The sequence below is a fragment of the Brassica rapa genome, chromosome A08 (genome assembly GCF_000309985.2).
Source record: "Brassica rapa cultivar Chiifu-401-42 chromosome A08, CAAS_Brap_v3.01, whole genome shotgun sequence".
Taxonomy (NCBI): Eukaryota; Viridiplantae; Streptophyta; class Magnoliopsida; order Brassicales; family Brassicaceae; genus Brassica; species Brassica rapa.
The window spans coordinates 2,815,639-2,881,561 of NC_024802.2; the positions used below are offsets into that span (position 1 = coordinate 2,815,639).

At 36.1% G+C, this 65,923-nt stretch overlaps 9 protein-coding genes and 2 long non-coding RNA genes across 13 annotated transcripts; 6 read left to right on the top strand and 5 right to left on the bottom strand.

Moving 5' to 3' along the window:
- The first annotated feature begins 1,919 nt into the window (after positions 1-1,919).
- LOC103832951 lies at positions 1,920-6,087 on the top strand. The gene is made up of 2 exons (XM_009109061.3): positions 1,920-2,835; positions 2,939-6,087. Exons 1-2 carry the CDS (start codon positions 2,779-2,781, stop codon positions 3,125-3,127), a joined length of 246 nt encoding a protein of 81 aa, XP_009107309.1. The 5' UTR covers positions 1,920-2,778; the 3' UTR covers positions 3,128-6,087.
- A 1,800-nt stretch (positions 6,088-7,887) lies between these two features.
- Positions 7,888-16,275, bottom strand: LOC103832953 (ras-related protein RABG3e). Of its 2 annotated transcripts, XM_009109062.3 has the most exons (6): positions 9,325-9,559; positions 9,059-9,085; positions 8,838-8,937; positions 8,539-8,685; positions 8,238-8,464; positions 7,888-8,159 (listed from the first exon to the last, which is right to left on the bottom strand). In XM_009109062.3, the coding sequence occupies exons 1-6, from the start codon at positions 9,375-9,377 to the stop codon at positions 8,093-8,095; spliced, it is 621 nt and encodes a 206-aa protein (XP_009107310.1). In that variant the 5' UTR covers positions 9,378-9,559; the 3' UTR covers positions 7,888-8,092. The 2 variants fall into 2 exon arrangements, with proteins under 2 accessions (XP_009107310.1, XP_033133837.1); XM_033277946.1 differs by lacking the exon at positions 7,888-8,159 and having other exon boundaries at positions 8,249-8,464; positions 8,838-9,085; positions 9,325-16,275.
- A 2,612-nt stretch (positions 16,276-18,887) lies between these two features.
- Positions 18,888-19,482, bottom strand: LOC103832954. The gene has a single exon (XM_009109063.3). The coding sequence runs from the start codon at positions 19,386-19,388 to the stop codon at positions 19,155-19,157; it is 234 nt and encodes a 77-aa protein (XP_009107311.1). The 5' UTR covers positions 19,389-19,482; the 3' UTR covers positions 18,888-19,154.
- A 1,901-nt stretch (positions 19,483-21,383) lies between these two features.
- LOC117127379 (probable zinc transporter 12) lies at positions 21,384-22,128 on the top strand. Its single transcript, XM_033277513.1, has 2 exons — positions 21,384-21,497; positions 21,601-22,128. The coding sequence occupies exons 1-2, from the start codon at positions 21,384-21,386 to the stop codon at positions 22,126-22,128; spliced, it is 642 nt and encodes a 213-aa protein (XP_033133404.1).
- A 728-nt stretch (positions 22,129-22,856) lies between these two features.
- On the bottom strand, positions 22,857-23,702 carry LOC103832955 (RING-H2 finger protein ATL78). Its single transcript, XM_009109064.3, has one exon. It carries the CDS (start codon positions 23,649-23,651, stop codon positions 23,019-23,021), a length of 633 nt encoding a protein of 210 aa, XP_009107312.1. The 5' UTR covers positions 23,652-23,702; the 3' UTR covers positions 22,857-23,018.
- Positions 23,703-25,628: 1,926 nt separating this feature from the next.
- On the top strand, positions 25,629-27,588 carry LOC103846636 (glutathione S-transferase T3). The gene is made up of 3 exons (XM_033277947.1): positions 25,629-25,870; positions 26,052-26,134; positions 26,481-27,588. Exons 2-3 carry the CDS (start codon positions 26,113-26,115, stop codon positions 27,428-27,430), a joined length of 972 nt encoding a protein of 323 aa, XP_033133838.1. The 5' UTR covers positions 25,629-25,870; positions 26,052-26,112; the 3' UTR covers positions 27,431-27,588.
- Positions 27,589-38,382: 10,794 nt separating this feature from the next.
- LOC103832956 (E3 ubiquitin-protein ligase ATL76) lies at positions 38,383-39,752 on the bottom strand. Its single transcript, XM_009109066.3, has one exon. It carries the CDS (start codon positions 39,283-39,285, stop codon positions 38,605-38,607), a length of 681 nt encoding a protein of 226 aa, XP_009107314.1. The 5' UTR covers positions 39,286-39,752; the 3' UTR covers positions 38,383-38,604.
- Positions 39,753-40,902: 1,150 nt separating this feature from the next.
- LOC117127466 (uncharacterized mitochondrial protein AtMg00310-like) lies at positions 40,903-46,604 on the top strand. The gene is made up of 2 exons (XM_033277949.1): positions 40,903-40,961; positions 45,871-46,604. Exons 1-2 carry the CDS (start codon positions 40,907-40,909, stop codon positions 46,533-46,535), a joined length of 720 nt encoding a protein of 239 aa, XP_033133840.1. The 5' UTR covers positions 40,903-40,906; the 3' UTR covers positions 46,536-46,604.
- On the bottom strand, positions 42,331-44,686 carry LOC103832957 (E3 ubiquitin-protein ligase ATL76). Its single transcript, XM_009109067.3, has one exon. The coding sequence runs from the start codon at positions 43,186-43,188 to the stop codon at positions 42,517-42,519; it is 672 nt and encodes a 223-aa protein (XP_009107315.1). The 5' UTR covers positions 43,189-44,686; the 3' UTR covers positions 42,331-42,516.
- A 14,309-nt stretch (positions 46,605-60,913) lies between the features above and the next one.
- LOC117127358 lies at positions 60,914-62,362 on the top strand. Its single transcript, XR_004450321.1, has 2 exons — positions 60,914-61,626; positions 61,737-62,362. It is a non-coding gene; the product is annotated as an uncharacterized LOC117127358 (long non-coding RNA).
- A 1,139-nt stretch (positions 62,363-63,501) lies between these two features.
- Positions 63,502-65,398, top strand: LOC103832958. 2 transcript variants are annotated; one of them, XR_626066.3, is made up of 2 exons: positions 63,502-63,872; positions 64,028-65,398. It is a non-coding gene; the product is annotated as an uncharacterized LOC103832958 (long non-coding RNA). The 2 variants fall into 2 exon arrangements; XR_626067.3 differs by having other exon boundaries at positions 63,502-63,861.
- Positions 65,399-65,923: the final 525 nt, after the last annotated feature.

A 65,923-nucleotide genomic window follows, 5' to 3' on the forward strand; every position in this document is an offset into this window, starting at 1 on the left:
AAGGGTTTTTCATTGTTAAGTCAGAATCAAAAATTTAATTTGGAGATTTAGCATCATAAGAATTTTCAGCAGTAAGAAACTCAATTAATAAAAAATGACAATGGTTTGGTTTGGATGTGTTATTGCGTTTGAAGTTGGTAACGTACGTCTAAATTTAACCAAAACAAAAGTGACGTATTCCTAAAAAGTAAAACACTAACTTGGTGTCCACAGAAGAGAGAAGAGAGAGAAGAGAGAGAAGTTAGATCTGCTTTGGATTCCGGCGGTCGGTCGGCGCGTGAGCGTCCGTGCCGGCGCCGGAGTCCTTTTTAGTTGGTCAGAGTGGTTCCCTTTCGTCCTCTCTTCGCCGTCCTGGTAACGTTCGCCTTGTCCGAGCTCTGATGCCGGCTCCTTCTTTAACGGTGGGGCGCTGTTGGAGTAACAACGCGCTCGTTGGGAGGTCCTTGGTGGAGAGAGAGAGCGGTTTGCATGTTTACAGGTGGTGTTTTCCCGGGAGGTGGAGGCTTCCGCAGATCCACCATCGCCGGCTCTAGCTTCCGGGAAGGGAGTCTCCGTTAGACTCGCCTTCGCCGGCTTCTGGTTACGGAGAGCGGAGGCTACCAAAGCTCTGCGCTGCCGCTTAGGAACCCGGTTTCTTTGGGTAAAGGTTTTTTAGTTTCGATTTGTTTCAAGTCTGGTGTGGTTGTCGTTAAAGATGAGGTTGGGTCTCTGTGGTTGAGTACCTGGTAGAAGATGAAGCTCTCCGGCGCGGTGATGACTCTCAAGGAAAGAAAGAGAGGGTTCCCCGCTCGCGTGTCTAGGGTTTGAAGTATGTAAAATCGGAGGAGATCTCGAGATTCGATGGATCCCTCAGGCGTGATGACATGGCGGTTAAGAGAGGCTATGGGTTTGTTGGAGGCTTACCGGTTTCTGAGCTCCGATGAACTAGGATGGCGATGGTGTTTATTCCGGCGGCTTTCTGGCGGAGCGGTCAAGTTGAGGCGGTGACGCCGCGTGACGCGTGAAAGGTGCAGATCCCTACACGTGGCGAGCCAGCCTCCTCGACGTGCTGGCGGTCTGGGTCGTGTGGTTTCTTAGTTGGGCCTAGGGCCCGTTTAATCCTTGCCTTTTGCCCGCTCTCTTTTGGGCTTGTAATAGTTTTTTTCTGTTGGCGGGCTGCTGCCGTTGTCTGGGCCTGGCCCATTGATCTTTATAATAAAAACTTTGACGAAAAAAAAAAAAAAATACTAACTACCACAACCACAATTATGTCTCTCTCTCACACAAGTTTCTAGCATAGCTTCCCCAAAAACACACAGAGAGAAAATAAACATGAATATAAACTGTCATAACAAATCCATTTGACACCTTAGATCATCAAAAACAAAAACAAAAATACACATTTGAAACAAGAAGAAAAGCATGACAATTTGAAACAAGAAGAAAAGCATGACAATGACATATAAATGGTGATGCTATAGGCCATCATTTTTTCTATTTTCATCTAATAGTTTTACTTTGACTCAGTTTTATACTTCTTCCGTTCTTAAATGTAGGATGTTTTACATAATTTTGATGGTCCAATATGTAAAATGTTTTCATTTTTGTAGGTAACTTTTACTTTATTAAAAACTGTGTACCTAATTATATTTTAATAATCTATTTTATAATTGGTTGAATGCCATTAATTTATAGTTTTAATGATATTTTCTAGACAAAAAAATAATTTTCTTAATATTTATGTTTATACCTAAACATCTTATATTTGCGAACAGAGGGAGTACTTTACAATCATTTTATTTAATAAAATTATAATTGGTTGAATGCCATTAATTTATAGTTATAATGATATTTTCTAGACAAAAAATAATTTTCTTAATATTTATGTTTATACCTAAACATCTTATATTTACGAACAGAGGGAGTACTTTACAATCATTTTATTTAATAAAATTAAATACAATGTTCCTTTATTTGTATTTCATAATTCTATATAATTAAATATTTATTTTTTGCGGTTTGACGGAAAAAAGATTCTATGGTATTCGTAGGAAAACTTAATGTTTTGTAGTTTTAGTAGAAAAATAAGATTTTGCACAATTTTTTAAATGGTTTTGGCAGGAATTTTTATATATAGTTTTGGCTAAAAACTTGTTTGGCGAGAAAATACACATCTTTAGGGCTCTTTTTTCACACAGAAATTAGATTGTTTTTGAAAACAACTATAATGGAATTCTAGTTGCGTTATTTGAAGAGTATTTTTGTCTCTATTCTTCATTGTTTCATTTAATCACGGAATCTTTGTTGTATACTGTAATCTGGAAAATTAGCATAACAATTCATAGAACTCTTCTATGTTATATTCAATTATATTGGTCATATTCTTATACTTATAAAAAAATTTACATTAATTAAAAAATATATATATTGGTCATATTCTTAATACTTATAAAAAAATGTTGTCGCTCTTCGAACCGTAATAGTAGATCGCTTCATGAGAAGAAAAGACAAAAATCCTTATCAAACGGGCCACCACTGTGAAATTTATATAAACATAAAAAATTAGGTTAGTATTTATAAATGTATACAGTACAAAGTTGACCTCACAAGTTACAATGTAGTAATTATTTAAAGTATTTTCAAATAATAACAAATGATGCTAGGATCGAGAAGGACGACTTAGTAGTTAAAGAGTCTATCAACTTCCTCTTAAAGGGTCTCTCTCTATATAAACTTAACGCCCATGGTTTCACCATAGATCCAGAAAATCCTCAAACAACAGATCAGAAGATAAAAGACATGAAGCAACAACGTTTTTTGGTCGCCTTCTTCGTAGTCCTTTTCAGCTTCCTCCTTGTAAAGCTTCTTCTCTATATTAAAACCTAACTAATGAAGATCTGATTTCAATACATGTATATATATATATGTATATAACAAATGCTATATTTTGCTGGTATAGTTTGTGTATCTGAGTGAAGGAAAATCAGAAGTTGCAGAGGACTATTGGAAGAAGATGATGAAGAGTGAGCCATTACCTGAACCAATCAAAGATATTCTCAACAATCCTTTTAGGACAGGACAAGAGAGGTTCGCTAAGAATTTCAACACCAAATCTGTCGTCATTATCTACCACAATCCTAATGTATAATTGATTAAATCTATGTATCGGGTTATACATGCACGTGTATGTGTGTGTTATTTAAGCAAATAAGATAATAACATCTGCTTGAGTTGTTGTTCTACCAATATATTCACAGTGAAGAAATGTTAACCCTAGACATAGTACCAGCCAAGTCATATAACACCTAAGACACCAAAAAATGATTCCTTTGACCATAACCAAAAAAATACTGTATCATTCATAAAATCAAAATAATGCAAGATTTTTTCGATAATTTCTGATTTTATTTTCTGGGCAACAGTTTCTAAGAATCTATGAAAAAGTTAAAACGCATGAAATCATACTCCTAATGAGACAAAAATACAGAGGTTACAATGTAGTACAAAACAATGGGTAGTAATTCTTTTTGAATCAAGTAGAGAACACATGATTTGGGAGATAAGGCAAAATGCAATCAATAATGGACAGAATCTGGTGGAATTTCAATTAAAACTGAGAAAGAAGAATTGAATAAGAAGAAATTGAATCGTTACAAATGTTTATATATAGAGAGAAGGATACTATTTGTATATTTTAATTGAATTATTTCTCTTATATAGTTTAATATAATAGTACAGTATAAAAATGGGAATTAAAAATTCATCATATCCTTATGAATATTATAAGAAAAACGAAGCAAATTGTGAAAATATAAGGTTCAAACCTATTACTCGGAGTTTAATCAAAATTATACTAAAGAGTTTAATTAAAACTAGATCTTGACGATTATTTTCATTTTATACATATGAATATTTGATTCACATGATTAGTGGTATATAATTTTAATATTTACCATATTACTAATAGTTTAATATAATATTTTCAAACACAATAATTTTATAATTTTCATGTAGTAATTTAATTTATTATTTCAAATTATTAGTGATATCTCTCTTATTAAAACATGAACACTAATTAAAATTTTACATTATGTGATATTTTACGACAAATTATGTTCAATTTAATATTAACTTAGATATTATTTTTTTTAAGATCATTCTTGTATTTTAGTTTTTGGTCATATATGTATGTAAATCAAATTATATGTTTGAATTAAATCTTTGACCGAATAACCAATATTAAGTGTAATTGATAAATTGTCTACTTCATTTAAATTATTAAACCAGAAATTGTAATGCATTGTGTTTTTTGTCCTTTTAAACCTGATTTTGTCCTTTTAAACCTGATTTTTTCTTTATTATTTATGTTTCTTATGTTGTCCATTGCTGATTTACACTTTTCTACCCTAAAACTCTTGGATAATTTACAATAATTTTTTCAATGTTAAATCTACAACTACATTTGATAATAAATACACTGAAAACATAAGTAAGTCTATCATTTATGTTAATGACATAAATTGGTACAATATCTATTGCACTTTAAAATTTGCAAAAGATAAAAGAAACACAAAAAATTACATCAATAAATAATATATGAATATGGTCTATATAAAAGTAAGCTTAATTAGATTTTTTATAAACAAAGCAGTCATATACTTTAATTATTGAAATACAAAATTAAACCAGTCACTATATTTAATAGCATAAACTTACTGCACTTTCAAAATAGCATTTGTAGACCGATCATTCATATTGATAGCATATTTTCAACAATGTGGTACAAAAATCTAAACTAGCAAATCTTAATTGTTAGAGATCAAATATTTAATTGAAAATACTATGTTAAATTAATATCACAAATTTAATACAAAATTGTTGATGAGTTTAATATAATTACAAAATTAATTAGATACTTAAAGGTTTATTTTAGTAAAAAATGAAATATACGTTTATATTTTAAATAATTACAAAATTAATTAAATATTTTAAAGGTTTGTTTAAGTGAAAAAACTAAATATACATTTATTTTAAAATAAATACAAAAGTAATTAAATACCTTAAAATATTTTCTTTAAAGAAAAATGAAATATATATTTATATTGTAAATAAAAAGATATAAAAGCTTTTATCAGTTATAATTCAGAGAAAATATGGAAATAACTATTTGATTTTTTTTAGAATACTTAAAATAATGCAAATATGTATACAAAAATTCATTTAAATAATTTTTTAAGAGATGGTCCAAAAAGAAATATCTCATATGAAAAGAAGTTGTGACTTCTATTTTAATAAGTATAGATGATGCTCCAAAATCATAGGTAATATTTGGCATCTAAACCCTTAGGTTCGTTGGCTTACTTTACTCAAGGCTAGACACTCCACGTCTTGATTTTCGAGGAGGCGCAGCAATCTCTCTACTTCGATGCCGGTGGAGTCTCTGGCCACCAGAGTTGGGCTTCATGTTCCGTCCGTAGATTGTCACCCTCCTGAGTTCATCTTCTTCTTTAACTTCCCACTTTTGTTTCTCCATCATCTCCTATGCTGCTAGTGCTTCTTAAGATCTGCTGGTCGTCACCACATTCTCTACTCCTTCCTGGTCACCGGCGTCTCCCTTGTTTTATTTCTGGCGAGTGTCGACATTACACTCCACTTGTGCATCGTCTCTGTGTCCCCTTAATCATGTGCTCATCTTTCCCATCTCTATTGTTCTTACCATGTCTCCATCAGAACGGAGTCCAGCAACGTCACCTCTCCTTTGAGCTGCCGGATCCATCCTGTCCATCCGGCACACCACTACTTAGGTGGAGTCCATGTATTTCATAGAGAATCTTTGGGACATAGAATTGACAAGAGCTTGAAGGAAACTTGTGTCACTTCCTGTAAGAATATGTCATCAACATAGAAAAGTAAGTCCATGGTCTTGTTATCTATGTGGTATGTGAACAATGAAGGATCAGGTTACTGCACACAAAGCCAAAATCAATTTTAAAGTTGTTAAATATATCAAACAAAGCCTAAAAGCTTGTTTGAGACCATAGAGAACTTTGGCAAGTTTGCAAACATAATATGGCCTCTATATATCAACAAAACCTATGCGTTGATACATATATACATGTTCTTGTAGATCACTATGCAGAAAAGCACTAAAGACATTGCTTGATTGTCCAGCCCTTAGCAGTGGCATTGTCAAGCGTAAGACGAATAGTTAGAGGTTCTTACAATTGGACTAAACGTTTCCAGATTTTCAAGTCCCTCTTCTTGTTCAAACTCTTTAGTAAGCAATCAAGCTCTTAACTTTTCAACAGTTCCATGAGGTTTGAGCTTAATGGTACAAAACCCATCAACAGTTACAGGAACCATCCATTTATGTAGCATGTGTGATATCTATCTCTTGTGACACAACCTCATTCCAATCAGGTTTAGGGCATCTCCAACCACACTCCATATTTTACTCTAAAATTGAGAAAATTGAGTGGGATATGGAGTAGTGAACAAAAAATAAAAGGATTACTCCATTTATAGAGTAATGCTTTTATTTTTTGTTCAACACTCCATTTCCCACTCCATTTTTTTAATTTTGGAGTAAAATATGGAGTGGGGTTGGAGATGCTCTAATCGGTCTGACACAAAAAAACTATGAAGGATGCTAACATAAAAGTAAATTGGCTATATTAGCATTGAATCTCTCTCTCTCTCTCTCTCTCTCTCTCTCTCTCTCTCTCTCTCTCTCTCTCTCTCTCTCTCTCTCTCTCTCTCTCTCTCTCTCTCTCTCTCTCTCTCAAATGAAGATCATCACGGGTCTTTATTGTCCGAATCCGGCCCATCCCACGCCAAGCCTGTACCCGCTCATAGGGGTGGGCACTTTACCCGATATCCGAAGTGGCACCCGAACCCGATCCGAAAAACCCGAACCGAAATCCGAACCGAAGTAGCAAAATATCCGAACGGGTATTGAATAAAGAGAGATTGGATACCCGAACCCGAACGGATAATACCCGAACCCGAATGGATATCCGAAGCTATCCGAACATATGTATAATTAACCTTATATTTCTAGTTTATATCTCTCATTTTATATAAAATATTTATATTGATACTACACATACTTTAAGTTCATATGATATACATACAATTACGAAAAAATGATTTGCTACTCATTTAAAATGCATATCAAGTTTTTTATTTCAAAAATTAACAAAAAGTTACATCCAAAATTAAAAAGAAAATAACTAAGTTAATGCTTTTTTAGTTTTAAAATGTTATGTCCAAATCTATTAACCATTCAATCTATTAAAAATAAAAAATTAGTTAACCGAAAGTTATATTTTTAAATACAACAAACTTGAAAAATGAAAATTTTAATTTTTTTTTTCAAAATCTAAATATCCGAACCCGATCCGAAATAACCGAATCCGAACTAAAAATACCCGAACCCGACCCGAAGTATAAAAATACCCGAACGGGTTCTAGACCTCTATACCGAAATATCCGAAAATCCGAAATACCCGACCCGAACCCGAACGGGTACCCGAACGCCCACCCCTACCCGCTCAAGTCAAGTCCATTCCTGTGTGGTCCGCAAAAATTTAGGTCTGAATCTTGCCTGACCAAACCCAACCGCACCAAGCTTTATTGAGCCAAGCCTGGGGGCAAGCCTTCAAATTGCCATCTCTTCTCTTATTGTCTTCCAACTTGAATTGTTTTCTAACTTGTATATTCGTTGTATTGCTCTTTGATAAACTCCAGTAACTAGAAAACAAATTTCAGGAATATAAGTCGCTAACTCTTTATTACCCGTAAAGTGTTAAATCCCCAAGTGTAAATTAAATGAGATATCACTCGCTCATTTAATGATATATCCCATTGTCGTCGTCTTCAAGCTTACACTAAGGGAGATATCTCATGAATCATGATAAAATTGTAGAATAACGAAACCATCGAGTCTTTTCATAAATGTAATGGACAACAACAACAACAACAACGGTAAACAACAATGTTATGGTTTATTTTATTATTTTTTTCAATAATTTACCACAGAACAAAACAGATTTACAAGACGGTAAAAACCTCGGAGACTGGTGGGGAGAGTAGTAAAGGGAAAAGAATCCATTTAGCATTCACATCCTGTTGACCTCTGTGGATTGCTGGTTCCGACATCAATTGTGTCGGGCATGTACCTAAGACCAATCATCAAAACAATAATAAACACAAGTTCTAAGACAAAATCTCTGATCCATCAAAGCATAGAAACTTACATTTCTTCCTCTTCTCCACTCTTCATTGCATTCTTGGTAATACACATGAATGCGTCTTCAACGTTGGTGCCTTCTTTGGCAGAAGTTTCATAGTATGGGATGTTTCCTTTCGAAGCACACCAAGCTCGAGCCTTCTTCTCTGAAACCACACGGCTGTTTCCACCGTCCACATCGATTTTGTTACCGATGACAACAAAGGGGAAGTTCTCTGGATCAGATGGACTCGCCTGTGAAAATCACAATAACCAAACATTAAAGCAATATGCTTTTCATTGAGCAAGGAGCATGAATACACACATACCTGGATCAGAAACTCTTCCCTCCAGTTGTTGAGATCCTCAAATGATTTGGCGGAGTTGACATCATAGACAAGTACACAGCAATCAGCACCGCGGTAAAAAGCTACTCCAAGGCTCTGGAACCTTTCTTGACCAGCCGTGTCCCATATCTATGGTCAAACAAAAAAAAGGCAGAGATTGACTAAAAAGATCAGCCAGAAGCTCATAAAGTAATCAACTTTGTTCTGCCACTTAGGAGTGACATTCATACCAAGTGCAATCTACCCAAAGATAAAAAAAAAAAATCTGAGACAAGACAAACCTGCAAAGTGAAGAGGCGGTCTTCATAGTGTACTTCCTTAGTCAAGAAATCGGCACCAATGGTGGCCTTGTACTGGTTGCTAAACTTCTTGTTAACATATCTGAAAACGTGGTGTTAAAGTAAAACAAGGACACAAACTAATCTATATAACTCAGGAAAGAAAGGAACAGATTCCATTGTAGCTTCCAGTTAAAACACCATTAACACACAGCTTAGGATACTGATTCATCAAAGAGGTCTTCCCCACCCTGCAAAAATCAATCAATGAGAATTATAACTTAAATGAACGGAATCACCACAGACAATAAACTCCATTTGATGAGATCTTTAATTGATTACAAGTTTACAACTTTACTAATTTAATTCCAAGTAGCTTCATAACAAGAAATAAACAAAACATCTAAGAGATCAGCCTAATTCAGATCGAATCCAATTAAAGATTACATCGAAAACACTAAAGAAGCAGAGAGAGAGAGAGTTGACGGACCCGCTATCGCCGAGGATGATGACTTTGAGGAGAGTTCTTCTACGGGAAGGCATCGAAATTCAGATTGGAGATGAGATTCAACGATGGAGGGATTTCTCTGTCTGCGATTTCTATGAAAGTCGGTGTTTGTTTTCTTCTTCTCTTCTCGCTTGTCCTGTGAGCGTAAAGCTGTTGCTGCTCTGTCTTTTTAATTATACAAAAAGTGAAAATATTTTGTCGTATTTAATAATTCTTTTTATTTTTGGGGATTTTAGTAGTTTGACTTGATTGTTTTGGGCCTTTAGAAAAGATGTGAATAGCTAAATAAACAGAGTGTAACGTTTTATTATGGGCCAATCAAAAACCCTTTTTGGTCTCTTAGAAGAATATCTCACTAATGCAAGTGCTATGAATCACTTCCAACATTACCTTCTTTCAATCGAAATTTGAACATCTTTATAATTTTCCTAAATATTTTGAGGTTTTTAGTTCATTCAGTGGCGTGCCTAGAGTAAGTGGGGCTCAAGGCAAATTTTAAAAACAACAGTATTTTAACATAAATTTTTTTTTAAGAAGCCTAATTTTATAGAAAAAATAATTCTGAAACTTGGGAGGGTCGAACTTGACATTCATGTGCTCATATATACCTAGAAGAACCACTATGCTACAATGAACTTCAGATTTTAAGGGCCCCAAAATATTTATATTTAGAAGGGAGGCTGAGGCGAAAGCCTTTTTTGATACATGCTAAGCACGGCTCTGAGTTCATTCAGTGTTTATCGAATGTTTATATTGACTCTTGTTGAGGAATTGAGTTCCGTCAATTCCGCCTCCGATTGATTCCGGCGAACTTCACAAACAAATCAAGAACACACTCAATTGATCCGGTCATGGTGTTAACGAACCGCTACATCCGGTTAGGACCTTTAGTCCCCAACTTCCATAAATGAATTAGAACCACCTCCAACGAGTTTATACACGAAGATCACTCACCACCGATCACACTCGGTCTTTTAATAATATACAAAAAGTGAAAATACTAAAAAAAAAAAAAAAAAAAATACTTTTTAATGATATTAGTAGCTTGACTTGATTGTTTTGGGCCTTTAAAAATGTGGATAGCTAAAGAAACAGAGTGTAAGGTTTATTATGGGCCAATCAAAAACCCTTTTTCTTGAATAAGACATAACTTGAATAATTCTCAGTAATGCAAATGTTATGAATTCAGAACCTCCAACATTACCTTCTTTAAATTTTGAACATCTTTGTAATCTTCGAAAATATTTAGGTTTTTTTGTTCGATCAGTATTTATCGTAGCTGTAATGCTTATATCGACTCTCTTTTTCAAAAAAGAAAACACGAAGCTATTGTTTTCTCAAGCAAATCAGAAAATTTTGGACTCTTCGTTTTTCTTTTTGGGCAATCATCAAATCGGTTAAAAGAACTTTTTTTTTTTTGGCAACCATTTTCGGTTAAAAGAACCTCTAACATTACCTTTGCACTACTAGTCTTATTTGTTACCAGCCTCAACAGACTACTGTATTTGAGAATTGCTATGTTAAAACCGAGATGCCTTTCTAGATGAATAACAATATAATCTAAAGTGGAATCGACCTTTTTGTTATGTAATTCTGATTAGTGATACGAAACAAAAAGGAATTTTCTAAAATCAAAGAATTACCTAAAATGCCCTTTGAGTTTAGATCAGAAACAGAGGACTACAACAGAGAAAGAAACCAAGAAAGCATAGAGAAGGATCAAGAACCCAAAATAAAGAGCCCAATTCCTCTTAAACTTCCCCAAATAACTCTCCGACAGCTCTTGATACGGCACTTCCAGATCCCCCGCAGCAGCGGCGGCTGAGATCTCCTCCTCACCAACAGCGGTAGCTGCCACTGTCTTCACGAAGCGAAGCTTCTCCGTGGCGAGGCCGAGAGTTAGCTTTTAGTAAAACAAACGAACAGAAATTGGAGCTTCTTGCTCAAGCTATCATGGAGAAAACGAGGATCGCATGACAGAGAGAAGAAGACAAAATAAGGAAACTTTCTGTTAACTTTTATGTGTGACCAAATGATCACGTATATACACTTGATGCTACTCAGCTAACCGGGACAAACCGGATGTAATATATACATTTAACTAAACCAATAAATAATGATAAACCAAAATAAACCAAAATTCCCCCTCAAGATGGAGCATATAAGTTGATGAACTCCATCTTGCTTAATAGATGACGGAAGGGACCAGGGTAAAGAGGTTTAGTTAAAATGTCGGCTAGCTGATTCTCCGAACGGACGTGTAGAGTCTTGATCATACCTGACTTAACCCGCTCACGAACAACATGGCAATCACGTTCAACGTGTTTGGTTCTTTCATGAAACACGGCGTTATTGGCAATGTGAATGGCAGCGGTGTTGTCGCAGAACAGAGGAGCTGGACCTGGATTGTCGACCCAAAGATCTTGCAGAAGGTTCCGAAACCAAATCATTTCTTTGACAGCCTCAGCCATGGCCCTATATTCCGATTCCGCAGAAGAACAAGAAACAGTCTCTTGTTTGTTTGACTTCCAAGCAACTAGAGCTGGACCAACGAACATACAAAGGCCTGAGACACTTCGACGAGTGTCGGGACAAGTTCCCCAATCCGCATCCGCAAAAGCAGAGAGCTTCATATCAGAAGTAGAAGAGTAGAAAAGACCTTGTCCAATGGTGCCTTTTAAGTAATGTAGGACCTTATAAGCTGCGTGAAGATGTGGTGCACGAGGAGAGGCAGTGAATTGACATAACTTATGAACGGCGAAGGTGATGTCAGGTCGAGTGAATGTCAAGTAGAGAAGTTTCCCTACGAGGCGACGATAAATCACTGCGTTCTCCAGGAGATCACCATCCTCTGTTGAAAGTTTTATGCTGGGATCCATGGGTATGGAGACAGGTTTGCACCCGAGTAATCCAGTCTCTGTAAGGAGATCAAGAATATATTTTCGTTGACACAAAGTAATGCCAGCAGATGAACGAGCTATTTCCAGACCAAGAAAGTAACGAAGTTGCCCCAAATCTCTGAGCTTGAAGGATGCTTGCAGAGCACTCTTGAGAAGTTCTGTAGCATGATCACAACTGCTTGCGATAATAATGTCGTCAACATAAACCAGTACAGCCATGTAGACATTACCAGCGTGTTTGGTGAATAGCGTATGATCACCGGAAGAAGTAGTAAAACCCAACTGGAGTAGAGATTCTGAAAATTTCAGGAACCATTGACGAGAAGCTTGTTTCAAACCATAAAGTGATTTCTTCAGTTTGCAAACAGCGTCAGGTGGAAATGATTCCCCCTGTCTTGGTGAGTATCCAGGTGGTAGAGTCATATAGATTTCTTCCTCTAGATCCCCGTTAAGGAATGCATTAGAGATGTCAAGTTGAGTTAAAGACCAACCTTTGGCAGCTGCAACCGCAAGAAGAAGCTTCACAGTAGCTGCCTTTGCAACAGGAGAGAAAGTCTCAACATAATCCAAGCCTTCTTGTTGAGTGTACCCCTTTGCTACAAGGCGTGCTTTATAGCGTTCGATTGTTCCATCAGCGTTTAGTTTGATCTTGAATACCCATTTGCAACCCACTGCTTGCTTTCCTTCAGGTAAAGAGCAAATGATCCAAGTTTCATTGTCCTCTAAAGCTGTAATCTCAATCCCCATTGCATCACACCATTCTTTGAACTTGACAGCCTGGGCATAAGAGGAAGGCTCAGGGATGCTGTTAAGCGCGTTGATGAAGATCATATAAGGATCTGATAAAGCAGCATAAGACAGAACGTTTGAGATAGGGTGTTCTGTAGAAGATATTGCAGAAGAGCAATGATAGTCTTGAAGATGACTTGGTGGTCGTGAAACTCGTTTAGCCGGAAGAGAGACCTCATCTGGAATTACTTGAGGAATAGAAGCAACAGGGGAGCTGGGGGAGGGTACAGACGGCACTGAAGACGAAGGACTGTATAACCGAGGAAAGAAGTCCTCATATCCAGTAGGAGAAGACGCTTGGAGATAAGGAAATAACTCCTCATGAAAGACCACATTCCGAGAAATAAAGACAGAGTTGCTCTGAAGATCAATCAGTTTATAACCTTTATAACCAGAGGGATAGCCAAGAAAGACACAAGCACGAGCTCTATCTTGAAATTTGTGACGTTGTTTGGGAGAAGTGCTCGCATAACAGAGACAACCAAATGTCTTCAGATGTGTGTAATCAGGGAGCTTACCAGTTAATAACTCATATGGGGTCTTGTTTGAGATCACTGGAGAAGGTGTCCGATTGATAAGAAATACCGAGGTAAGAATGCAATCGCCCCAAAAGGTTAAAGGAACTCCAGACTGGAACATCAACGCACGGGCAACGTTGAGGATGTGTTGATGTTTCCTCTCGACGACTGAGTTCTGTTCAGGAGTCTCAGGGCAAGAGTGATAAGAAACAATTCCTTTGGCTTTATAAAGCGCATCAAAACGAAGTTCAGGTGCGTTATCTGAGCGTACTGACTTCACGTTAGCAGAATACTGTCTTTCCACCATTTGAATAAACTCCGGGAATACCGTAAGAACGTCACTTTTCAGCTTTAATAAGTAAATCCAAGTGGCTCGTGTATGATCATCCACTATTGTGAGGAAGTAGCGATAACCCTCTTGTGTTGGCTCAGAAAATGGCCCCCAAACATCGATATGTAGTAACTCAAAAGGGTGAGAGCAAAGCTTAGGATTTAAAGAATAAGATAACTTCTTTTGTTTAGCTCTATGGCAAATGTCACAGTGTAACAACCCTTTATTCTTAGCTTTAGAAATCCCAAGTACATCTTGTAGAAGCTCAAGTCTTTTAAAAGAAGAATGACCAAAACGTTGGTGCCATATAGAAGCATCAACAACAGCGTTAGAAATAATAGAAGAAACAGCTGAATCCGTATGTCCTGCAGCATCCAGATCCAATACATATAAGTTTGCTGTCCGTCTACCCTTTCCAATCATCAACCCCTTGGAAGGATCCTGTATTTCAAAACAGCCAGAATCAAATGTCACTCTAGCTCCAAGATCGGATGTCAAACAACTGATGCTCATGAGATTTAATCTGAATTCCGGTAAAAAGAGAACATTTTGCAAAGCCAGAGTTGCAGTGAGCTTTATCTGTCCAATACCACCAACTTTAATCGTTGAACCATTAGGAAGGTTCACAAAATGATTAACAGAGGTATCAAGACTAAGAAAAGCGCCTCTATCATGTGAAACATGGTGTGTTGCACCAGAGTCCATGATCCAGGTATGTAAGTCAGTAACGCAGTTAGCGAGACTTAAAAGACCAACAAAACAGAAGGTAGAGGAGGAAAACGTTATACCAGAAGAATCATGACGTTGAGAGACATTAATAGAACCAGACTCAGTAGGCTTAGTTTGAAGTTGAGAGCTGAAGTAGGCAATGAAGTTCTGAATCTGATCTTTGTTTAACTGACCAACAAGATTATCCAGACCAGAAACAGGAGAGGGACGATCCTGGGAAGAGACATTTGCAGCCACTGCAGATGATTTGGACTTATCTGAACCCCATTTACCTTTCTTCCAACCAACTGGGTAACCGTGGAGTTTGTAACAACGATCCACAACATGACCGGTGTTGTTACAATGGGAGCAGATTGGTCCTGGTTTCTTGTGAAAAGCATTCAAAGCGCCAGGCTGAGAGACATTGGCATCACTAGAAACCATACCAGGAGACTGAGCTGAGTTAGGTGACTGGAGCAACGCAGAGGACGAAGCTGAGTCATGACTAACGTGAAAAGCAGCAGGAGCAACAACAGAGTTAAACTGTCGTTGGCTATCGTCTTGATCAAGGATGTTGCAAATCTCAGCGAGGTCAGGAAGGGGCTTCTTCATTAAGATTTGGCTACGAATGATGGAGTATTTTTCACTCAAACCAGAAAGAAACTTAATGATACGGCTCCGCTCGACCTTTGCCTTGGCAGAACGTTGACTGGCACAGTTGAAAGTGTTGCAACACAAGCACATCTCAGCGGGCTCAGCACCATCTAGATTGTCCCAAAGAGTCTTCAGTGTTGTGTAGTAACTGGAGAGATCCATAGAGCCCTGGCGGAGGTCTTGGATCTGCTGTATCAGCTGAAAAGTTCTAGGCAAGTTTGTCTTGTGAAAACGATTATGCAAATCATCCCAGATCTCAGTTGCATCATCAAACGATAAAATACTGCCATAGATCTGTTTAGTAACAGAGTTGAGAAGCCAAGATTTGACCATGCTATTGCAGCGTGACCAGATCCTAAACAGAGGGTTACCTGATTCAGGACGAGGTAAAGAACCATCGACGAAAGCGATTTTGTTCTTAGCGTCAAGAGCGATCTTCATGGCTGAACACCACTGGGTGTAGTTGGATCCATCAAGCTGTACGGAAACGATCTGCAAGCCTGGATGATCCGCGTGATGAAGAAACAGCGGAGAGTGAACGTTGTCGGGGTTCATAACGGCGGCAAGAGCAAACGAATCTTCAAAAGACGGAGCTGCAACGGCTTCAGGAACAGAAGGGGAGCTACCAGGAAGAGGATTCGAGCTACCAGCACGTGTGGAACGACCGGAACGGCGACCGCGACGGAGATGAACAACCATCGTGAGATAACCGACGATCGGAGAAAGAAACCCAGAAAACGAAGATCGAGCGAAACAGAAAACAGAGGAGAAAACCTCGAAACTGAGCTCGATCGAACCAGAAAACGATGTTGAGCTGTGCTCAACGCTCTGATACCATTTTAGTAAAACAAACGAACAGAAATTGGAGCTTCTTGCTCAAGCTATCATGGAGAAAACGAGGATCGCATGACAGAGAGAAGAAGACAAAATAAGAAAACTTTCTGTTAACTTTTATGTGTGACCAAATGATCACGTATATACACTTGATGCTACTCAGCTAACCGGGACAAACCGGATGTAATATATACATTTAACTAAACCAATAAATAATGATAAACCAAAATAAACCAAAATTAGCTTATGGCAGCGACGCTGGTACTTGAACCCGTTGATGCAACGTAGGGTCTGTGCCACTGAGATGTAGAAGATGAGGTGAGAGAAAGAGAGGAAACATATTGGTGCCCAACAATGGCGGCATTGGAGACGGCTGGAGGGTTGAGAGAGGGAAGCGAAGACGACGGCAAGGAAGATGAAGAAGAGGGTGAAGAGGTTGTGGAGCTTCTTCTTTTGGTTGTCAATGGCTCGTTTTTTCTCCAGGGTTTTCTCGAAGTGGAGTTGGATTATGGTGTTTAAAGCTTGGACGGCCGTTTCTTTGGGGATATACGGTGGTCTTTGATGGTGGTGGGTCTCTTCCTCGTCGTGGTCCGCCATTGGAGGACTACAGAGAGAGAGAGAGAGATAAGAGAGTGGAAGTCTGTGTGGGTCTGTCTGGTCTGGGAACATGTGGATGCATCATCAGTTTAAACGGTCTGAAAAGTTTTTTGTATTGTTTTATAATTTTTTTTTGCATAATTTATTCATTTACATTATTGGATAATCGGTCTTTTGAATCTTTCTTTCTTTCTTTTTCGCTCAATTTAATTTTCATTCTATTTTTAGTTTAACATTTTTTTTGTTTAAAATGTGTTTGATGAATCATCCAGATAATAAAATTTGGCTTATTTTTGCATAAAAGTTAAGAACCAACTAAAAAAAAATAAAACAGGTTCAGTTTTCTTACACTATAATTTTTATAATTCGAATTAAATATTTTTTCTCGTTGTTAAAAAAAAACAAATATTTATTTCCGCAAATATAATAGAAGTATTTTGGTTATTTTAAATATAAATACAAGTACAACTGATAAAAACTGAATCTATATAATCTTGTTGTCATCATTATCTTCAAACTTAAAAGGATGGCTGGACGTTCTTCGTCGGAGGCAACTTGATTGCTTCTATTCTGACTATATCTATGAAGAATGGGGACTATTGAGGAGGTGAAGAAGATTGCAAACACTAACGAAGCTGAAGTACCACCACAGCACGTTGTTGGTAATAGCAGCATCTTCATTGCTTTGGAGATGTGAATGTCATCTTGACACTGCGTGAATAGAACAATCTAACAACTAGTTATAAGAGATTCAGAAACTTTTGTAAGCTGCCTATAGAGTGAGGACGTTAGTTGATCCTCACTTGTGGGAGACAAGGTTGGGTATGCACTTGCTCCAAGTTTGAAGGTGTATTGGTGAGACTCTTAAGCAGTGTGAGACTGGTTCGACCATGGATGTTATGGTTGCAGTTGCACAGACTAAAGCAATAGCTGGTACGTATAACATCAAAAACGTTAATCTTATTTTTGATGATATTAGTTCCTCCTTCAATCGGTGTCACTACCCACAATTTCACTATGACAAATAGGGGTGGGCGTTCGGGTATCCGTTCGGGTACCCGTTCGGGTACCCGTTTGGGTACCCGTTCGGGTTCAGATAGGATATTTCGGATTTTCGGGTATTTCGGTATAGAGGTGTAAAACCCATTCGGATATTTCTGTACTTCGGATCGGTTCGGGTATTTTTAGTTCGGATTCGGATTTCAGATCGGGTTCGGATATTCAGATTTTGAAAAAAAAAATTTAAATTTTCATTTTTCAAAGAGAAACCAAAATAGCACTAAATCAAGTTTTTGTTCCCAAACTAGCACTCAAGGCCAAAATTCACAAAAATAGCACTCAAGGAGTGGGGTTTAGGGTTTAAAATTTAGGGTTTAGGGTTTAGAGTTTAGGTTTTAGGGTTTAGCGTTGAGAAGTGAGGTTTTGGGAATAAGATTTCAAATTTTGAAAAATAAAAAAATTTAAATTTTTCAAAAGATAAAATGCTATTTTGGTCATTTTAGTTTTTGAGTGCTATTTTTGTGATATAAACTTAAAAAGGTGTTATTTTGGAGATTTGCCATTTTTCAAATTTCTTGTATTTAAAAATATAAATTTCACTTAACTTATTTTTTTTATTTTTAATAGATTGAATGATTAATAGATTTGGACATAACATTTTAAAACTAAAAAGACATTAATTTAGTTATTGTTTTTAAAATTTTTATGTAACTTTTTGTTAATTTTTGAAGTAAAAAACTTAACATGCATTTTAAATGAGTAGCAAATCATTTTTTCGTAATTGTATATATATCATATGAACTTAAAGTATATGTAGTATCAATATAAATGTTTTTTATAAAATGAGAGATGTAAAGTAGAAATATAAGCTTAATTATACATATGTTCGGTTATCTTCGGATAACCATCATGTTCGGGTATTATCCGTTCGGGTTCGGGTATCCAATCTCTCATAATTCAATATCCGTTCGGGTATTTTGCTACTTCGGTTCGGATTTCAGTTCGGGTTTTTCGGATCGGATGCCACTTCGGATATCGGGTAAAGTGCCCACCTCTAACGACAAATATCACATTTGATTTGCTAATTGCTGATCGGGTGTTGAACTAGTCAAATGTTGTCATAGAGACCGGAGAGGTTGCAACTCCAACACAATCTAAAGAAGTAAGTTTTCATGCGCCCATTGTTGCAATGGTGTCATCAAGAAGATTGTATAGAAAAACATTTTCTGCATCCAACTCTAAGCCAAGCAAATACTTTAACGTATATATGGCATTGCTTGAGCCAGTATACATTACAAATACTTGACGTATACATGGCTTGAAGACAAAGTAGACATATATACTAAGTACTAACACTCGAAAGATAATCGATTGCTCAAGTTCTTTTCCAACTATAATGAAAATTGATATCAACAAACTACAAGTGAAGCAGTACATAAGAATAAGCAAAAGACAAGAGGCAAGAACTCCACTCTGTATTGTTCATCGTGTCTGCGAACGAATCTTGGCGAGTTCAGATTTAGCGTGGTCTAGTTGTTTCTCCGCGTCGATTTTCACTTTCTTGGCAGTGGTGAGGAAGAAGAGGTTTCCGTTTTTCTGGTAGACACTTCGAGAAGAAGAGAGACAGCTCAATTCATCTAGAGCAACCTCGTGCCTTTTCGCTTCCTTCTGAAGTTCTACTTCGCGGGCAGAAGAAGAAGACGAGCGGCTCGACATGTTTCTCCGGCTGCGGCTGCGGCTGCTGATCTCTTTTAGGTTTCTAGAATGATCTCACAAGTCAGAATCTTTCTGGTAAATCTCAATTTATTTAGTTTGATATTAGTTTTTCTGTTCTTATTCGTTGCCAAGGCCCAATATCTAAGCACACAAAAAGCCCAAAAAAAAAACTTAATCTTTACTGAATTCTCACAACCTATATGTTATTTAAGAAATTCTTATTGCTATTTTCTTTAATAAGGATCACACACAAAATTCTGAAGGTGCAACAAGAGTCTGTTACAGAGAGTAAGTAATACATACAAGTACAATGCTTTTATTTATTTCACAAAGTACTAGAGCATGATATAATGAAGGTTTATTTTACATTAAGCATGAGCATTTTACCCAAGCCCGAGGATCTGACCCAAAACCGACCCGATCCGAAACTGGCCGGATCTTTTTACCTTATTGGGTCTTGTTGTGAAGGATCCGCGGGTTTTGGATCCGACCCGACCCGAACCCGATACCCGAGTAGGGTATCCAAAAACCCGAAACTTCTAGTATATATTAGGTATATATGAGTGTTTCAGTTTATTTTTGGTAATATGGGTATTTTTTTAAGTTCCAGATTTTTGTTTTTGGGTATGGTTTTGGTGAAGATGAGGATGGTAAGGTTAAAGTATTATTTTCGAAAAAAAAGTAATGGCATATTCGTGAATAACTAAAACTTCTAGGGTAAACAGGATAAAACAAAGTTTCAAAAAAAAAACATAGGCTATTTTTGGGATTGACTTGAAATTTTGAGTCATATTTGAAAGAACACCTAATTGTTTTTACCATTGATCATAAATTTTTAATGTCAAAATTTTAACAATTTTAGTAATTTATTGTTGTTTTAAATATTCAAAATATAACATATACGAAAAAATCTTAAATTTTATTTTATGGTTAATGTAATTATTTAATTAATTTTAATAATCTCCTAGACTATATTTGCGAAGTGATTTTGCCACATGTTCTCTCTACAATTATTTTTACAAAAACAATGATGACATGACTAACAAAATTGATGATATGGCTTATAGTTAATATGACATGGACAATCACATTTATTACTGACATATATTTTTGGTAAACTTTATAGAATATGTCAATAACTTATACATTACATTTAATGTTGATTTATATTTTTGGTAAACTTTTTAAAATATGGTAATAATTCATAAATCATCACTAAAAAAATATATTGAAATATGCATTATAAATTTCAAAATACATTATTTCATTGTATTTTTATAATTATACAATTTTTCTTACTAATATTTTCAAAATTTTCTACATCTTTTTAAAAAATATTAATAAATTGTTAATCGTAATTTCATTAATTTCTTTTAGATATCTACAAATTTTATAAATATTATTTAGTTATAATTTTTAATAACTATACAATTTTTATATGATTTTTTAGTAATTTTATACAAGTTGATTTAATAAATTTAACCAAAATAAATAGATAAAAAAATTTATCTCGAATTTTAAATATATTACATATATATTATTAAATGTAATTTAAAATAAACAAAATTATTATTTTTTCTTAATTTTATGTTTAAATAATCAACTTTATATTAAATATTAGTCAAAAATAATAAAATATATATAATATTAATAACTTTCATTTTAAATAATTTCATTTTAAAAAAATTTATCAACACCTAGTATAAAAGTAAACAAAATGATGGAGGATACACATATTGTTATTAAATATTTATTATTAATATCATTAATTGTCATATATATTAGTATTAAATAATTCTGTATTTTTTATTTAAGTAAAGAATGAAAATATTAATTATACACTATTAATTTTATGATTAATTTAATGAAAAATATAATATATGTTTAGGTATACTAACATATTTCAGACATCACGTTTATAAAGCAAGAACCCTAATTCCGGGCATCACGGTAACATAAAGCTCAAACCCTCCTTCCATAGTAAGGGACACAGAGATGAGTAAACTGGGAAACACCCTGCTTTCGCGTTTGGTTATCTACTTGCTTGTTCTACCTCTTCTAGTCTCCGCGGCTGCCGAGGAAGAAAACGACTTCAGTTGCTCTGTTCCTGTAAATTCAGCTACGACACTTAAGTATAAGATCATAGCTATCTTCTCAACATTAATCGTTGGAGTTTTTGGTGTTTGTTCACCAATCTTTGGCCTCGATCTAGTTGAAGATTTCAAATTATTTTAGCCTCGTTACCGGCTCAATCTGCCTCATCGCCCCTTTCCTCCACATTCTTCCTGATGCCATAGAGAGCCTCACTAGTTCTTGCCTTGGAGATGAGCCAGCTTGGGGTGATTTCCCGATGGTTGGAGTTGTATCCATGTCTGCTATGATCCTAACCATGATTGAATCCTTCGCTTCATCTTATATGAAAAGATTGAAGAGTATAGCCTTTGAAAATAAAGAAGAAGAAAACAAGAAGGGTGATCTGATTCATGTTCATAATCAAAGGCAACATGATCACAATAATATTAGACGCAAGCTCCTAACTCATGTATTGGAATCAGGGATTGTGGTTCATTTGATAATCGTAGGAATAGCTTTAGGAGCATCTTCAAGTGTTAGCACCATTAAGCCTTTTATAGGTGCAATAACTATACGTCAATTGCTAGAAGGAGTTCGTCTTGGACGTTGCATCCGGTTGTTTAAACGCTGCAGCTGCCGGAATATTATTTTACATGGCGACTTTTAGTAATTACCCTGTCGATTTTCATTGTAGTTTTGACATGTTACTAGGTTGTTGTTTGGTTTCTTGCTGTCTGGGTGCATGTCTCTTTTAGCTCATTTGATTTTTTGAGCAATATTAGGGGATTTTTAAGATTATTTTAGACAAAAATGTGTATTTAATGTCCTAAACCCAAAACATCAAACCAGCCCCGCGTATAGTTGTTTTGATTTGACCATGTGATGGATTCGTGCTCGGACCCTCCATTCATTTTTGCGTTTGTTATACTTGTGAGTTGTGACCTCTCTCTTTGTTATAGTGGATGTTTCTCTCAATTGTGGGCTTTAGACCATTTTCTCTGGCGCTTCGTGTTGTCACATTTTTATATGTCCTTATGGTGATCACTCACTTAACTAGCAAGACAAGAAGCGGTCTTCTTCTACTTTCGGAATGCTATATACATCGTTATAGTTATATGCCTTTGCATGAAAGAGCACTAAACCCATATGATAATCAGTAAAAAATTGTAAGCTAGTGGCAGAGCCTTACTTTAATAGCCTTAAAACTTCTTAATTCTTAGTTGACCTAGCGTATTGGCCACCTCCGCTCAACTATTTGTTTATGTGATTCGCCCTCTCACCAACCTGCACGTTTGGACTTCTGTTTCTTTCTATATATATTCCTTCGCTCTATAATATAAAATTACATGTCATGTAAAATGTTTCATTGGCCTGTAATTGTGAAACTTTAAAACATTTTAGGAGGTCACATCAAGATGCGAAAAAGTAACATTTCTCGTAATATTTACAGTTTTACAGTAGAATTGCTAAACTTGTAGACCGCTAGTGATCTTGACTAATTCTAAACACATAGTAGTTTTAAACAAGATAACTGCTACTATCTCTAGGTGACTAGTGTCACCTAAAACAGCGTATCCATCTTTCTGGTTGTAGTGGTGCTATTTGCACGATGATGCTGTCTTGTGGTGGTTGAGGAGGGTTCAACGACCTTGTTTGGCTGCAGTCGGCAATCTTCTGGCAGGTCTCCACGAGGCAGTGTCTGCACGTTGGACATGATGAATGTGAACTAAGCCACTTGTCTATACACCGGACATGGAATCCATGGTGGCATGTCGGCAGCAGCTTCACACGCTCTTCGGATACGAACTCTGAGAGACATATGACGCACTCTGTGTCTAGGCCAGGAAGATTCAGATCAGCAGCGTAACTTATTGTCTGGAAACTCTTCAAGGCTTTCCGTTTGACTCCTGTGTTGGTCATGCGAGCTGCTGTTTGGTTGTTATCAGCTTCCGATGGTGCTAAACTGGAGCACATCAAGGCACATCTTATTATAGAATTGAGTCCAAGTGAGCAAAGGAATGCACACAAGAGGACTGATAGGACCATAACAACATTTGCATCAAAGTTGTTATCTTCTACATATGGGGACGGTGTCGGACTTGGTGATTGTTCAAGTAGTAATCTTCTTGAGTAACAACTTACAAGAATATCTTGGAAGATGTTAGTTTGTTTCATGGTGGGAACATACATGGAGTTTAAGATAGATTTGTGGAGATCAAGGTTTCTGTTGGACCTGGTATATATAGAGTAAAGGTAAGGTTTCAATTTATCTTATATTTAATGAGGAAGATTGTTTTTATTAAAAAATTCTTAATTATGGTTTGATGAACAAGCTATAAAGATCAAGCACACACTAATGTCCTTGACTTTTAGTGTCTTGTTTTTATTAAATTAATTTGCAGCTTCATATACTTTGTTATAGAAAATGGGGTCCATCATACCAGTTGCTGCCATGTGGCTTTAGCAAATCAAATCTCCCTGAATTGCTTCCAAGGACCCATGAGCTTTCAACTGGAGCAGCCATGAACTTTCCCTATCAAATTTGACACAGCAGCACAATATTCAGATAATATCTCACTGTCTTTCGGTATTAAGGCTTCTAATATATGTACCTTCACTTGGAAGAAATCATCAAGCTATGCACATGCTTTAGATTCATATTTTAATTTATTAACTAGAGTTTTTAGCTTCGGTTAAGAGACGTTCTTAGTTTTTTTTAGATTTTAACTAAGAAAAACTAAAAACTGTCTTTTAAACAAGAGATATAAGAGGTCTTTTAGCCGAAAGTATAAAAAAAAAACAAAAAAATATCAAATCATGAGTTAATAACCCAAGCTAAGAGATCAGGATTAATCATGTCCTAATGATGTTCCTTTTTTAGTTTTCTGTGTCTCATCCTTAGATGAGTTGGCTTGGTCTCGTATAAAAAAACAAAGCAAGATTTGATTTAACTTTTCCTTTTTACTATTCTTAACTGAGTAGTGGATCTTAAAAAAGTTTTGTTGATTTTGTGTGGTTCTGAAGGTGTACGGATGAAATATATCCATTAAGTGAATTCCACGTATGTTTAGGAGAACAGGAATCCACCCCATCCGTAGTAACTTAAGGTGCCCATAGAGTAAGCCAAAAGGACAAAGCCTCTCTCAATCAGTCTCGTTAAAGGCTACTTTTATCGACAAAGATCACTCTCATAGCACCAGTATCCAGCTCCTGCTTCTTTTTCTATACAGTTTGTTCTTTCTTTATTTTTAAATAAGAGGTAAAAGCAAATAGGTCCCATTTGCTTTACGTGGTAACATTTATCACTGGTTGCATATCGCGAGGGAAATCTACATGAATCTAGTATTAAATGTTTTTCTTTGTAGCTCCAAATCAAAGCAAACCAAAGCAAGATTTTTCGAAAGGTGCTTCCATAGACCTTTTTTTCTTTACTACTTGCTAATAGTTGGTTTAGTGAGATATCAGATTGGGGAAGATTGTGTAAATTTGTGATAAAAGTTGATGTTACACAGCAAGATAGTCATCTTTTCTTTCTTTTGTTATCAGTCTTACTCGGAAATGGATTCCTTAGATCTTATATTCTCTGCCATTTGGTTACCAATAACTTGGTGCAAACAGATGGTGGTCTATTGTTTTTGTTTTATCCCTTTTTTTTGTTTTATCTTTAAGGGAACTAAACTTTACTGTTACTGTTTATGCTATAAAGATTCTTTTGTTTGGAACAACTTTGTTTGAAATTCCTGTTTTTTTTCATGACGATAAAACTGGCAGGGGTAACATGTATTATTATGTTGTCAAAACGGAAAAGGTTAAGAGCAGGTCCAATGGTGTATCTAAGAGAAATTTAGGATATGGTTCTATCTAATTAAATGCCCAAAATTAAATCAGAAAGAGAAAAATTAGGTAGATATGGTTCTAAATTTAGATGTTTTGGAACCACATCTATGCCAATACGTGTCATTGTCTGATTTGTTTTATTTTTTTTTTTTTTTTTTTAAACTCAATTGTTCTCTCTCTCTCTCTCTCTTTCTGATTTCGCGGAAAAATCTCTCTCTCTTTGCTCGATGAACTTCGGCGATTACGCCAAAACTCTTTGTCTCTCTCGATCTGTTGAACCCGAGATTACAGAGAATCCCTTTGTATTTAAACCTTCCGAGGAGCTCTCCGGCAGCCATGTACGGCGGAGGTGTGTTTCTCCTTCAAACAACGAATTCGCCGGACCCTCTGGTTTCTCCGACGAGAAGAAATCTCACCATGTTCCCCTCCCATCGCTCTCTAACGATCAGGTGAACAGATCGGTATATGGATCGGTGTGTGGATCGGGTTCTGTTTCAAGCGTTAGCTCGTCTGGATCGGGGTGAAGATCATGTGATCATCTAATTGGAGTCAGGTTCCTAGGTTCGATTCAGGTGATCATCTAATTGGAATTTTGATTAGTTGGCTTAGTTTTTAGATGACAAGAGCTGGATATGTTCTGGTAGATTGGGCGTTTTGTATATATTGATAATAACGATTTGTGATCATTGTAGTCTATATATATATATTACCGTTTCATATATTAAAAGTTTTCTCACTTGTTTTGTGTTTGAGGAAACGCATGATGTCTACAAGAAACAGCAGATGGGAGAGCTAGCATGGCGATTATAACTTAATGTCTCAAGCAACTAAATCAGGTTTGTTTCAGATCACACCTTATCTTCTGGTAGTTAGCATTCATTTACGGTCTTGGTAGTTAGCTTTAATTTACTTAAGTGATCAATGCTTGGTAGAGTCTAGTTTCTTGGTAGTTAGCTTTAATTAGGACTGTCTTATCAAATTAAGTAACCTAATGTGATCAATGCTTGGTTGTTCTTCGATTAGGTAAGTCTTTATTGCTCTTAAACACACTCACCCGGTTATAAATGAAAGCAATAGAGGCTCGTCCTTCTTCATCTCTTTGTCTCTTCATTGGTCGTCCTTCTTCATCTCTTTCTCTCCATTACTTCACTCTCTCCTTCTCCTTTCTCAACCAGAAAGCAGTAATGGATTCTCCAAATCCATTTACTCAGTCTTCCGGGTTCCTGGATCTTTTAACTAGCCAACAGTGTGATCCTGTCTCACAAAACGTAGCTTTTGGATCTTCAGAAGTTCCTTTTTTAAGTTCCCAGTTCACTAATGATCCAACTGAAGCTGAAGAGACAACTGAAGACAGAAGAGGCAGAAAGAAGTGGTCACGGAAGGAAGATGTGGTGCTCATAAGTGCTTGGCTTAACACAAGCAAAGATCCGGTCACCGGGAATGAGCAAAAGGCTGGCTCCTTTTGGAAAAGAATCGGAGCTTACTTCAACGCAAGTCCTCAGCTTGTTGGTATGGCAGATAGAGAGGTTGGCAACTGTAAGCAAAGGTGGTCCAAGATCAGTGACCAAGTCTCCAAGTTTGTTGGCTCCTTACGTGCTGCAACAAGTCAGCAGTCAAGCGGGCAGAATGACAATGATGTAATGAAGCTTGCTAATGAAATCTATCATCATGATTACCGTGCCAAGTTCACACTAGAGCATTGCTGGAGGGAGCTAAAATATGAACAGAAGTGGCTGGCAACTTTCGGGACTGATAACAGCAAGTCAAAAAGAAGGAAGTTTGAAGATGGTTCTCAAGCTTCTGTCCAGTCAAAGTCGAGCCATGTAGATGAAGAAGAGGCTCGTCCTGAAGGTGTGAAGAAGGCAAAGTCGAGGTTGAAGGCGCAACTGAGTGCCAAACAGATGGAAGCTACCAGCAGCAACACTGTGGAGAAGTTGCAAGGTATGTTGGAGATAAGGAAGCAGGATCATGAACTGAAGATGCAGGATCATGAACTGAAGAAGCAAGACTTTGAAATGAAGGACAAGCTTAATAAGCAACATATGTTGGAGGCTCTCCTTGCTAACAAAGAGCATCTTAGTGAGACTGAAGTGGCTTTAAAGAACAAACTAATAATTGATATGTTATCTTAAGTGATAGAGTCAGTCTTTGGTTTCAGTCTTTGGTGTCAGTTTGTTGAGTCAGTTTGTTTATGTATTTGTCTTTGGTGTCAGTTTGTTTCTGTTTTTGTTTTTGGAGTCAGTTTGTTTCTTTTGCTATCTAATCTAATCTTATGGGCTTTCTCTTATTAGATCGCATGGCAGCTACAAGTTACCTCTCCAAGGACTGTTCTAAGTTTCCAAGAATGACAAGTCACCGTTTCTCTCTGCAACATTAGACAGTGTCTCTCAAACATCTATGCTGTAATATTTAGTCTAAAATCATCATCGAACAAGATAATAATTGAACTGTTTTTGCATAATACGCATTGTTATAACACCTAAACTCCAGAAAAAAAAGAAAGATAATAAACTTTTGTTACAATCAAATAGAGTAGGAGATATTTTAGGATAATCCAATTGTAAACTTGCGGTCCAAGAATTTTGTTACAATAATAAACTTTGTTACAATAATCAAATAGAGTAGGAGATATTTTGTAAACTTACTTTAGAATTGTATTCCAATTAATTTGGCACCACAAATTGTAAACTTTTTAAATTTCCATATTCTATCTAGCATTTTCATTGTACTCCATTCCATATTCTAGCATTTTGTAAACTTTTTAGAATTGTATTCCATTTTATTATGCACCACCAATTTCTATAGTATACACGTCAAGCTTTGTCTATATATTTCACATTGCATAGCACAAAGTTTATTACAAACCTGATAATTCTCTCTATATCATCTTCTTCTTCTACTCTTTACTAAGAATTCCCTATATCATCTTCTTCTTCTTATACTCTTTACTAAGAAAAATGGCATCTTCTTCCTATGATATTTTTGAGGAAACAATCGAAGAAACGTTCGATTCAGCATTGAATGAAAGTATGGAACAAGCTTTCAATGAAGAATTCGAAAATCTAACCGTTCGTCAACAAGCAACAAAGTCAAAGAAAAAACGAGCCTATATTGACAGAGATCGTGAAGACGGTCACAACCGCCTATGGAATGATTATTTTTGTGAAAATGCAACATATCCTAATCAGATATTTCGACGCCGGTTTAGAATGAACAAATCCTTGTTCATGCATATTGTTACTCGACTCGCCAATGAAGTTCCATTCTTTCAACGAAGAAGAGATGCTACCGGAAGGTTCGGTCTCTCTGGACTACAGAAGGCCACGGCAGCAATTCGTATGATGGCATATGGTTGTGCGGCTGATGCGGTTGACGAATACCTCCGTCTTGGTGAAAGTACTGCAATTTCATGCTTAGAAAATTTTGTCGAAGCAATCATAACTTTGTTCGGAAATGAATATCTCAGAAAACCGACACCACAAGATCTCCAACGACTACTCGATATTGGAGAGATTCGCGGATTTCCTGGGATGATAGGAAGCATCGACTGTATGCATTGGGAGTGGAAGAATTGTCCAACCGCTTGGAAAGGACAATATACACGTGGATCTGGAAAACCTTCAATCGTTTTAGAGGCAGTTGCTTCACAAGATCTTTGGATATGGCACGCATTTTTTGGACCTCCAGGTACCTCAAACGATATCAATGTTCTTGACAAGTCACCGGTTTTTGATGATATATTACAAGGTCGAGCTCCAAAAGTGAATTTCTTTGTCAACGGACACGAGTATCATTTGGCTTACTATCTAACCGATGGTATTTATCCGAACTGGTCAACTTTTATCCAATCTATTTCACTTCCCCAAACTCCAAAGGCATCCTTATTTGCTACGGTACAAGAATCTGTCCGTAAAGATGTCGAGCGTGCTTTTGGAGTCTTGCAAGCTCGATTTGCCATTGTTAGAAACCCAGCTCTTATTTGGGATAAGGCAAAAATCGGCAAGATTATGAGAGCATGTATCATATTGCACAATATGATAGTGGAAGACGAACGAGATCGGCACACTCAATTTGATCTATCACAATTCGCACAACCGGAATCAAACCGAAGTTCACATGTAGATTTCGGGTATTCTACAGATATGCCTTCAAATACGTCCAATTTGATGGCAATTCGAACTCGACTACGTGACCGCAACATACATGAACAATTGAAAAATGATTTGGTTGAGCATATATGGCGTAAATTTGGTACGCAAAATGAATATTAATCGTTTAGTTTTATTTATGTTTTCTCAATTTATGTTATATGTTTTTATGTCAAGTTAATTTCCATTTTATGTAATTCAATAATTATAAGTTTTTTAAGTATACCTTCTGATGCAAGTAATCTATTATTACAAATATTCCAATTTTTGAAATTTAGAACCTTTCATAGGTTCTACCATTGGAGAGGTTGAAATTAAACAAGTATCTAAAATGTTTAATTTGATTAATTTTACTTAAAAAAATTATTTAGAACTCTAATGAAGGATCTATTGTTGGAGCTGCTCTAAGATCATTACAAAATTAAGATTGGCCATTCACTGTATTTCTTTGAGTGACTGAAGTGGATGTTACCATCGGATGAATAGGCACAGCCTATTGCGAACAGGTCTTTTGCTTTATAACGGTATGTCGACAACCTTTTGTCCACTACATTATTAGCATTAGTTTGGAATTATTTAAAAAGGCTACTACATTTATTATATGACAAAAAGTTTAGGCATGAATCTCACTTGTTGATTGAGGTCTTTAGTCCAACAAATGGTGTTGATTTTTGTAGAGATTATTCTTTAGGTTTACTTAGGTTCCAAGTTTACTTTAGACCTAGGACTAATACTGAAAGTAATGACACAATCAATTTAACGAGTTCCCGGCCCTCGGCACGGTACGTCTCGTGGGAGAACTCCTGCTCCCAAATTCCACTAGATCAAAGAGTTACTAATCACACCAACTCAGTGTGGATTAGGTTGGTTACAATAAGATCACCTCAGCTTATAGCTAGAGAATACAACAACTTAGCGTAAGAAGATAGACTTAAGCCTAAGCTATTTCTCCTTGTTGAAGTCTCCTTTCCCTTGCTCTGTATGCTAGATCTCCTGTTGCTTGTAACCCTATGTTGTTGCTTGTATCTGTCGTAACCTAATCACCATACTAACATTACCTTATATATGCTTCGTATGTGATCAGGTGGTACAAGCTTGGAGTGGGCCTGCGCTGACTTGGCCCAAGGAGGTATGCTTCTGCTGGCCCATTAGACTCTTCTGCGAAGCCCAAACTCTACAAATCTCCACCAGTTTGGCTTGAGCCCAACACTGGCCCATCTCGGTGAACCCTTGTGCCGACAGCCTCCTCTCTTTGTCTTGTGTGGTCGGGAAAGAATCGATCTTGACTCTCTCTCCTCTCCGCGTCTCTCTTCCTTGCGAACCTCCATCATCGAAATGATCTCGGCTCCGTTCCGTGAGAGATCTCCTTCAGCTCAGTCGTGACGACTTCACTTCGGCTCTCCTTTATCTCCAGGTACATCTAATCTCGTTGTTTACTTTTGAGATTAGGATCATCTGTAAAGAAAGTTGAGAACTTTCTTGGATCTTTCACTGACGCTTCACTTCTTGCGTTTAGAGTATGTCTTCTCCGGCGATTCTACGCCTGCTCCGACATGAGTCACGCTCTGACTCAAACAACTCTGTCTTCACGCTCCACCCCGCTTGTGAAACGAGGTAGGTACTTATACACCTTCGTCCTACTATGCATGTCTTTTATCTGCTCCGATCTAACCCTTGTTTCTTCATTTCAGGGATCGATTTCAACTCAATGCTGAGTTCCTTCCTCGCGATCTTGACGGAACTCGATTTGAGTATCTCGCCTCAGCTCGGTGAGCTTTTGACACGCTTTCCTTTCTCACAGACCTTGTCTTGTATCACACTGGGGTAGGTCCCTGACACATATGGTTTGTAGCTAGTGGTAGGTGGTTGGTGACGCTTACTGATTCCGTAGAACTCAGATTAGCACATCATGATTGTTGAGTGCTCCTTGCTGTCAAGCCCGTGACTGCTTGACCTTTCCATGTTCCTCCACCTGAGTCGAGAACTCTTCTCGACCCTGTCTGGGCTCCAGGTATCTCCTATTACCCTTATCACGGTGTTCCTTATTACGGTTTGACTCCCATTACACATACTTACATACATAACTGCTTGTGTTATGCGAGGGTGGAGTCAATTCGAATAGGATCACCTGGAGCCTTCTCCACCTTATTAGTGGACGTTCAAAAGCTCACAGCAAAGCTGGAACTTCTGACCAGGTACTGTCTTCGTTAGGAAATCAGCTGGGTTAACGTTAGTATGAATCTTGTTTAGGATGATGTCCCCTGATTCCACTAGGTCTCGAATGAAGTTGAATTTGGTAGCTATGTGCTTTGTCTTTTCGTGATTGACTGGGTTTCTTGCTAGAGCTAGTGCACTCTGAGAGTCGCAGTGTAGGTTAATACTTTGTTGTTTGAACCCCAACTCTGAGCATATTTCTTTTAGCCACATTGCTTCTTTAGCTGCTTCATTCATAGCCATGTACTCTGCTTCTGTGGTAGATAGAGCCACAACTGATTGTAGGCAAGATTTCCAAGAAATAGTGTTGCCTCCAAACTTGAATACATAGCCTGTAACTGAGCGTCTCCTGTCTATGTCTGTAGCATAATCTGAGTCTGAATATCCTTCCACGTGCAAAGTAGAATGTTTCTTAAATGTTAGGTTAGACTCAGTCGCTCCTTTTAAGTACCTGAGAACCCACTGAACTGCTTTCCAGTGTTCTCTCCCTGGTTTACTCATGAATCGACATACATAGCCCACTGCAAAACCTAGATCAGGTCTGGAGCCTACCATAGCGTACATAAGACTCCCCACAGCACTAGCATATGGAACTCTCTCCATATGTGAAGCTTCTACTTTCCACTCATCCTCCGTCAGACTCCTGAGTCTGAAGTGTGACGCAGTAGGAGTAATCACTGGCTTAGCGTCCTGCATTCCAAACGTTCTTAGGACCTTTTCAATGTAGTTACTCTGAGATAGGATCAGGGTTCCTTTCTCTCGGTCTCTTGTAATATCCATGCCCAAAATTCTTGAGGCTTTTCCCATATCCTTCATCTCGAATTCTCCACTCAGTTTTTCCTTAAGATCTTTTATTACCTTTTTGTTTCCTGATGCGATTAACATGTCATCGACATAGAGAAGTAGATAGATAGCCTTCTCCGTTTGAACATCTCTCATGTAGACACACAGGTCTTTGCTGCAGCGCTCAAACAACTGATCCTTCATGAAACTGTTGAACCGATGGTTCCATCTTCTTGGGGATTGTTTTAAGCCGTACAAAGACTTTCTCAACAAGCAAACTTTGTTCTCTGTTCCTGGCTTTATAAACCCCTCTGGCTGTTCCATTAGGATCCTCTCCTCTAGGCTTCCATGTAGAAAGGCAGTTTTAACATCCATCTGCTCTAGTTCTAGGTTTAGGTTCACTACAATGCTGAGCATAAGCCTGATGGAAACATGTTTCACAACTGGTGAGAAAATTTCGTTGTAGTCAACTCCTTCAGTCTGAGAATAACCTTTAGCAACTAGTCTGCCTTTGTGTCGTTTATCCTCAACACCTGGGATTCCTGGCTTTATCTTGAATAGCCACCTGCATCCAACAAGCTTCGAATTTGCAGGCCTGTCAATGAGATCCCAGGTTCTATTCTTTCTATGTGACTCCATCTCTTCTTCAGCCGCATTCTTCCACAGCTTCCTTTGTGGGCTTCTCATTGCCTCAGCATAGGACTTAGGTTCCTGAACTTCCAGATCTGCGATGACATTGAGGGCGTAGGCAACAAAATTTCCATCCTCGTAACGTGATGGAGGCCTCACGTTCTGCCTCCTTTCTCTATCTCGAGCCAAAACATAGGTGTCTAGGGAGTCAGTGCCTGCATTCTCACTCTCCCCTTCCTCAACATGTCCCTGGTTACTAGAACATGTAGAACTGTCAGACGATGACTCAGATGATGAATCTTCTCCACCTTGATCAGGTGTAGCTTCGAGTTCGGGAGAAAGTGAAGGACCCCTGATCAATTCATCACTGAATGATACTCTCTTTTTAGCTCTTTTCTCACGTTTATTGTCTTTCTCTTTTGCCACTTCTATGTTTTTCTTTTCTGTGGCAAGCGTGTGCTTGTAGAGCTCATCCTCATTAAAGACAACGTTTCTGCTTGTTCTGCATCTCCCTTCTTCCTCTATCCATACTCGATATCCTTTAGAGCCCATAGGGTAGCCTACAAACACTCCCTTGATGGCTCTAGGTCCAGTTTTCTCTTCTGTCACATGAACATATGCGGAACATCCAAACGTTCTGAGATGTCCCAAATCAGGTTTGAATCCCGACCAAACTTCCTCAGGTAGCTTAAACTCCAGCGTGGAGTTAGGTGACCTGTTAATCAAATAGATTGCAGTCGCTGCCGCTTCTGCCCAGAAGCTTTGGTCCAAGCCAGATTCGGCTAACATACATCTCACCTTATCCATAATAGTTCTGTTCATCCTCTCTGAAACCCCATTCTGCTGTGGAGTGTAGGTGCAGGTTCTGTGCCTCTTAATCCCGGCTTTCTTGCAGTACTCATCAAACTGCTTGTTGCAGAACTCCAAACCATTGTCTGTTCTTAAACATTTAATCTTCTTCTCTGTCTTAGTCTCAACCTCAGCCTTCCATTCTCTGAACTTAGAAAATACCTCATCCTTAGTCTTCAAAAAATAGATCCAGACTTTCTTTGAAAAATCATCAATAAAAGTAACAAAGTACTTATTTCCAGCAAGACTATCTGGTGTAGACGGAGAACCCCAAAGATCAGAATGAATATACTCTAGAATTCCTTTAGTCACGTGCTTAGCCTTAGGAAAGCTCAGCTTATGTGACTTACCAATTATGCAATGCTCGCAGAAATCCAACTCCTTAACATCCTTGTCAGTTATAAATCCATTCTTGACAAGTGTAGACATATTCTTGAGACTCATATGACCGAGGCGTGAATGCCAAACATTAGTCATATTCCTTTCAGGTCTGGATAAATTTGCCTCTCCTCTCAAAACTGTTCCTTGAAGATAATATAGTCCTAAATGATATCTCCCTGAGAGAATCCTTTTATCGTCCTTGTAAAAGTTAACACTTAGGTCCTTGCCTTCATACCAACAGCCTGCTGTTTCCAACATTCCATATGAAATCAGATTTCTGCTCATATCTGGCATGTATCTGACTCCTGTTAAGATAACCAGAGAACCATCTGGGTTAAGAATTTTAATCTTTCCAATTCCTTTAACGTTGCTGTGAGTGTTATTTGCCATTAACACTTTTCCTCCTTTGAATTCTTCCAAGTCAAATAGGAAGCTCTTGTCAGGAGTGATATGAAAAGAGCAGCCTGAATCCATCACCCACTCATCTTTTGTATCCTGAGTGCTAACGCTGAGGATTAGAGGCTCTGTGGACTCTGCTACTACGTTGGCTGAGTCCTGCGGTTTGAAAGATCTCTTCTCAGGGCACTCTCTCTTCCAATGGCCCTCTTTGCCACATATGAAACATCCTTTGTTGTTTTTGTTGTTCCTAGGGCGTGATTTAGATCTTCCATTCCGGCTTTTGGATCTTCCTTTGTAGGATTTGCCATTGCCCTTTCCAGATCGCTGGTCTGATCTTCCTCTATCAGCCACCATCAGACCTTCTCCACCTGACCTGGTATACTTACCGCTCTCAATTAGTTCTCTCTCTTTGGACCTGGCGGCCCCTGTGACCTCCGCTAGACTCAGAGTGTCTCTCCCATACTTGAGAGTCTCCTTGAGTTGATCATACTTGTTAGGTAGAGAACTTAGCAGTAGGATAGCTTGAACTTCCTCAGATACTTCAACTTGCAGGTTGTTTAAGTCTGCCACTAACTTTAGGAAGTCATCCACATTCTCATCAATGGATTTTGAATCTGCCATCTTGAAAGTATAGAACCTGAGCTGTAGATAAATCCTGTTGGGTAGAGAAGTCTCTGTGTACAAGTTGTTTAGTGTACTCCACATTGCAGCAGCAGTTTCACAATGTTGGATTTTCCTCAAGACTTTGTTCCCAACGTTCAGCACAATCAGGTCCTTGGCTTTCTCTGATTTTTCGAATTTTACAGGGTCAATTGCAGGTGTGGGAGCAACAAGTCCAGCTAGCCCCTTTCCCGTGTCCTTAATTGCTGACTCGGGTTCATCCTTTGGATCAGACTCATCCTTTAGAAGCTTCTCATCTGTGAGGATAGTTTTCAATCCAAGCACTCCAAAGTGAGCAAGCATTCTCACCTTCCAAAGGGCAAAATCTCCATCACCCTCGAATCGATCTATATCCACGCGTTCCTTAGACGACACCATTGAACAGGTACTGGATATATGTTTTTCTCTTCCTAAGCAACCTTTGGAAAACCTTGAGCTCTGATACCACTTGTAGAGATTATTCTTTAGGTTTACTTAGGTTCCAAGTTTACTTTAGACCTAGGACTAATACTGAAAGTAATGACACAATCAATTTAACGAGTTCCCGGCCCTCGGCACGGTACGTCTCGTGGGAGAACTCCTGCTCCCAAATTCCACTAGATCAAAGAGTTACTAATCACACCAACTCAGTGTGGATTAGGTTGGTTACAATAAGATCACCTCAGCTTATAGCTAGAGAATACAACAACTTAGCGTAAGAAGATAGACTTAAGCCTAAGCTATTTCTCCTTGTTGAAGTCTCCTTTCCCTTGCTCTGTATGCTAGATCTCCTGTTGCTTGTAACCCTATGTTGTTGCTTGTATCTGTCGTAACCTAATCACCATACTAACATTACCTTATATATGCTTCGTATGTGATCAGGTGGTACAAGCTTGGAGTGGGCCTGCGCTGACTTGGCCCAAGGAGGTATGCTTCTGCTGGCCCATTAGACTCTTCTGCGAAGCCCAAACTCTACAATTTTCTTAACGCACTAGTAGTGTTTTAAAACATTATCTTCCAAAGCTTCCCTCTATTATCCTCTAGTGCTTCTGTATTTACATTCTGTTGTACTCTTAACGCTGTTAACAATTGATAATTCTCCCCCACCGTTAGAATAATTGCAATGGATATTAGTGTATCTTTATGTTTTTTTTAACAGCAGCGGAGACTGAACATCTTTTATGTTTCATATCATTATAGTTTTTTGTTTATTTTTGACTACATAACTAATATAATCATTTTTTTGTTCAACAAATAATCATATCACTATAGTTATTTAATAATTGTATTGATGTCTTATATATGATTTTTCCACTTAGTATCAATAACCCTTATTTTTGCTGCAGAGCCTCAGTTACTATTATCCAATCAGAAATGCGAAGGATCTTAAGCCTTATTTGATGTTTTTCTTTGTTTTGATAACCTTGTTTTATGATACGTTTTAAAACTGCAGGATCTCCTAAATCTCGTAGTAGAACATGTGATCCTTAACTAAACTAGTTATTACTAGTTATTTTTTATTTTACAAATGGGTTGTGGATTCCAGCTTGTTTAGCTTGTTTTCGAATCACTCAGTTATCTAGTAGGATTTAGAGTTTGATATTAGGAGAATCTATGGAAACGAATAAGATATCAAGTACTGCATGTGATCTCTTATGTTTGAACGATTTTATTTTTATTTAAATTTATCACTTGGTAGATTTTACACTTAGTAGATAGTGTAGCAACAGCTACTTATAACGCAAGTTAGCCTATTGATTCTGAGAATACCTAGGAAAATGTTGCCTTCTTGAGATCGTTGAGAGTCGAAACTCTATCCGAGAACAAGGTTGAGAGTTTATAAAAGCTCTTAATATTATCAATGAAGTCGTGACCTTACAACACCAAGGCATCGACTATATATATGAAAGCAAAACACCAATGCTAACTCGAAAAAGGAATTATAACTCTTCCTTATCGTTAAATAAAAAGGAAACTGAAAACGTTAAGTAAAACTAGATAAATAAGGAAATATAAAAAACCAAAGCCAACATGGAAAAGGATGTAGGCTGCATCAAGTCTCCCGGGGTAGGAAAAGATTCACCCACGAATCTTCGGTATCATCCTGAGCCACATAAGGCACCAAATGTTTGACGTTCAAGACGTCTGAACACCGGATATGAGGTGGAAGTGAAACTCAATATGCATTGTTATTGATCTTCTCCAAAATATCTAAGGGACCGATCTTGCGAGCCTTCAGTCTGAATAGTTAGGCTTAACCTTTTGTCAGTCCGGATATCATGATAATATCTTGAACTAGATAGTGTACATACCCAAAATGTGCTCTTGTAGTGGAGAAAAAGTACCATCATAGAGTTTATTACTTGACCGTCAATCTGTGAATTTGAAGCTGTCTGTTATTATCTCAGATCAAGTTTGGCATAGCTTGATAACTTTTAGGTCTGAGTTTTCCCAATAAACTTGGACCGAGTTGTTTGCCAAATTATGTGATAGGCAGAGCCGGGCCGGATCCGAGCACACACTGACAAAACATTTGCCTTGGCCCCCAAAAAATTTGAAGGTTTTTTTATATATACATAGGCCTCCAATTATGGTTTTTTTGTTACTAAGCTTATTAAGAAATGTTTCAAGCTCACAAAATTTCAGATCCAGTTTTGATTGGTCTACATTCCTATGAAAGAGTTGACTTCGTTACCATTATGATGAAGAATCATGTGGTATCCTGATGCCTCATGCGTGTAGATTGGTTTTGAGGCCTATAGGTTGTGTATTAACTATTAAGTGGGGCATGTAAAATGGATAGATGCATTTTATTCATGCATTTGTCACTATCAAGCATATACAGGATCAGCTCTGGACTGTAATTTCATCGCGTAGACTAAACACTGCTTCTTCACGCAATACCTTGGCATTTATAACCAGGAAACGATTTGTTCTGTTTGGTGACTGTGACAGAAAATTATATACGACTAGCACTTATCAATATTCGGTTAGATGAACTGTAGTGTCTTTTGATATGAATGCATGATTTACATTCCACCGTTAAAAAAAAAAACTTTGCAAAGAGAAATTTGATGAAATCAGCGAGATGCTACTGAAAGCTGAAATGTATTTTAAAAAATAAGACATAAAAGATTGAAAGTAATCTGTTTTTTTTTCTTTTTCTTATGGTAACGTATATACATGTTTTTTACTTAGATCTAAAATCTTCTATCTAATTTAAGCACATGTTCTGAATTTATGATGGATTCATTCATGAGCCTTTAGCTGCTTTCTCTAAAAGTGTTTACTCTTCCTTCAGGTTCTAGAGGAGAAATCATGACAACTACGCTTTCTGTTGATGCTGTTTCTGTCACTTGATCAGCTGGACTAGAGTCGCCTAAGATCTTTTGGCATGTCTCAACCAGACAGTGTCTGCATTTCGGACAAGTCAAATGTTGTTGAAGCCACTTGTCAATGCAACGAACATGGAACCCGTGGTTGCACTTAGGGAGCAGCCTAAGCTTTTCACCGCAAACAAAATCTGACAGACAGATAACACACTCTTCACCAATCCCAGACAGGTTCATCTCATGTGTGTAACTCACGACAGAGAACATTTTTAGAGCTTTCTTCTTGATTCCTTTGTTTGATGAACTGTGTGGTGTTAAGAAAATAGAGGTAGACTCGGAGATCATGAAACTTGAGCAGCTTCTAAATGCGCAACGAATGATGTAATGTAACACGAGGCAGCAGATGATTCCACATATGAGGACTGAGAGAAGCATCAGCACAGTCTCACTGAGGTTGTTCTCATGGGTGACAGGAGGAGATGGCGGCACCGCAAGGGCTCGTAGAGTGTTGTGGTCAAATGGATTGTGCATAAGCAGCTTTCTAGAGACAAAATCGCCAAGGAGTTGTTCTTGGAAGACTTGAGCTGAAGAAGGTAATTCATTTGCAGACATTTTTTTCACTCTTTGAAAAAGCTTTAAAACAAAGTCCCTTCTCTCTGTTTTGCTTGGCTTTGTTTGCTAATAGTTTCTTAAGTTATGGAGAATTCAAAGTGGTCTAATTTATAGCTTGAGATGATTCCTGATTAGTATTACTGAGTGGGGACTAAACTAATAAGATTTGTTTAAGAAAGTGTATTTTTCTTCTTCTTTTCAAGTTAGATTTGAGAGGATTTGGGACCCAGAAAGAACTTATCCAATCTCATGAATCTTTGAGTGCTGATTGTGTTGTTGGCCTATACCTTCTACGACCACAAGATGTTTGTGTGGGGACACTATCACTTGTCCAAAACTGAATATTGAAATAATATATTTTTGTCTCACTATAAAACATGAATTAATTTAAAACATTATCATTCTAAAGCTACCATTTTCCTCTAGTGTTTTTGTCTTTGTATTACTGTTTGATACTAATAGATAGTTTCATCCCCCAGGAAGAAAACATTATACTAATTGCTTTTGGAATTTGCATTTCTTTAGCCTTTTCAGTTGAATGGTAGCAGATATTTGAACATCTTTAGTGTTATGTTTTTATCATTTAGTAATTGTATTATTTAGAAATTGAAGGGAAATTTCTTGACAGCCTCAATTGTTGATAGAATTGGCAATTGTAGATGATTAGCAAACACAACTAAATTTTTTTTTGAAACACAATTCATTCATTAAAGCTCTTAAGCAGAGTTGGTTGAAGCCATAATGGCAAGTTCAGCAGACAAAACCTGCTTTGCTAAACTATCAGCTACCCTGTTACTCTCACGTGAGATCCAGGTAAAGGAAACAAATTCAAAAGAGGAGGAGATAGATTTCAAATTATAGACTATGTTGTTGCAGTTATCACACACTAAATGGCATATGATCTGATACCATCTGATATCCTTTCAGATGCTTAATGGAGCCTGGAAACCACAGTCTTTGATTATTAACCAATAGCCCTTAGTTTTTGTGCACTTCCTCGATTAATACTGTTAGTCTCTAAGTTTGTAGTGAGGGTATTAATATTTTACATCCAATCCAATCAGAAAACCCTAGGATCTTAAGCCTTATTTGAACCATCATTTCTCTATGACATATTTCTCTATGACATGTCTTTTCTTTTGATAACCTTGTTTATGACATGTTGCTCCCTTTTAAACTGCAGGATCTCCCGAATCACGTAGTTAGAATATGTGGTCTTTAATTAAATCAGTTATAGTATTTTCTTGCAATGAGTTGTGGATTCCACCTTGGGTTTTTGAATCAATCAGTTATCAGGATCCTACTTTGGTAACCGGGAATATATGAAAACCTCTAAGATATAAAGTTGATCACTCCATGTATTCTTTTTCTTTTTGTACCATTTTTTTTTTGTCATATAGTAACAAGTAGGCCAAAGTTTGTAGTTCTGTTTTCGAACTACTAGCTAGTGTACATAATAGAGTATTTTTTTTTCGTTGAGAAAAGCTAATAGAATAAGTAAATCTAGCTAGAACATTCACCACGATCTGATACAAACTTTGTTAAGATGTCGTGAGCAAACTCCGAGGCATAAAAACATGGCAAGTGGCATCAGTTGTCAGAGTAGTATGAGATTCTTACAATGATAGTAACTGGAACTTTAACCGTGTTTGGTTTGAATGGAGTTGAGAGGTTTTGTCTTGCCCTCACTTTTAGATCTCGTTGTGCAATATATGAGGATGGATTCTCTCAACTGTGATACAGTTATGAATCAATCTCCATTTTGGGTAGGTGAACTTTATCACCTGAGTGGCGGTTGAGAATCTCTCAGGACTATGCATGTCTGACTTTTACCTAGCTATTATGGGTTGGGTAACATTTTTTTTTGAAGGGTTTTCATAGGGTCCATATAACTTTCTAATGGCAAAGTTGATTTTTTTATCATTGAGACGAAGAATCTTGTGATTCATGTGTGTGGATTGCTTGTGACTTGTCAGGCATATAGGTAGTGTTTTTAAGTGGGTCGAGTCAAGTGGATAGATCGATGCATTTTTGTATCACTATTAGCATATACGCGATCTAGTCTTGGACCATTTTATAACGCCTCGATCCGTCCACGGCTAATGGGCCACCCACACCCGCTCTCTCGGCCCGTGGGCCCCATCCCATATGACGGTCGGTCCGTTAATTTTCCAAAGGCTCGAAATCATTGTTTACTGACCCTGCAATCACCACCCGACCTTTTCCCGTGCTTTGGCCTCACTCACACGCTATCGCGAATCACTTTCCGATAGGTCACCCATCCTTCCACTACTCCAGCTCAAGCACGCTTAACTCTGGAGTTCTTTCAAGATGTGCTTCGGAAAAGGTAAGTCAACTTTGGTGACATAGGTAGCCAAATCAATTCTCTTAAGCCTTTCTCACATATCACAACTCGGGATGTTACAATTCACCCCCTCTCAAAGAACGCAACGTCCTCGTTGCGCCCCACGACAGGTCTCAAGACGCCTCTCAGGTCAGAACTGAGATGGCTAACCAGCTCTGATACCACTTATAACGCCCCGACCCGCCCACGGCTAATGGGCCACCCACGCCCGCTCTCTCGGCCCGTGGGCCCCATCCCATCTGACGGTCGGTCCGTTAATTTTCCAAAGGCTCGAAATCATTGTTTACTGACCCTGCAATCACCACCCGACCTTTTCCCGTGCTTTGGCCTCACTCACACGCTATCGCGAATCACTTCCCAATAGGTCACCCATCCTTCCACTACTTCAGCTCAAGCACGCTTAACTCTGGAGTTCTTTTAAGATGTGCTCCAGAAAAGGTAAATCAACTTTGGTGACATAGGTAGCCAAATCAATTTTCTTAAGCCTTTTTCACATATCACAACTCGGGATGTTACACATTTGCTATGTCTAATGACTCTTTGATTCCGTGTAGACTGTAGTGATTGCGACACACGAAAATAGGAGTCGCACTTATCAGTCTTTGGTTATGAATGATTCTTGATGTTTTGGATAAGACTGAATAATTCACATTCGACCGAAAAATTACTGCGAAGAGAAGTTTGATGATCTCAGTGATATGCTGCTTAAAAGTGAAATATATTCTCTCTGTATACTTTGTGCTACATGCTAAAAAGGAAAGACATAAAAATGAAGTATCCTACCTTTTCTTTTGGAACTCTTCTATGAATTGTGCTCAGATCTATAAACTTCTATCTAACTTGTGAAAATTAAATATTCTGGGAATTTAGGTGCTTTCTCTATAAGTGTTTACTCTTCCTTCAGGCTCTAAAGGAGCTATCCTGACAGTTAGGCTCTCTGTTGGTGCTGTTGCCGTCACTTGACTGGAGTCACCTAAAATCTTTTGGCATGTCTCAACCAGACAGTGTCTGCATTTTGGACAAGTCAAATGTTGTTTAAGCCACTTGTCAATGCAACGAACATGGAACCCATGGTTGCACTTAGGGAGCAACCTAAGCTTTTCACCACAAACAAAATCAGACAGACAGATGACGCACTCTTCGCCAAGCCCTGGCAGGTTCATCTCACGTGAGTAGGTAACGACAGGGAACATATTCAGAGCTTTCTTCTTGATTCCTTTGTTTGATGAACCGCGTCGTGTTGGAATACTGGAGACGGGCTCAGAGATCATGAAACTTGGAGAACGTCTGAATGCGCAAAGAATGATGTAATGTAACCCGAGGCAGCAAATGACTCCACAGACTAGAACTGACAGAAGCATCAAGACATTCCCACTCAGGTTGTTCTCATCAGTTATGTGAGGAGATGGTGCGACCGCAAAAGCTCCTTGAGGGTTGTGGTCAAATGGGTTGTGCAGAAGCAGTTTTCTAGAGACAAAATCACCACGGACTAGTTCTTGGAACTCCTGAGCTGAAGAAGGTAGTTTATTTGCAGACATTTTCTTGCTCTTTAAAAAAGCTTTGATTTAAAGTTTTTTCTCTGTTTGTTGGTTATTGCTTCTTAATGTTTTGGGGAATTCAATGTGGTCTTATATATAGCTTGAGATAATTATTGATTAGTGAGTGGGGAGTATAATATTTTTAATAATTGGAGACTAATAAGATTTGTTCAAGAAAGTGGCATTTTCTTCTTCTTTTCAAGTAAGATATGAGAGGATTTGGGACCCAGAAGAACTTGTCTCATTTGAGGAATCGTTGAGTGCTGATTTTGTCATTGGGCCATAGCTCCAACCAAAAGATGCTTGTGTAGAGGCTATCTCTTTCCCAACATTGTCTTATCCTGTTGGTCTTGTGGTAATTCTGAAATCAAATTTCTCTATTTCTTTTTTTCTCACTTTAATTAGAAAACATTGTCTTATCCTGTTGGTCATGTGGTAATTCTTGATAAGCTGGGTTTTATATTATTTTCCATTATATTTTTAATCAGGGAGGAGCAGGAGGCAGATTCTATTGTATCTTCTTCACAATTTTAATGCTTTGCCCACAATATGTAGTGTTGTAAAGCAGTCTTTGTGCTTTCCAATGTGTATGTGTTGTGTTGTGTTATCGTTCTTTGTTTTTTTCATGTGTGTGTGTTTGTTGTGTTTTTTTTTCAATACTTCTCTTTACTTTTAAACAAATCAATTATTGAGATATTTAAGTGGAAATCATTTAAAAAAAATATTCAGGTATTTTTATAAGAAACTAATAAATAATAATGCTTAAATTATTTTGATTTATTACGGCTTAACGAAAAAGATTTGAATTTCTTGCTCTTTGTATTTACTTTTTTTTTTCACCAAGGTTTCATTCATACTTTGCTTTTAGAAGCCTGTTTTATATGTACTTTAAATAATGATTATCCACTATTATTAAACTACAATTTAGTAACTATACTATTTAATGTGTTTTACTCCACTATATGTATGTACATCCTTTCTTCTACAAAAAAAAATCTATATACAATTAGTCGTTTTTCTTTTCATCTATAGTAGTCACATCATAAAAAAAACCCTAAATTGTTTTAAAAAAAATTTAGGGGTTGATTGGTAGCGACTGCAAGTTTAGTTCAAATTTAGGGTCCGACTGGTTCAAACGTAGCGGTTGCGGTTGCGGGTGTGGGAATTTACGAATGCGGGTGGTTGCGGTTTCAAGTGTTATTTAGCGTTTTGTATGACTGGCACAACGTTTGAAAATTGTTGCGTTTACGGAATATTTGTGACTGGTTGATTATAAGATATTGCGGCAGTTTAATAATAAATTACCAACATTAACATATTATAACATTATAAAAATATAAAACATACTATTATAATAAATTATAATAATTATCAATATAATATTATTAATAATAATATTATGTTTATTTATTTATTTATTTATTTTAATTAATTGAAATTTCTAATTTTAATTACATTTTTGAAGATTTATATTAAACTTTTAAAAGAATATTTTGTTTTGTATTTATGTGTATATCTTTATATATGTATGTATATTCATTTTTAAAAACTCTAATGAATAGTTAGTTAGTTTAAAGTTTTTATAAAACAAATTATGATAATGTTTGTGAATTTAAATTAACATATAAAATATGTATATATATTTATTTATAATATTTCCATTTTAAATTTAAATTCATTTTTTTAATATTTTTGAAAAAAAAATTATTTATCCATATGCAACCGCAAACGCTAGTTGTAACGAGTTTTAGATTTTAAGAGGTTCAGAGTGGTTTGAAGCAATTTGTAGCGATTTGCAGCGGTTTGTATAATTATTTTGAAACGCTGTCAACCGCTACCAACCGCAAAAGCTGTGTTTGCGGATGTAGCGGAGAAACCAATCAAGTTTTTAAGCCGTAGATTTTGTGGCTTTAATTTTTATATTTTATCGCTGTAAAATTATTTCAAAGATTTAAAAGCACCAAACGTAAAGTTGTAGAAAATTTTATTTCTAGAGCCAATATATTTTCTTTTTAAGATTTTGAATTGTATCTTTAGATTTTCTTAAATCTTAATAAATCTTGATTGCTTTGATTTATTGTTGTAGAGAGAATTGTAGCTATGTAAAAAGGATCGTTAAGTTAGTTTAATTGATTGTTGAGTTAATTTAATATAATATAAAATAAAATAAAATTAGAAAGACAAGATGTGATATATTAAAATATTTTACTTTCATATTTATTGTATGCACGAAAGCACTCGTTAACCTTCTTAATCAAGCAGAGAATCAAGGGAAGATAACGGGGATGCGAGTCGCTCGTGCTAGCCCCTCGGTATCTCACCTCCTCTTTACTGATGATAGCCTTTTCTTCTGGGAGGCGGAGCCACGTGAATGTGAAGAAGTTATGAAAGTAGTCAGAAAATATGAGAAAGCATCATGTTAACATATTAATTTTGAAAAATCCTCATTACTCTTTGGTAAAAGGATTCCAGCGAATGATAGACAGCAGATCAAGGATACTCTTGGTATACAAAATGAAGGCAGGATGGGATCCTACCTAGGAATCCCAAAGGACATCAGTGGATCAAAGTGTAAATTATTTGCTTTCCTAAAGGAGAAGTTCCTACACAGAGTGAATAGTTGGAGTGGTAGATGGTTATCTAAGGGAGGAAATGAGGTTTTAATTAAATCAATACTGTTAGCTCTTCCGACCTATGTCATGTCCAGCTTTCTGCTTCCATTGGAGATATGTGAGAACCTAGCAAGTGCCATCGCACAATTCTGGTGGAGCTCGACTCCTCCGAAAAGAGGAATCCATTGGGCAAAATGGGAAAAAATGTGTGCACCTCGAGAGGAGGGAGGAATTGGTCTCCGTATGATCCATGAGTTTAATCTAGCTCTTTTAGCTAAACAGCTTTGGCGTCTGGTTCAATTTCTGGATTCCCTAGTAGCGAGAGTTCTTCGGGGAAGATACTACCGTCTAAGTTCGCCGTTGCGATTTGGCACAGCAAATAACCCATCGTATGTATGGACGAGTATTATTGCCGCAAGGAAACTATTATTGCTTGGCATCAGAAGTAAAGTGCATTCAGGGTATGAAATTAATGTGTGGCAGGACCTTTGGATCCCTTTGAGGCCTGCTAGACCGGCTTGTGCCCGGGCCCCAGCAGTAAACCTAAAGATGACCGTAAGCAGTCTTATCAATCCTGTTTCAAAGGAGTGGGATGTTAGATTATTGGACCAATATGTAGCTCAAGAGGATATTCCGATGATCCTGAGTTTGGCCATAAGCCCTTCTCATCGACAAGATACTTTTTACTGGAGTTACACAAAGAACGGACAATATACTGTTAAGTCAGGATATTGAGTAGCTACAAAATTTATGAGAGAAGAGGAAGATAAAGAAGTTCTACAACCCAGCATTACAAAACTTCAAGCCTTTTTTTTTAACGCTGATTTATTATAATCTTACAATTATGATATCGGAAAGATTACATAGACGATTCGACAACCGACAATACTACCTGCCTTATGAAGACCTACGCCTAACCGACAATACTACCTGCCTTATGAAGACCTACGCCTAACTGCATCACCTGAGCCGTCCTATGAAGATCCACGCCTGGCCAGATTTACCTGCACCATGTTGAAGATCCCTTGGAAGTCTTTCCTCTGTAGTCTGCATAATTGTTTAATAAACTGCTCTCTCTGGGACTTGAAACCTGGATTTCCTGTAATCTGCAATAAATTGCATAGTCTGGGATTCGAACCCCAGACATGGGTGTAGAAGCCTTTAAACCTTAACCAGTAGGCTACGGTGCTTCCACACAAAACTTCAAGCCTTTGCTTGGAAGGTGAAGGCGCCACAAAAGATCTGTCATCTTATATGGCAATTAATATCAGGACAGGTAGCAGTAACAAGGAATCTGGTACGCCGTAATATGCACTGTGATAATTATTGCCCAAGATGTGGAGCACTAGAAGAGACCATTACTCATGCTATCTTTGAGTGTCCACCGGCCTTACAAGCATGTGAAAGTATCATCAACACCGTCGAGCTCTCAAACCTTCCATGTGCCAAGTATTTATGCTAACATGGACTATCTCTTCTGGAGAAAGAATGGTATTCTGGAGCCAGAAGATGATAGAGATCCTTACCCTTGGATAATTTGGTACATCTGGAAAGCTAGGAACGATAAGTTGTTTAGAGGCATAGACAGAAATCCTTTGGAGCTAGTCAGGTATGTAGAGAGTGAGTGTCAAGCTTGGTACAATGCAAGAGACATTGTGCCGGTTCCGCCACATGTACAGTCTGCTGAAGAAACACAAGTCTTAAGCTTGGGTAATGAGATGGGTTTGGAAAGATACAATGGGCAAGATTCAACTTATGGGATCAAGGAACCTGAGGAGGAGTGAGACAGCTTTACATTCAAAACTGGAAGCGCTACAGTGGGCAATGGAGAGTATGCTACAACATTCAACCTGTCAGAGGTTCAGGACAGACTGCAAGGATCTGATTGCAATGGTAGAACAACCACAATTGGCCCAACTTCTCAACTGAGCTGGAAACAATTCAAACTCTTCGGTTGTGTTTTTCGGACTTCAAGATCAGCTACGTTCCAAGGACGCATAATGAAATTGCAGATTCGTTAGCTAGGAATGCACGTTCTTTTCATAGACCTTTATATTTTATTGGTTGTTCTATTCCAGTCTGGCTTCCCAGACCATCTCAACTTTGAGTAATAGAATAGCCGTTTGATGTAAAAAAAAAAGTAAATCTATAGTCATAATCTTCTTTTTTATGTCTCATCCACTTCTTTCACTTTTACAAAAAAAAAAAATATACATAAGCAAACACACACTATATATATATATATATATATATATATATATATATATATATATATATATATATTCACTTTTGTAATATAAATTATACATTGGTACCGAGATTTTATAGGGGTTGGCATCTCAAATGTCATTTTTCGTCAAAATGATGTAAACTCAAAATAAAATTTGAGTTTTGTTCCAATGGTTCTCCTCATTTTTTCCTAAAAGAATCTTATTCTAAGTATATTCTATTTTTAATTCTTATTATTATTTCTAATAATGCGATGTATTTTAAAAACTTACAAATTTTACCCCACTATAATTTTTATTTTAAACAAATCTTTATTTTATACATTAATTTTGTTTTATTAATGAAAGTATTATTAATTTCAATAAAGTAAAAAAACAAAAATGCTTAATACTTTATATATAAAATAAAACTATATAATAATTTAAGGATCAATTAGTAAATAAAAAGTTTAATAGTAAAAATAAGACTGTGAATAGTGTTCTCTCAAATTTGAAGAGGTACTGTACATATCTTCATTTTTTCTCAAAATAATATACCATTGAAAAAAGTTTTTTTTTCTCATTTTTTTGATGCTTTGACTTAAAATAGTCTACCATTGGAGATGGTCATTAGATTATCCCTAAATTTATTGGAGTTATAAGAAATAGGGATATATCAGATCATATGACCTTTTGGCTTTTCTCAAAAAGAAAGACCTTTTTTTTCTTCTTTTATATGTTTACTAAACTATTTTCACTTTACGGGTAATATTTCCAAAATCTGTTTTGATATATCTAAGCATCTAAATGTCTGCATATGAATGGTTATGTTGTTTATTTATTTTCATTCCCTTTCTAACGCCTCAAATGATACCTTTTTGTATTTTTCTTTGTAAACTATTAGCTCTTTAACGGGTAATATTTTACAAAATCTGTATTGATATTCCCAAGCATCTAGATGTCTTCACATAAATGGTTCTGTTGTTTGTTTATTTGCTTCCTTTTGTTGGTCGGCGTTTGTTTATGTGCTTACCTTTCAAACGAAATCGACCAGTATTCATTTGCATTTAAATTTTGTCGCTTTCTTCTCCCAAGTTTCCCCAACACCACCTGAATACCAAGTCCTATGTTTCTTATATTATAACTAGTGTTTTATCGGCACACAGAAAGTTTCTTATTATTTAGCATTTTAGTTGGTATTTGCTATTATTTTCAATGGGCGGGTTTATTCATATTGAATTTTATGATAGGGTTGGCAATGACTTTGCCTTTGCCATTTGATCACTATTTGGTTGTTTACATTTTGATATTTTGATCACTATTTGGTTGTTTATATTTTGAGAATACTTAGAAATGTGTGAGGTATTAATTTATTATGTGTTTTTCTTTGTATACTTAGATTTTGATGTGTTTATTTTTAAAAATTAAATCATATACATTTGTTTGAAGAAAAAAAACGTAACAATCTTTTATATTAAAAGAGAAGTAACATTTTTTTTTTTTTTTTTTTGTCAGCAAACAAACAGACTCATATAGACTCTGTGAACCAAACTGGTAGCTCCGCACCCATATGGACTACAAACGAGGGTTGCGTTCTTGCACTGCGTGCTAGACTATCCGCCCTTGTGTTTAGCGTCCTTCGTATATGGATGAGCTCTGAGCTGTGGAAACTTCTTTGCAGGATCTTGATATCTTCCAAATAACTTGCAAATGCGGGCCATTCTTCGGGTTCAGAAACCATCTTCACCAACTGAGAACAATCCGTCGCAAAAGTAACATTATATTGTCTTAAGTTCCTCATGCATTCCATTGCCCATATAAGCGCCTCTATCTCCGAGTGCAGTGGGGATTGGCCCGCTCTAGTATTCCTTGCTCCCATCAGACTGTCAAAACCTTCTAGAGTACTACACCATCCTTGTCCCGAAAACCGATCATTTTCCTTCCATGAACCATCCGTGAAACACCATCTACCAGAAATAGTGGGCAATGTCGCATCCACTACCATTCGGGTCTGATCAGACCCCTGTTCATTTTTAATTTGCGCCTCAGCCCAGAGGGCCGATTCTGTTTCCGCCAACTTGAGGGTATCACGGGGATCAATATCCAAATTGCTAAAGACCTTGTTGTTTCTTCCTTTCCATATATACCATAGAATCCATGCAAAATGATTATCTTCCATTGGTGGAGACACCCTCCAAAATAAATGATCCATATTTGCAAAAAGTGATTGCATGGGAAACAAATCTGGATTTGACGGAATCCGTGACAATGCCCAAACTTGGATTGCCGGAGGACATTCAAAAAATACATGATTGATGGACTCCTCAGGTGCTCCACAGCGTGCACAGATCGTATCCCCTTGAATACCTCGAGACCTTAGATTTTTCTTTACCGCTATGCAACCCGTAACCAATTGCCAAAGCAAATGTTTTAACTTTGGTGGACAGCGCACTTTCCAACATTGTGCTTTCAATAAAGAAACTGATGGGCCATACTCTGGTGGTGGCCTAACTATATCTGGATACACTCGTTCCACCTCATATCCTGATTTAACTGTATATCTCCCATTCATTGTAAAATGCCAGCCATCCCGATCCGCCGTCCAAAACCGACTTAACGGTATACTCTCAATTAGCTGCGCATCATTCGGGTCCACTAAAGTCCTGATAACCTGTGAATTCCATGTTCTTGATGTTTCATCAATAAGAGAATCCACCGTGAGATCCGGGAAAAGGTTGTGTTGATTTTTGTTTGCTGGTCTCGGGCGGGTGGATGGGAGCCAAGGATCATTCCATACTGAAATAGATGATCCTGATCCCACCCTTTTGATTAGTCCTTTGCTAACCAGAGATCTAGCAGAGACAATACTACGCCAGCCATAAGATGACGAGTAAGATCTAATTGGTTCCAGGGGTGAAGCATTCCTGAAATACCTTCCTTTGAACACTCTTGCAAATAAAGTGTATGGTTTCTCAATTAACCTCCAAAATTGTTTCCCGAGCATGGCCGTATTAAAATCTGTGAGATCTTTAAAACCCAAACCTCCATCAGCCTTAGGCACACAGACTTTATCCCAAGATTTCCAATGCATCCCTCTAGTATTACCTCCTGGACTCCACCAAAACCGTGCCACTGCACTGGTCAGTTTTTTCATCACTGTTTTTGGAATACGATAACATCCCATTACATGATTTGGTAGAGCTGTTACCACAGATTTTATAATCACTTCTTTACCCCCTTTAATGAAAAACTTGAAAGTCCATCCATTGACCCTATTATTTAATCTCTCTTGAACAAAACCAAAAACTTGAACCTTTGAGCCTTCCAAACTCTCAGGTATTCCCAGGTATGATCCCATTCCACCTAGATTTTGTATACCCAAGATGTCCCGTAAATCCTGCCTTAAATCTTCCTCAATCTGATGCCCAAACTGAATCGAAGATTTTTCAAAGTTTATCTGCTGACCTGATACCACTTCATATTCCTTAAGGATCCGAAGAATAGTCTGGCATTCTTCCCTTTTTGCTTTACAGAAGAAAAGACTATCATCTGCAAAGAGTAAATGGGATATCGAAGGGCTAGCCCTAGCGACTTTTATACCCGTCAAAAGTTTCTCCCTCTCCGCCTTTTTAATATTCGCTACCAAAGCTTCCGTACACATAATAAATAGGTAAGGAGATAGAGGACCCCCTTGTCGAAGTCCCCGCTGTGGGATTATATTTCCCTTGGGTTGTCCGTTTAATAATACTCTATATTGTACTGAGGAAATACATTCCATCATCAGGCGTATCCAGTGTTGATCAAAACCCATTTTAGAGAGAAGTTGTTGGATAAAAATCCATTCAACTCTATCATAAGCTTTACTCATATCCGTTTTTATGGCCATAAAGTTTTCCTTACACGCCTTATTAGTCCGCAATCCATGAAACATCTCCTGAGCTATAAGTATGTTATCCGAGATCAGCCTTCCCGGAACAAAGGCCGATTGTGTTTCCGATATTAGAGAAGGAAGACACACCTTCAATCTCTGACATAATACCTTCGATATAATCTTATATCCTACATTACATAAGCTGATCGGTCTGAGTTCAGTCATTCGCGTAGGCCTTTCCGTTTTAGGAATTAAGCAAATATTCGTCATATTTAACCTTGCATCCAGAATCCCTGATGACATAAAATCATTAACCATTTCCAGTAAATCCTTCTTTATAATATTCCAAGAGAGCTGGAAGAAAAGAGCCGTCATCCCATCCGGTCCCGGCGCTTTTTCCGGATGCATCATGAACAAAGCTTGCCGAACTTCCTCTTCAGTTGCTAGTCGAATCAACCTCTGATTCATCTGAGGAGTAATCGTAGGTATAATCTCTTCCAAAAAACCTTCAAACTCTGTAGGAGAGGTAGTCTGAAATAAATCGTCAAAATAATCTACTGCTACCTTCTCTACTCCTTGTTCCTCAACAACCCATTCACCATTCGTATCATACAGGCCAACGATTCTATTACGAGCCCGACGTTGTTTTGTCAATGCATGATAAAACTTTGTATTTAAATCTCCTGATGTGTGCCACATGTTACGACTCTTCTGTTGCCAATATTCTTCCTCGTCTTTATACGCTTCCTGAAATTTCCTCGAGACATCCAAAATATCCTCTTGAGTTCTACTATTATCATTTTGAACTTCTTCCAGCGCCTGTTGCAACTCACTAATTTTTTCATTCCCATATGGTGGATTATTTTTACGCCAAGTGGATATCTCGTGCCGGCAATTAATAATTTTTGAAACGAAAGACCCCGTATTCTCTGTTGCCGGTGTCCCCCAGCCCCTCTCGATCGAATCCAGCAAACCATCCTGTCCGATCCACCTTTTATCAAACCGGAATTGTCCTCGTCGCTTCTGTATCTTATTATCCAAGTAAGCCACCACTGGTCTATGATCAGAACTCACCATTCCTAAATATTCTGTATAAGAACATGGAAAAAGTGCGTGCCAATCCCCATTAGCCAGCGCACGGTCCAACCGACACTTAACCAAACCTTTGTTTCTTCTCCCTTGCCAGGACATTTTATTTCCTCTGGCTGGGAATTCCAGTAATCCTGTATCCCTTATCATGTTATTAAAGGATAAGAAAGATGATGGGTGCCTTAGCGTCCCACCTTCCTTTTCATGATTACCAGTAATCTCATTCAAATCTCCTATTATAAACCACGGTTCTGATCTTGCAAGACCATACCTGGTTAACCTTTCCCATACATGATCCCTCAACTGCTGTACCGGCTCTCCATATACAAAAGTCATAAAAACTTGTTTCCCTAGAGCCATTGCTTCCACATCAATCATCCTATTACTCGTATATAAAATATTAACTTGGAATTCATTATTATAAAATAAAGCAAGTCCTCCTCGTGTACCAATTGGGTCCACCGTAACTAAATTGTCGTAACCAAAATGAGCCTGAAAACCTTGGATGAAATTTAAATCTTGTTTCGTTTCCGACAAAAACAGAAAATCCGGTTTATGTTTATGCCAAATTTCCCTTAGATAACTAATTGTCCAATTACTTCCCGCACCTCTACAATTCCAACTCAATACTTTCATAAAAAATTCCAAAAAATAAGCTCTCGGGAGCTAGTCAAACGGGAGTGAAGAGGCCCTAACTGTCCATAAACCGATATGAAGATACCAACGTAACTCGTGAGAGCATCAACCCGTCTCCTTAATATTACTTCTATCCAAACGGCCAACTTAAAACTAGACCACCTAAAGCCCGTATCTTGATACCCATTCAAACATTCATAAAGCCATGATATCCAATAGAATAAATAAATAAGAAGAGAATATAAGTTTGGACTCATAGATGTAATAAGCCCATCAAACCAAAACTCATAACCAAAGCATACCCGGACCACCCATAAGCAGTTAAAATATATCCTTTGTCTTAATCGAAAATTCCACAACAACCATATTTTATAAAAAAACATGTAATTGCCGTAATCGAAATAACCTCTCCATAGGTGCATTATCCATTGAGTCCACTCCATACCAAACAAAACCCACGCAATGAAAACCTCCAGAACGTGCCATATTAACCTCAACTGAGAAAATGTGCACCCATACTCCACACCCATAAACTTTGTCTCAACAAACTGCAATGGTATCCGTGTTTGACTTAAAGAGGTCAAACACATGTGATACATAACAAGGCAACGCATGCCAACACTACGAAACCGGCAGCTTATCAACTTCTGGCCAGACACGCAAACCGCAGATCCATAACCAAACCAGTAAACCAAAATAAATTTATTATTCCATATCAAGATCTTATAGTATGATCTGACCAAATACTCCAAAGAGACCAAACTCACATCAAGACCCAACACAGAAATGATAACTATGCTCATAGAGCTTACTAGAACAAAACCAAGAAAAAACACAAAAATAACAAAAAGAAAACCAGAAAACATTCCATGCTCGCTTCCCCCTTCTGATACTTGTATCATCATCATCAAACTAGGATTTGGATGAGGTGGCCGTAGGGTATAAAGGACCCTTCTCCTCATGATGCTTCGCTCCTTCACCTTGACGAGTTGCAGGCTTGGTGTTATTTGTTGCGCGCTTACGAGTAGATATGATAGCTTGGATGTTGCGCGCCTTAGAGGAAGCCCCTGCCACCGCCGTTTGCTTAAACAATCCTTTACGCACCACCTTCTTCTTTTCCACTTCACCCGGGGGTTGCTCCTTTCCCTCCGTTGCCTCATTGATTTCTGCATCCTCTTTAACCTCAGGAAACTCTTCCTGAACCTGTTCATTACTCACCTCCACCTCACCATCAGTTAGATTCAGAAACCCGTCATCACTAGCCTCAACAGTTTCTAAAACATTACTCAGATTCTCATCTAACACCATGTTATCACCAACAGTCTCATTATTCCCCTCCTCTAATAAATCATTGATCACGTCTAACCCATTTTCCACTATCTGAGGTTCCAGCGTTACCTTTTGAACAGATGCGAGAATGATTGTTGAATCAACAACACTTTCCCGCGGTTTTTCCTGTCCTTGCCCTCTACTTTGCCTCTCCTCCTGTCGGGGGATCTCGCCCTCCTCCGGAACCTCCCCGGTGTCCCCCACTCTTGGGATAATACCACGCCGCAGTTCTCTTTGGAGGCTCGGTTTTTCCTCACCATTGTTGCCCCTGAAACGATCAGGTCGGGAACTCCTGTATCTGAAACCTCCTTCCTCACCTCTTTGATTGGTTCGGTAAAATTGATACCTATTACCCCTCTTCTCGGGAACCTTAACCCATCTTGATTCCGGCTCCTCATACATCTTCCCCTTTCCTTTTCCAGTGTGATCCCTATTATCTCTCCCCTGACCCTGCTGATCCACTGCACCATTGATCACCACACCCTTGTAGCTCCGAGCGCGGTCGTCCTGTCTGCTTGTCGGAAGTTCCCTAACGTCTTTCTTTTTCTGGGGACTCCTTGTGATCAAAGGACACTCGTCAAGACCATGGGATAAGGAGAAACAGTGGTCACAGAAACCAAAAAGTTTCTCATACTTCAAAGATATGAAAGCCTCATCTCCTTCATGGAATTCTCCCCCGACAAAATCCACTGTTGTGTCAAAACTCAACTCCTTTCCCACATCGATGACCACCTTGATCCTGCCATAGTCAAGATCAACTTCCTCTGTTTCTCCAAGAGCGTCACCAATGCTTTGGAAGGACGATGCATCCCAAAACTCCAGCGGAACGCCCAAAACCTTAATCCAGAACGGTATAGCTGATGGAAAGTTCCGTGGCATCTTTGGCTGCCAACGAGCCAGCGCAATTATCCAATAATCGAAGTGAAAAGGTTGCGCCTTGAGGACTGTCTCGATATCCTCCTCCTCAACAAAATCAAACTGAAACCTCCCAAAACCAAGATCCGTTCCAGCAACACGCTCCTCCACCTTCCATATTTTGGGCAGCATCACTATAAGAGCTTTCACATCTTGTGCACCAGGGTTCAAACACCTCCCAATGAGAGTCTTATCATACTGTTTGATAAGATCCTTGTTATCAAAATGAGGAACCGAAATCTTCAACCTTTTGCGAGTGTTCTCCCCGCTCCCCACAACACCAGATTTGCCAATAAGTTGACTCTGAGACATTTCCAATCGAAGACCAAAATCACCGGAATCACCAAAATTAAGAGAAAACGTGAGCAAGAGAAATGTAGAATGAATGATTGGAACTTCGAGACCACCCTTCCTTTTATAGCAAGACTGCAGCTCCTCATTCCCAAGCCACAGAATCAAGCCAATTAAACTCAAGAATATCTGGCTGATTTGGCCGATCTCTTCCCGTAGAGCACGTAGCCAATCGGAAAATAGAGAAATCTTGATTAATTCCCACAATCCCTCTAGTAACTTCCAAACTCGGAAAATCCAAGATCTAAAGATATCTCCCAAACGAACCAAAACACTCTTCCCGTTTGAAATCCAATCAAGGAGATCCTTCCACCGAGATATTGTGGCTCTTATTCCCCATAAATAACTCCAAAAAAGAGATTCCAAATGATACAACCCTTTCCCAAATCCCCGTTTTCCAGATCCTATAGGATCTCCTCTTCGTATGAAAATATCTCCACCTCGATTCCCCGGATCCCAGTTACGCCCACCCATTGAAACCTAGAATATAATCGCCGTCGCCATCGCCAAAAGAGAGAGAAAAAAGTTAATGAAACTACTTTATTTTGTAGTAACATTTTTATCTACTACAAAATAGTCATACTAGAAGTCTAGGTCCATATATTCAAATAATGTTTTTTATTGATTACATTAGTTTATTTAATGTATAACATTTCTAAATAATTATAAGGATATTAATAACAAATCCATTTTAACTATAAATTTAAATTTTAGTTTTAGGAATAACAAAATCTGTTGAGAAAAAATCTAACAAATGTTTTTTTAAAATTAAATATTCTTTTAATTAATGCACTAATTAATTTCGAAATTAGTAGTATAATATTATTATAAATTAATTTTAATCAAATTTTTGTTATAAACAAAATAATGATTTTTTTGCCAATTTTATAAATTTTATAAGTATATTCTACATTATATTAAAATAGAAATAATTAATGAATTACATATTAAAATTATATTTTTTGCAAACATATTAAAATTATGTTGAATTGGTAAACCAATATATTTTGAAAAAAAAACTTTCAGTAAGATAAATAAATAAAATATTATTCACCGTTTAAAGTGACTAAAATACCATCACCTTTTAAAATGATTAATATTCATAAATTATGTAATAATTTTTACGAAAAATAAAATTGTTAACATATGTTAAATTTTAATATTTAGAACTATATATATCATCTATTTAGTTATTTTTAAAATGACAGCAATATATTATCATAAATTATTATATATAAAATAATATAAAATTTTATATTTATAAACAAAATGTTACCCGCGCGAGTGTGCGGATTAAAATCTAGTCTTATCTATTAAAAGAGAAGTACCATTTTTATCTACCATAAAAAATCATACTAGCTTTATTAGGTCCATTTCATTAATTACATTTATTTAATTATTTACATTAATATATTAATATATAAAGATATTAATAATAAATCAATTTTAACTGTAAATTGAAATTTTATTTTAGTTATAACAAAATATTGAGAAAAAATCTAAGAAAATCTTTCTAAAATTTTAAAATATTTTTATTTAAATTAATAACATTGATTAATTTCGTAATTAATAATATATACTATTATACATTAATTTAAATAATTTTTTATTATAAAACAAAACAAAATAAAAGTATATGCTATTTTTTAAGTTTTATAATTATATTCTATATCTTCTTTAGTAAAAGAAATGCCATAAAAAATTCATACTAGATCTATTTCATCAGTTAATTATTTAAGTTAATTTATTCAATATTTAACATTTCTAAAAATTCTTATAATTTATATAGTTATTAATAAATAAATTTTACCTGTAAATTTAAATTTTATTTTTACCTATAATAAAATATATTGGAAAAAATTTAACAAAATTTTAATAGAATATTAAAATATTTTTAAATTAATGCAGCGATTGATTTCATAATTAATAATATAGTATTATTATAGTATATTTATTTATAAAATCCCACAATATACTAAAATAAATAACATAGAAATATAAATTATGCTAAGAAAATATCAGTTCTATAGTATAACTAAATAAAAATTTAAAATGTATTGTATTTAGTTTGTAAAAATTAGAAAAAATGAAGAAGATTCTCAATTTGTTTATTTCATACTAAGAATTTATATTACAAAACTCAAAAATATATTAATATATAATCACAATTAATAATAAAGTAAATGTATAAAGCAAATCATTATACATTAATAATATCGAATAAAAAATGTAACCAATAATATTATAGATTTACACAACACGTTATAACACTAAAATATAAATCATATGTTTTAAAATTTTGCGATAGTATATATTATATATTTATAAAATAAAAATTTACGTGCGGGTGAAAAATCTAGTTGTTGTTTAAATCATAAACAATTTTTTTTATTTGGTTATATTAGTATCAGGTATTGCGCTTGTTTCCAGTGTTGTAGCAATAACATGTAATTACTAGCCCACCAAAAAAGAAAAAAATGTGGGATCTCTCTTCTTTTTCAGTTCTCACCCTCCTTTGCACTTTGTTTTTCACTTTCAATTATTTTAATAATCCACTATATACTAAAACGCATGGCGAATGAAATACTGGCATATGGAAAATAATTGATTAAAATTTTTTTTTATCCCTAACTTACAGCAACATCATCCTAACTTTTCTCAAATATCACATTCACGTTCAGTGTTAATTTATCACGATTTAAAAACAGTTTTTTTTCTTATATAAAGTTTAATCTACTAATTTACTTTCTGCTTTCTTTCCTAATTTATTTTATCATCTCCATTATCAATTTTGATCTCTACGATTTCTCATATATTCTTCTGCAGCAATTCAAAATTTCTTTTATTTATGGCATGAATTAATACTGCAAAATCCATTATCAACAAAATATAAAATAGATACAGTGGAATTATGGGAAGAGGCTGATACTTGTACTTTGATTTTTAAGAGTTTTGTTTGATTTCAATATAGCTGCTTTAGAAGTTTTCTCTATATGTTGATTTACAGATCCGGAGTTAACGGCTTGGAAAGATGGGATGGAGCAGAAAGCAAAATTATTCTCGTGGAAATTCCATAACTACACTCACATGCAGAAAATTTGCAGTCATGTCAAAAGGACAAGAATCAGGTTTTGGTCTTGCAAAAAAGGTTTGCATGTGGTCCACTCTTAAATATTTTCTTTGATTTGTTGATTAATGTTTCTTTTGCTATATCAATTATTTTTCAGTATTCACCACATCAATTGAGTTCAGCCACAAAACTATTGCTGGACGTAACACGGAACTTGCATTTCTGAATCCAAAGGTGTTTACTTTAATTTTTTTGTATTTGGAATTTAATTAATTATCGTTGGAAAACTCATTATAGCTTAATAAAAATCAAACAAAAGTTGTAAATTTTAATTTTATAAATTCAAAAAACTGTAAAAATAAAAAATTGTGGGTTAATTTGTTTAAAATAAGATTTTAGGTGAATTAACATAAAATTTCAATGAATTATTTTAAACTGTAATAAAAGAAAAAATAAATTTATTAGATTTATCTTATCTAAATTTGCATTAAATTAAGCCTTTTTAAAAAAATTACATCAAATTAAATGAAGTGTTTACTATTCAGTAATAAATCATCAAATAAAATAAGGTCTCAAATAAAGTATTTTTAACTATATTATATATTTTGCATATATATTATTTATTTATGAAAAATACTACAAATATATATCCATTTATATATGTTTGTGTTCTACTACTTTAACCATTTTGTTTCAGTGCAGGCACCTCTAAAATTATGTGATGTTCATATATTATTTTAAGATAATAATTTTTCTGATGAAAATTTATGTCTGTAATCAAATAATTTTTAAAACAGTAAATTAACCCATGCGTAGCATGGGCGGTTATACTCGTATGTAGTAAAGCCACTTGAATTGTATAACTTTTAAACTGATGCACCGTGTCAAGATAAATCATCGGACTTATTGATATATATAGGTTAAGATCCGCGCCTTTCGCGGAATAAATATTATATTTAAATTATTTTTAAGTATTATATATTTTTTACATATTACGAAATAATAAATATATATTGAATAATTAAAAATTTAGTAACTATTACGTATATAATTAAATTGGTACAAATACTTAAATACATTTTATTAATCCAGACAAACATTTTTTTCTATTTTATATGGTATAAAATAAAGTTTAAATGATATTAACATAGATATATAGTATATTTTTAATATTGACATCTGTTAAAAAATATTTTATACTCATATTATTTTTGATCATTTGTATTTCTTTATAACAAATATTTTAAATCAATGATAACAATAAAAAATTTGTGGGATGTTTAATAGTTTTAGTAATTTATAATTTTAAAAACATTCAATGCAAAGTTTAAAATCTCAATATTAAGTTGTTAATAATTGTTCAAAATATTTATCAAAAAATTCAAAGCAAATTATTATATGGTATATAATTTATTTATTTTTAAAATATTAATATACATATATATATATATAATATTTATTAAATGAGATTTCCTACTTATGTAATTTCGTAACCAAGGATTACAAAAATTTCAATGTGAGATTTTTAACAACTTTAGTTATTTATATTCGTTTTTAAAAATTCAAAATATAACATATAGGAAAAAAATCTAAATTTTTATTATATAGTTAATGTGGTTGTTTAATTTATTTTAATAAGTTAAAAATTTTAAAAATGATAGAGAATAAACTAATTTTTATCAAATCTTTATTATTCAAAATTATTAATTGTCATATATACTTTAGCCACATTAGGTAATTCCGTGATTTTTATTTAAAGAAACAATGAAGAACATTTATGATTAATTTATGGTTAGTTTAATAGAAAGCTTATTATATATTTATATAGACCAACATATTTTTCTAATGATTCTAAAAATGATTATAGTCATGACATGTAGCTACAAAAATATGTAGTAATGCTTTTCTTTTAATATATAGGGGATATATATCCTGTTTTTAGCAGTTATATGGTTTTTAGTAATTTTTAAGGTTTTGGAGTTTGCTATCTATATTTTAAGGTATTATAGGTGGTTGGACGCTTTTGGAGACCTAAATAAACTTTATAGGGATTTAAAAAAAAATTCGTAGTGATTTGAAGCACTAAGAGAAAATGGAAACAGAGGATCGCTTGATCCCATTCCAGACCAGAACTGGATCTATCGTTTCATTGAAAACAAACAAACTGGTTGGCTCAGCAAACCGCATCGATCAATGCAACTTTCTAATCGATCGATTTAAAATTACAAACAAAGTGATGGATCGATGCAGCATCCCAATTGATCGATTGGACGAGCACAAGACGAAGAAATCTGTCGGAAAAAAATGCATTGGTCGATTGAAAAATCTCATCGATCAATAGGACCCGCACGAGCTGAGGTGAAATTTTCCTTTTCCTTTTCCTGTTTTGGTTTTTCCTTTTTCTCAAAAGTATCTACTGTCTTTAAATACCCTTTGTGTTCAAACAAGGAAAGCTTAGGAAGCAACAGTCTTTTGTCGTTCACATGGATGCAGATCACCCGATTTGGTTTACAGACTCATTATACATATATTGATGACAAAAAAAAAAGTAAAGGTTCAGAAGGACATTGGGAAATCTGGGGAGGTGAACTTCACAAAGCACAGTAACTTGTTACTGACTCAAAGCAGGCCTGGGCATCCAGGTCTTTGGGTCGGGTCTTGTCGGGTCCTTCGGGTCCTAGAAATTTAGACCCATATAGGTACATATAATTTTTTGGGTCGGTTCCAGGTCGGATCTTATCGGGTCCGGATCAGTTTGGATCTATAATTTCAATACCCGTAAAATACCCAAAATCTTCAGATATATTTCGGATCCGGGTTGGTTCGAGTTTTTAGGACCCGAAATACCCGAACTTGACCCGAAAACTCTAAAAATACCTAAAAAACCGCAAAAATACCCAAAATTTTATCCAAAATCAGATCTGAAAACCCAAAACATACCCGGATTTTACCCGAATACCCGAATTATATTTTCTAAAAATCTAAAATTTTACCCGAAACCTACAATTATACCTGAAAATCCAGAAACTTAAAAAAAAATCCGAAATACCAAAAATATACCCAATCACCCAAATATACCTAGTATATACAATTATTTGCGGGTACTTCGGGTACCCGAACGGGTCTCGGGTAGGACCTGGACCCGAACCGAGATCCGCGGGTCCAAAAAAATGACCCAATAGGTACTTAGCATGGACCTGGACCCGGACCCGAACCTGTATTTTCGGGTCAGTTCCGGTTCGGGTCTTCGGGTCCGAGTAAAATGCCCAGGCCTAACTCAAAGTTCTTTGTTTACTTTCCACACATGCTATTGGATTCGTCTTCACATTGATACTTGTTTTAAGGTATATCCCTGAAGAAGACTTTGAAAAAGAAGGTTAATGATCATGGCTATTCTGTATCTCCATCCTCTTCAGCTCTCTGTGGTAGTGACTGCAGTTGTGGGTGCACTACAAGAAAACAGCGTAATTCTGACGGACATTCTGACGGAAAATGAGATCCTCGGAATATTCCGACGAATTTCCGAGGAAATTCCGAGGAAACCCAAAATTTGGGGTTCCTCGGAATTTCCTCGGAATATACCGATGAAATACCGAGGAAATCATATTTCCTCGGAATATTCCGAGGAAATACCGAGGAAATCATATTTCCTCGGAATATACCGATGAAATACCGAGGAAATCACATTTTTTCGGAATTTCTATTAATTTATATTGTTCCTCGGAATTTCCTCGGAATATTCCGAGGAAATTCCGAGGAACACATGTTTGGGGTTTCAAAACATCAAATTTTTTGCCCTATATCATTTCTTATACAAATGCAATGCATACCATTGAGGAATCTTTGTATAGATGATCATAAACCATGAAATAACAAAATTTCAAAACGAATTGTAAGTATTCCCTTTACCATTCATTAAAGTGTATAAGTGTTTCTCTTATGTTGTGGGGATTTCGTTCATACAATCGGAAAAGTGTTATATAAGTGTTTCACTTAAACAAATTTTTGACTTCATAATCAGTCTAAGACACTTAATAAGGGTTGTATAAGTGTTATTCAAACCGCAAAACGTTGTTTTCGGTTTAAAAACCCTACTTCCTCGGAAAAGCCTCGGAATATTCCGAGGAAATTCCGAGGAAAAACAAGTGTTCCTCGGAATTTCCTCGGAATATTCCGAGGCTTTTCCGACGATTCAGGGCTTTGCTTTTAGGGTTTCTGTTTCTTGTAGTGGTGGGTCTATTATGTTTGCAGAGTTCCATGTGCTTGATCCAAAGTTCAACATAGTCTCACCGGAGCAGACATGACTATCTGTTTCCCTTTTACTGATGAAACCAAGAGACTTACAGCTTTACATGGTTCCATAGAAGAGATGCTCTATAACCCTTAGCAAACTAATGAGCATGTGTAAGTGTTGACTTACTTTTGTTTGGTTTTGAGAACTCATACTAACTTCTTTTTTGTCAAAAAAGTAGTTTTGGTGGGTTTGTTTATTTCAATGGTACATTGAGCTATATGTCGAAGCCAATACTCTTCTCTATGGCGAGGCTGGACAAAGTGAAGAACATCTCGAGTTCAGATTTTTTTTTGATTAATGTACATCTCAGGTTTCGTGGGTGCAATGCTTTCTTTCTTAGCCATCTCTGCTCATACTCTTTCTAAGTTGTTATAAATTAATATTGGTGGTTAGAAATGTGAGTACTGGTCTATGGTTTTTATGTTTACAGTGAAGCTAACTTGTTTCAATATTTTCTTGTTCAAGGTTGGGGCCAAGGATCAGCAGATAATTCAAGCTATCTAGAAGGCCGACGGCGGCCAAACTATTTACAAAACAATTTGGAGGAGAGGCGAAAGGGAAAAGGACATTGCTTCCTTGTATTACTATCAACACCAGAGCTAAAGTAACTGCTTGGGTTACTATCAACACCAGAGCTAATAAGTGTAGACTTACTTAAAAGTATTTTTCTGTATTTTTATTGTTTAAAGTATACACTTGAGACATATTGTAAAGTTTTTGTGATTAGTTTTACTCTTGAAACCTTGAGAATTTTATATAGATTTTCTTCTTCTCACATGTGTGTTAGTTATTGTTTTAGCTTATGATCGTTTTAACTGTTTGGTTGATTAGACTATCTTGTAAAAAAAACTAATAATATCATACAAGTGAAACACACCAATAAAATGAATACAACGTCTATAGATTATGCATCAAATAATTATTTATCAATGAATATTTTATAATGATAAATTACTATAAAGCGAAGAAAATAGAAAACATCTAGAGTGTATTTGATTATTCATAATCTCGATGCCTCAAATGAAGTATTAGCGAAGAGTATCTGCAACATAAAATTAAATTATGAGAAAAACATAAGATAAGTAAATTAAATTACATTTTAGTAGACTTCTTATGAAGTCTGCGTAAAGTTTATAGTTTAGTAGAATTTAGTTGAAGTATACTAGCCTTAATTTTTAAGTAGACTTCATTAGAAGTCTACACTAACGGAAAATTTTCAGATCTAAAAATGTACATCTAGAAAATTTGAAAATAGTTTGTTCTGGAAAATATTTGGAAATATTTTTTTTTAACCTAATAGCAAAGCAAAAACATAGAGTTTGAATCTATGAATTTAGTTCAATATAATAAACAAAAATACAGATTTAAAATGAATAGATGTAAATCTTACACTTTTTGGGAAGATGATTTGAAAACTTGTGAAGAGAAAACCTACAAAATAAGATAAAATTATGAGAAAAGTATAAGATAAAAATTAAAATTATATTTGAGTGCTTAAAAGTGAGGGCTACTAGAATTCACTTGAAGTTTACTAGCCGTAACTTTTAAGTAGACTTCATTTGAAGTCTCCTCTATCAGAAAAGTTTTAGATCTGAAAATATACAAATTAAAAAACATGAAAATAAATTAAAATGTAAAAACCTTAGAAAATATAATATATATGACAAAAATAATAATAAAATAAATACTTAGAGTTTGAATATGTAACTTTATTTAAATATAAATACAAAAAACATGCTTAAAATCTATAGATGAAAATCTTACATTTTGGAGAGGAGGAAATAAAAAAATGGAAAAAAATACCTGAAAAATAAGATAAAATTATTAAAAAACATATGAGAAAAGTTAGACATATTTTGTAAACTGCAATGAAGTCTGCTTAAAATTTGTGGTTTAGTAGACTTCATTTGGAGTATACTAGCTTTAACTTATCAGCAGACTTTATTATAATTCTATTTTATCCCATAATTCCAGATTTGAATGAAAAATCTGTACATTTAGAAATGTAAAAAATAATTTTAAATCTGAAAAACTTCAAAAATAGAATTTATAAGAAAAAAATAGTAGCAGCACAAAGTTTGGATCTATAATTTTATTTGAATAGAAACATTAAATACACATTTAAAATATATAGATCTAAAACTTATATTTTTAGACGGGAAGATGAAAACCATGAATGATAATATCTCCAAAAACAATATGATATTGTGAGAAAGACATGAGAAAAAAATTAGCAATTTAAACAAAAGTTTTTCTTTACGTTCAAAGAATTTAGAGAGAAATGAGAGAATTTTATAGAGAATTGAGAGAGTTTTAGAAACTTATTCAGCTATTTTAGAGAGAGATTATGTAAATTTAATT

What these genes read in the sequence shown, in the direction of transcription:
- LOC103832951 (XM_009109061.3), top strand. Translation starts at nt 2,779, where the DNA reads ATGAAGCAACAACGTTTTTTGGTCGCCTTCTTCGTAGTCCTTTTCAGC. An exon ending in TCCTTTTCAGCTTCCTCCTT is followed by an intron (nt 2,836 to 2,938) that starts GTAAAGCTTCTT and finishes TTGCTGGTATAG; the next exon opens with TTTGTGTATCTGAGTGAAGG.
- LOC103832953 (XM_033277946.1), bottom strand. Translation starts at nt 15,941, where the DNA reads ATGGTTGTTCATCTCCGTCGCGGTCGCCGTTCCGGTCGTTCCACACGT.
- LOC103832954 (XM_009109063.3), bottom strand. Translation starts at nt 19,388, where the DNA reads ATGTCGAGCCGCTCGTCTTCTTCTTCTGCCCGCGAAGTAGAACTTCAG.
- LOC117127379 (XM_033277513.1), top strand. Translation starts at nt 21,384, where the DNA reads ATGAGTAAACTGGGAAACACCCTGCTTTCGCGTTTGGTTATCTACTTG. An exon ending in ACTTCAGTTGCTCTGTTCCT is followed by an intron (nt 21,498 to 21,600) that starts GTAAATTCAGCT and finishes GCCTCGATCTAG; the next exon opens with TTGAAGATTTCAAATTATTT.
- LOC103832955 (XM_009109064.3), bottom strand. Translation starts at nt 23,651, where the DNA reads ATGTATGTTCCCACCATGAAACAAACTAACATCTTCCAAGATATTCTT.
- LOC103846636 (XM_033277947.1), top strand. Translation starts at nt 26,113, where the DNA reads ATGTCTCAAGCAACTAAATCAG. An exon ending in GTCTCAAGCAACTAAATCAG is followed by an intron (nt 26,135 to 26,480) that starts GTTTGTTTCAGA and finishes ACCAGAAAGCAG; the next exon opens with TAATGGATTCTCCAAATCCA.
- LOC103832956 (XM_009109066.3), bottom strand. Translation starts at nt 39,285, where the DNA reads ATGTCTGCAAATGAATTACCTTCTTCAGCTCAAGTCTTCCAAGAACAA.
- LOC117127466 (XM_033277949.1), top strand. Translation starts at nt 40,907, where the DNA reads ATGATAGTAACTGGAACTTTAACCGTGTTTGGTTTGAATGGAGTTGAG. An exon ending in GAATGGAGTTGAGAGGTTTT is followed by an intron (nt 40,962 to 45,870) that starts GTCTTGCCCTCA and finishes CAATACTGTTAG; the next exon opens with CTCTTCCGACCTATGTCATG.
- LOC103832957 (XM_009109067.3), bottom strand. Translation starts at nt 43,188, where the DNA reads ATGTCTGCAAATAAACTACCTTCTTCAGCTCAGGAGTTCCAAGAACTA.